Below are 72089 nucleotides of genomic sequence, written 5' to 3'. Positions count from 1 at the left end.
GTGTGTGTGTGTTTATGTATATGTACATACATATACACCCTAAACCTTTTATTTTAACTTAAAACATATAATGGTTTGTTCATTTTCCTGATTGAAGGGTGTCCTGATTGAAGTTCCATAATGTCTTTCTTACAGTAACCTAAAAACTCATTGCTGTTGAGTCAGTTCCAACTCATAGTGACCCTATAGGACAGAGTAGAACTGCCCCATAGGGTTTCTTATAGTAAGCCATGTCACTAATAGTCTTCTACAATTTTCAGTTTGAGTTTCTTTAAAATGGAATGATCACTTAAAGACATTAGTGAAATAACATGAGTACAGAATCCTGTTAGATTTTTATTATTTTATCCAGCCTTTTATAATCTTGCTCACTTCTAATTTGACAGAATTTATTTTTTTAGCAATTCACTTCAGTCTTTATAAAACATTCAACTTAATTTTCCTAGAAACAATTCCTTTCACACTCATATTACCTTTAATTAAATTGTTTTATTACAAGTAAAACTGATAGAGACTTGGAAACAAGAATAATTTATTCTTAGTGAGCATAGAAATCAATTTGTGAAAGATGATACATGGGCATATTGGAGAGTACCTACTAGTGATGAATATTCAGCATCCTGTGAGCATCATTTATTGTAAATTTTTAAAACATCTTTGATTATTCAGACAAATCTGTTAAGAGGAGGTTAGGTGAGAGCTCTTCTACTGTGTATGTATTTTTCTGATGGAAAGGGCCCATATCTTTCGAGAGATTTTGCAAAGAGTTTACAACATAAAAAAAAAAGTTTAAGTAACACTAATCCAGAAGGTCCTTTGAAAATAATAGTCACACTTCAGTAATTCACCATTTTGAAAATATATGTCAAGATAGGATTACCTTTTGCTTTTTATATTTTCCTCACAATGTTTTTAAAATTAACTTATATAAGGAGTAACAAATAATCTGTCTTTGAAAACTATAAAATATCTAGTAGTAAATTTGTCAAATGTTTTTAAGGCCTATTTTTTTAAACCTATTAAACTTTACTGAAGGACTTTTTTTAAACAAAACTTGAAAACATTTATAGATATATCCTATTTCTGAATGAAAATACTCAATATTGGAATATGGCATGTATTTCCAAATTAATATGTAAATTTAATTCAGTTCTTCTAAAAATCCTGTATTTAGAGGAAACATGACGTTCAGTCAGCCAGTATTTATTGTCCATCTACCATCAGTCAATCACTATACTAAGCTATAGCATAAACAATAAAATAGATCAAGAGAACAAAATAGAATGTCCAAAAGTAAATATTCTTCAAGTGTATACCTGTCGGGGGGAGGGGGGAAATTTTGGTATGTGGTAAAAGTGTCATTTTAGATCAGTGTGTAAAGAATGGATGGATTATTCAGGAAATGCATCGGGATAATTGACCATTTGTTTACAAAAATAACCTTAGAGCTTTACCAAATACCATACGTAAAAGTAAATTCCAGATAGAATAAAGATCTGATTATAAAATATAATACTGTATTTTGGAAAGGGATAGTGAGAATGGTTGTACAACTTGAAAAATGTAATCAATGTCCCTGAATTGTACGTGTAGAAATTGTTGAATTGGTGTATGTTCTGCTGTGTATATTTTCACCAAAAAAAAGTATTACAAAAAAATAATTTTCTTAATAATTTTGAGATAGACAAGGTCTTCTTAAGCAAAACATAATCCAGAAGTCATCAAAGGAAAAAAATGACAAATTTGACTACATAAAATAAATACATTTCTGTAGACCACAATATATCATATGCAAAGTTAATGGATAAATGAAAAACTGTAAAAAATATTTGCAACATATATGACAAGTATCCTTCATATATTAAGAGATCCTGTAAATCAATAGGAAAGATATGAAAGCCCTATAGGAAAATGAAGAAAATACATGAACAGGCAATTCACAAAATAAGAAACATAAACGGCCTAGTAAGATATGAAAGATGCTCAACCACATCAGTAACTAAATAAAAAAATAAAAACCCAAACCCGTTGTCATTGAGTCGATTCCGACTCATAGCACCCCTATAGGACAGAGTAGAACTGCCCCATATGGTTTCCAAGGAGTGCCTAGTGGGTTCGACTGCTGACCTTTTGGTTAGCAGCGGAACTCTTAACCACTATGCCACCAGGGTTTCCACTAAATAAATGCAAATTTTAAAAAATCATTTAGATACTGGTTTTTAACCTTTCAATTTGACAAAGATTTAAAAGATTCATTATACCACTGTTGGTAAATGGGATGGAAAAACATATATTCTTGATGGACATATAAATTGATGTAGTATATTGCTGACTTATTGGAGGTCTGTGTGGTAATAAACCAAACCTGTTGCCGGTGAGTTGATTCTGACCCATAGCGACCCTATAGGACAGAGTAGAACTGCTCCATAGCGTTTCCAGGGAGTGGCTGATGGATTTGAACTGCCAACCTTTTGGTTAGCAGCCAAACGCTTAACCACTGCTGAAAAATTAAAATGTATATACTCTTTAATCCAGAAATTTCACCGCTAGGAATTTATCCGAAGGATATATAGTGCATGGGTGTATGGGCACAGTTGTATCTATAAAGATGTTAATTGCAACATTGTATAATGTAAAAAAAAAAAAAAAAGAAAACATCCCATCTGCCCATTAACTGGGAAATTAACTGGGAATTGGTTAAATAAAGTGTGGGGATTTGTTAGACAAATCATAGTGTATCCATTATAGAATATTAACTATGTAACTGCTTTTTTAAAAAAGAATTAGATCTACCAGATATAAACTGATATGGAAACATCTCCGTGATATGTTGTTAAGCTTTAAAAAAAATCAAATCTCAGTATAACGTGATCCTATTTGTGTTTCAAAAGAAATTTTATTTTAAAATCAAATTCAAAACATAATTGAGATTGTAGTATAAAATCTATTCTGTAACCTCTTTTTCAATTCTGCAATTCATCATGGGTTACTGTCCATGTGTCATAGATTGAATTGTGTCCCCAAAAATATGTATCAACTTAGTTAGGCCATGATTCCCAGTACTGTGTGGTTGTCCTCATTTTGTGATTGTGGTTTTATGTTAAAGAGGATTAGGGTGGGATTTTAATACCACCTTTACCCAGGTCACATCCCTGATCCAATGTAAAGGGAGTTTCCCTGGGATGTGGCCTGCACCACCTTTTATCTCTCAAGAGATAAAAAGGAAAGGGAAGCAAGCAGAGAGGGGGGACCTCATATTACCAAGAAAGCAGTGCCAGGAGCAGAGCGCCTCCTTTGGACCCAGGGTCCCTGTGCAGAGAAGCTCCTAGTCCAGGGGGCACACTGATGAGAAGGCCAACAGAGAGAGAAAGCCTTCCCCTGGAGCTGACACTCAGAATTTGGACTTCTGGCCTACTTTACTGTGAGGAAATAAACTTCTCTTTGTTAAAGCCATCTGCTTGTGGTATTTCTGTTATAGCAGTACTAGATAACTAAGACAGAATTTGGTACCGAGAGAGTGAGGTGCTGCTCTAACAGATACCTAAAATGTGGAAGCAGTTTTGAAACTGTGAATGGAGAGAGGACCAGCAGCAGCAGAGGACCAGCAGCAGCAGACAACCGGCAGCAGCAAAACCAGGAGACCAGCGCCAGACAGCGCTAGAGCAGACCCACGGAGCAAGAGAGCTGAGTGCCTCTGCACAGGAGGCTTCCTGGCAGAGTGGGGTGTCTCCTGAAGCTTATCAGTAGAGCTAGGCTTGCTGACCCACAGAGCAGGAGAGCTGAGTGCCTTCTGGCCTAAATTTACTGGCGGAGTAGGGTGCCTCCAGGCAATTATCAGTGGAGCTACAGAGCTTTGGAATACTTGCCCCAGCAGGGCAGATGCGGGCGTGAGGCCTGAGGAGCCGAGAGACCGAGAAACCAGGAAGCAGAACCTGAAGAGACAAGGAACACAGAAAGTCAAGCTACCTCAGTCTTAAAAGATATGGCCATGACCTCTGGGGTTTCAGAGGGTGGAGTTGCCACTCAGATGGACTAGGAGAATGGTCTGCCTGAAGCTGAGGGAGCAGAGTTGCCGTCCCAGTGGACCTGGAAGGCAAAGCTGAAGCCCAGGGCTGAGGGGCCTCCACTCAGAATCCAGAGACTGTGGCCAATACCTACAGTCTGGAGGGCAGGGCTATTGTGTAAATTGTCTCAGAGGACAGAAGATTATTTTCAAAGCCTTGAGGGCTAATATAATGTGTTCTGCTGACTTGCTTGGTGCCTGTTGTACCTTCTTTCTCTCCAGTTTCTCCCATTTGTAATGGAAATGTCTAGCTTATGCCTGTTCTGCCATAGTACTTTGGAAGCAGATAACTTGTATTCTAGATTTCACAGAAGAAGAGGAATTTTTGGATTTTGGACTTGGAATTGAATTAAGACTTTTGCTGTGTTATGATGGGGTGAATATGTTTTACATGTGTCAAGGACATGAATTTTTGGAGGCCAAATGGTAGAATGTCATGGGTTGAATTGTGTCCCCCAAAAATATGTATCAACATGGTTAGGCCATGATTCCCAGTATTGTGTGGTTGTCCTCCATTTTATGATTGTAATTTTATGTTAAAGAGGATTAGGGTGGGATTGTAACATCACCCTTACCCAGGTCACATCCCTGATCCAATGTAAAGGGAGTTTCCCTGGGGTGTGGCCTCCACCACCTTTTATCTCAAGAGATTAAAAGGAAAGGGAAGCAAGCAGAGAGGGGGGATCTCATACCACCAAGAAAGCAGTGCCAGGAGCAGAGCACATCCTTTGGACCCAGGGTCCCTGCACGGAGAAGCTCCTAGACAGGGGAGATCATTGAAGAGAAGGCCAACAGAGAAAGAAAGGCTTCCCCTGGAGCTGACGCTCTATATTTGGACTTTTAGCCTACTTTACTATGAGGAAATAAACTTCTCTTTGTTAAAGCCATCCACTATGGTATTTATGTTATAGCAGCACTAGATAACTAAGACACCATGTCAGTACATACAGATCTACCTCATCTTTTTTGGTAGATTTGTAAGTATTAACATTCGATTTATATTTCAAAATTCTATATGTTTATATATAATCTATTTATGAGAGTAAAAATTCTGGAATGTCCACCTAACTGTTAACAATTATTATATCCAGTTATGTAGTGTAATGTACTTTATACTTTATACTAGTGTATTGCTTTCTTTATACTAGTATAGTGCTTGACTTTTTTTAAGTGTGTATATCTACTTAGCAAAAACAAACATATTTCTATTTGATGAAGAAAAACATACATTTAAAAAAAATTTATGTTTATAGAAACCTTTATGCTGGAAAACTCCCCAAAACTTCTTTAACACTTGAAAAATTAATAGCTATTGAAATCATTTTAACCATAAGGAACAAAAGGATGGGTAAAAAATCATAAGAAGGAAGGAGAAGATTTTCAGAGGGAAAGATCTATGAATAAAAGTAATGGTAACTTTGGGCATTCAGTGAGCATCCCAGTCTCTTTAGTGGTTGTAGTTCAATTTGTATTTCGTCCTTCTACCAAAAAGAGTGTAATTCTCTGGAGAAATTCATTGATGCTTTTTCTTTCTTTATGAGTGGGAGAAAGTACCTTAAAATTTTAAGCCAGAATATTAACTGGATAGCATCTTAAAATCTCATTTTCTTAGTCAGCTGTTGATCATCTCAAACTACCTTTCCAAAACTCCTGTTAAATAGACATAAAATTTTGAATTCACATATTACAATATGAATGCAAAGTATACACTTTTAAGTCTTTTACGTGAGGCAAATAATGTTTCATATACGATGTAGAAAATGGTGCTTTGTGTTATCTAAATATTTATACCTTTACTATTGATACTGGGTGTTAATATAAAGTACCTGATGTAATTTTAAAAATATTTGTTATTTTAACTTTTTAAAATATATGTTATTTGATTTTTTATTTTAATTAGGTAACTGGGAAAAAGGCATATGCTACAAGCCAGCAAATTTATGAAGCAGTTAAATCATGGACAAAAAGCAACAAAAAAGAAACACTCCCTGAACCTAAAGAAAAAACTAAGGTAGAGTTTCAGTGGACCAAAAAGGTAGACATTTGAGTTTTATTTCAATGGATGTTGGCTTGGAATGAGGGTACTAACAGAGGTTAAGGATAGAATGAAAGTAGATGAAGGAATCTTAATTCTTTCTATTATCATTTTTTAAGATATTTTATTGTTTTAGTAAAATGGTTTACTTATTAAGGAAAAATATTTTTGGTAAACAGGTAGGAAGTTATGCTGAAATAGAAATACCTACAAAGACAGCTCAAGTCCTGAAACGTTCAGTGCCTTTGCCAACAGAACTCGGCTCTGAAACAAAGACCAAATCAGAACTCACCTCAGGTTTGTTTGGAATAATTCAGTTTTGTTTTTGTTCTTAAGTAATTTGATAGTATTGTAATTCATAGTTTGAACTTATTTATGTCTCTTCATCAATGTTTTGTTTTTCTCATATCTGTACTCTATCTTTTTAGGTTATGAGGTACTCAGGGCCTAGGATTTTTTTAATTGCTGCATAGTTCATAATACTGATCTTTGTTGTATGAGGGTATAGAGTAGCACTGTTGGGTGGGTTGGCTGAGTGAAGCATTTAATATCACTTTGTAAATACGAGCTTTTTATCAGGTAGGAGAAAATCTGCCTTTCTGGATCCTATCAATTTATAGGCTATAGGTGTGAGTCACATCTACATAGAAGAAGTATCAACTTCTATTTAATTTGGGCTGTTTCCTTCTATTAGCCTCCTTATTTTTTTTTTTTTTTTGATTCCACTTTCCATAGTTTTATTCAGTGTAGGTACTAGAAGTACTTTCAGGTTTAAGGAGTAGAAATGGCACCTATTATAATGCTAATCGGAAGAAAGATGTAGCAGTCTGCTTCCGTAAAGAATTGCAGCCTTGGAAACCCTATGGGGAATTCTAGTCTGTCCTATATGGTCACTATGAGTCGGAATCGACTCCTCGGCAATGGGTTTTTGGGTATAATGCTAATAACTTTGTTAGTATTAAATACTGGCAATTAGTACTTTGTGGGATCAAATAGTGGTAATTATACTTTCTAGGTAAATACTACCATAGTTGCACTGTGATCAAAAATAAGGTAATGATATTTAATACCATTTCAACTGTGTATTCATATACACTCACCAGTCAGTGTCTTGCATAGGTTTGTCTATCTCTGCAATGTGAATGTCTTATTGCAATAGGTAATATGACCAGAGAGGTAGAGACTTAGGGAATAATATGAATATCTGTCTTTTATTGCAAACCTACTGTGATGTAAAGGACTGTAAGTGTATTATATTATTTTATTTAATCTTTACCCCAAAACAAAAAACTCTGGTGTGTAGTAATTATTCCCACTCTATGATGAAGAGACTGGGACTCCAAGAACATACATAACTTGCCCAAAGTCATACAGCTTGTGAGTAGCAGAGCTGTGTTTATAGGCTAGATCTTCCTGACACCAAAGTCCAAACTGTCCAATGTGCATAGATTATTATTTATTAAAACCAGAGCTTAGTCTCTAATTTCTGCTTCCTCCTTCTCTTTATAAACGCTGTCACTGAGTAACAAGCCTGATTTTACTATTTTCCTGTCGCCTCTCCTTAATCAAGATAAGTTGTACAGTTTTTAGACTGTCTCTGAATAATCTACAATTGATCTTATTTCCATAAGTGTATAACGTATCTGGTCATTTTTCTAAATGCCTATCAATTCCAGAGTATCTTCGTGAAGATGAAACTTCCTACAGCTTAATGGTGGGACCAAAACCATCCCTAGCTAATGTCTTTTCTTCACACATCTGGATTCTGGAACCCTTTACCCTCCTGTTATATTTCAAATTATGGTGGGAAATGTGATAGATGAAAAGCATTCTATGGAGATATGCAGAAGGGGAGAGATATGCCAGTGCCATTCATTATCATGTATAATTCCAAGTTGATTATACAATAGACCCTTGGGATTCGGTGTTTCTACAGTTCACATGCAATCCCAAAGGTCCATGATGTGGGAATCAGTAGTGATATTGAACACAGATTTTAGAATAAGACCTTAATCTGAATCCCAGATCCAACATTTACTAGCTCTATTACCTAACACATCAAGCCTCAGTCTCCTCATATATAAAAAGAAATAATGATAGTATCTTTCTCACATGGTTGTTGGGAGGATTAAATGAGATAATGCATGTAATGCACTAAGCACAATACCTAGCATATGTTAACCTCTCAGTGAATATTAGATATCATCGTCATCATTTGCCTATAGCAATTAGCTATTTTGCTAATAAATTTTCACTGAGCACACTTTAGGAGCAAGTCACTTAGCTAATGAGACTAGCCCAACATCCCTATCTCCAAGACCACCACTTACCAACATGTAGAATAGATGAGGTGCATTAGGGACACAGTGTAGAAGTATGTGTGGTGGGTCTGAATTTGAGTATGTTGTTCTCTATCATCCTATATGCATCTTATGATGAAAATTATATCCTGTTTTAGGAATCACCAATTTGGGAATTTGATGTTGTGAACCTCTTCGAGAATCTGATAAAAGCAGAATGAAATCTGTCTCCCAGGATTACTGTCCCTCTAAAGCAAGTGTTGGCAAACCATGACCTGAGTGCCAAATCTGTCTCACTGCCTGTTTCCGTATGGCCTGCAAGCTACGAATGGTTTCTACATGTTTTAAACTGGTTGAAAAAAATCAAAAGAAGAATAATATTTTGTGACAAGTGAAAAATTATATGAAATCCAAATCTCAGTGTCCATTGAAACAGCCACACCCATTCATTTACTTATTATCTGTGACTACTTACATACTCAATACCCGAGTTGAGCATTTGTGACAGAGACCATATGGCTCACAAAGTCTAAAATATTTACTGTCTATCCTTTTACTGAAAAAGTTTGTCAACCCTTGATGTAGAGGGAGGGGGTCTACCACACATACACAACTCATCTCGCCCTCATGATATTTGCCAGATTTTTCATGGAGCAGGAGACTAAACAGCCAAGCTTAAAACCTCTGAAGGGCGAAACTTAATTTCCTATAGCCTTAGCATGGAAGAGACAGAAACTCATCAGTAGCTTGGGAGGCTTCACCTGAGGAAGAGGGAGGACACACAGGTTGACTGACTGACTCTTACTAAAACTACAACCCAGCTCACATCCAACTCAGTGCCTAATGGGATAGAGATATGTCCTTTGCATACAAAAAATAAACAAAATACTAGTATGCAAAGAGGCAGGAAGATGTGACTGACAATGAAAAGAAAAAATAATAATAGCAAACCAGCAGGTAATTTAAATATTGAAGTTAACAGACAAGGACTTTAAAATAACTACTGTGTTAAATAGAAAAAAATGATGGACAAAATGGTTGAAAAGATGGAGAATTTCAACAGAGAATTGGAATGTGTTGACAAATCAAGTGGACATTCTAGAATGAAAAATATAATATCTGACATTAAGAGCTCATTGGATGAGCTTAATAGCAGACTGTATACAGTAGAAGACAGAATAAATGAACTCAAAGACAGGTCAATAAGAAATAGCCAAACTGAAGAACATTAAAAAAAAGGAATGGAAGGAATAGAACAGAGTATGAGAAAATACTTTGCAGTGAGTAATATCTTCAAGTGGTTCAGTTATTGAGAAGCTGAATGCTGAATATTATCCCAGTTTTATGTGCTAGAAACATAAATAGATTTTCTAACAATGCTAACTTCACTCAGCAATTTATTAGTGATCTGTCCCTTCTGTTGTACCTAACCTGCTTAAAATCTAAATGAGATAATGTGTAAACTACATTATCAATGAGTAGATGTCACCAAATGGCTATTTGAGACAGTAATTTGTTGCTGTTTTATAACTTTAAACATTTTTATTCCTTTCCTGTTTGTTACAGCACCAGCTTTTTAAAAAGTCTTCTAAAAAGCTTTAAGCAGAATATGTTGTATTAGAGATTAAAAATATGATAAAGTACAAAGAAAAGCATTATAATGATTAGGGAATTGAGATCTAAAAAGTTTTATGACTGTTAATCCCTTGGAGGACAGGGAACCTGTGATCAGCTCAAGAGGTAAAGAAATTTCAGAGGAAGGATTTAATCCATAATTATTCATAAAAGCATGAGGTGAATCTTTTTTAAAAAGGCAGAAATCAAATGACCTAGGAGCGCTGATGCAGCAGTGGTTAAGAACTGGCTGCTAATTGAAAGGTCATATTCCAACCCACCAGCTGCTCCATGGGAGAAAGATATAGCAGCCTGCTTCTGTAAAGATTTATAGCCTTGGAAACCCTATGGGGCAAGTTCTACTCTGTCCTATACGGTCACTATGAGTTTGAATCGACTGGATGGCAGTGGATTTGGTTTGGTGTTTTTCTGTGTGGCACAATGGTTAAGCACTCTGCTGCTAACTAAAAGGTCAGCGGTTCGAATCCACTCAGTGGCTCCCTGGGAGAAGAGACCTGGTGATCTGCTCCCCTAAAGATTTACAGCCTAGGAAACCCTATGGGGAAGTTCTGCTGTGTCCTGTAGGGTCACTAGGTGTCAGAATCGACTCCACGGCCCACAACAACATGTGGTTCTAAACCAAAGGATCCATATCACAGTTACCATATTTTTATGCAGATAACAAACACGCACCTTTTACGTTTGTTTGCCAACTGTACCCTCCCCCCAGGAGGTATTTTCATAAGCGCTGCTATGCCAATTTTTTTTACATGTTGCTGTAAAAAAATTAGCATAGCACACTTAATGGGGAGGAGGGGGAGGCATGGTTGGCAAACAAATGTAGAAGGCGCCCGTTATTTGCATAGAAGTACAGTACTTGAGTGTTTTTAAAATTCATAGGCTCACACTCTTCCTACCTCACACAAAGCAGAATTTCCAGAGATGAGGCTTCTAGACGGGTGGATTTTAGGAAAAGTTCTACAGTGAATTCTGATGAAGATTCTTCTAGTTAATAATGTCTGACCTAAGATATGAGTAAATTAAAATTTTGAAGCCTTTTAACAAATTTTGAGAGGTGGAGAAAATCTAAAGGTAAACAGGCCTTTCAAATAGAAGAAATTTAGGTGAATTGAATCTTTGGCCAGACTTTGGACAAGAATATAAATTAAGGAAGTGGGTAGAAGTGCTAGAGAACTTAGCTAATTGATGGACATTGTTAAGCCAATTATAGAAATTAAGGCATATAAAATAATGGTCACTTGTCTGGAATACTATGATAAAGAAGAAAACTATTTTTAGTGCAGTTTTCGCTTGTACTGAGCAACAGTTTCCATCAGGTGGCAGTAAAGATAAATCTGAGAAAGGGACCTTGACAGGGCAGAACCACTAGCAGGAGGTTCTTAACCACAGACCCTTTCTCAAAATAATGTTTTTAAATGCATAAAACAAAATACATAGTAATATATGTGCTTCCTTAAGATGCATTAAATAAGATCTAGCAATAAGTCTAATGAACCTGAAAACGAAACCCACTGCCCTTGAGTCATTTCCGACTCATAGCGACCCTATAGGGCGGAGTAGAACTGCCACTTAGGGTTTCCAGGGAGTGGCTGGTGGATTCGAACTGCCAGCCTTTTGGTTAGCAGCCATAGCTCGCCATAGCTCTTAACCACTGTGCCACTAGGGCTCCATAGGTCTGTTAGCTACTATAATTTCGAAGTAGTGGTGATTGTCAATGTTTTGAGATGTCTGCAACTGTAATGTGATATGAAAATATCTGTGATTTCTTTTGATGACTAAATCTGAGGTGTTGCTAATACTGTTGTAGTTTGTTGCCTGCATTCATTATTAAAGAAAATATTATTTTCAGTGATAAGTTAGTGAAAATAAAGACATTTTCCCCATCCAAGTTTATAGATCACGTAAATTCTATTCATAGACCCTGCCAAAGGGACCCTAAGTTAGGAGTCTCTATACCATGGACAACTAGGTAAGGGTCATGTGTAGTAATTACTTATGATCTGGTTGTTTTTTAATACATTTGGTAATGGAGTCACATATTGTTATGTAACACTTTATAAAAGAAAATTTTTCAGAAAAGATAGGTATAAAACAAATCATTATATTAAAACCTACTTCTCCACTTTATTTTCATTATAAAACTGGGAATTAAATTCCTCTGTGGGGAAAAAAAAAAGTGGCTCCCAAATGTAATAAAATCATTTTAAAATGAATCAAATTTGTAAAAATGTACTTAAAAACATATTTCTAAAAACATTTTAAATATTATGTTACAAAATAAGTATACAGTTAGTTGTTCCTTGCCTACTTACTGTAAACAAGGTATTGTGAATTACCATATTTAATACTTAAAATAATTGTATGAGGCTGTTATTACTTTAAGCCCCATTTTAAAAAATAGCCAGGGTTGTTGTGTTGGGGTAAGACAGACCTTAATTCAGTTCTGGATACACCACTTACCAGCTGAGTCACATCAGTCAAGTTAACCTCTCTAAGATATTCTTGTCTGTAATACAAGGATAATATAACAGTAACACCTACTTCATGTTGGTATTGTGCGATAATGCATGAAAATAACTTATAATGGTGTCTGGCACACAGTAAGCTTAGCAGCATCACCATCGATCCACACATTGCCAAAATCCAGGAGTCAGTTCTCAATCTCCATTTTAAGCCATTCATCAGTAGCCTCCTCGTTGAAACAATTTTTTTACTTGGCCTGTGGGATACCACTAGCTCTTGGTTCTCTTACCTCACTGACTGGCTGTTCCTTTTCAGTTTTCTGTTACATCTTCATGACTTCAAAATATTGGAGTGCTCAAAGGGCTAATTCCTTGAACCTCTTCTCTGACTCCCTGTATGATCTCATCTAGTCCCATAGTTTTAAATGACATATAGGCTAGGACTGACATTATGAACCAGCACAGACCTAACCTCTGAACTGTCCAGACTCATATTTCCAGCTGCCACAACTAACAACAACTCAACATCTGTACTTGGATATCTAGTAAGCAATTCAAACTTAATACAACCAAAACTTAACACTTCATTTGCCTTCCCCCAACCTGCTCTTCCCACATTTTTCCCTGTCACAGTAAATGTGACCTCCATTTTTTCAGTTTCTCAAGTTAAAGAGTCTCTTTCACACCACATAATCCATTTAAGAAATCCTCTCCATTCTACCTTCAAAAGTTATCCATAATCCAAGCCCTTTTCACCACATCCACTGCTGCCACCTGGTTAAAGTCATAGTATCTCTCTCATGGAGTATTGCAGTAGCTTCCTAACTGGTCTCCCTGCTTCTACCTTTGTTCCCCTGTAGTCTCTTTCTCCCATAGCCAAGAGTGATCTTTTTAAAAACTTAAGATCATGTCACCTGTCTGCTTAAAACTGCAGTGTCATCTCATCTCACCTAAAATAAAATCCAAAGTCCTTACCATGGCCAGTGTGACCTAGCCTTCTACTCTCTTTCTGATCACAGGTCCTATCACTGTCTCTCCCCACCACCACCACATTTCACCTACTCTATTTCAACCATACTGGCTACCTTGTGGTTCCTCAGATGGCCTCAGCTACACTACACTTGCCATCTGCTCATCCTGTAAGGCATTTCTCTAAGATATCTACAGGACTCATACCCTCACCTCCTTTACTTCTTTGCTCAAATATCACCTTTCCAGAAAGGTTTTCCCTTGCCACACTATTTAAAATTGTAAACTACCCAAGCACTCCATATGCTCCTCCCTTTATTTTTCTACATAGCACTTACCACCATCTGATAAATATTTTACTTATTTTCTGTCTCACCCAGCTAGAATGTTAGATTCGTGTTGGCAGGGATTTTTATGTTTTGTTCACTGTTCTATTTCCAGTACCAACTATAAATTTGTCAAATGAATGACTAATATTTTTTTCATTTTAATACTTTATCAGGTGCCACACAGTTTATGCCTGACCCCAAGCTCATGGATCACGGGCAGTCCCATCCAGAAGATGTAGATATGTACAGCACTAGAAGCTGAGATAGACTGCATAGAGAACTACAAGATGTGTGAAGTTGCAAATAATGATGAAAAAAATCATGTAATGGGTAACTGTGACACATAGAGTATAACTTAAATCAAGTTTTTTCCCCTTACGTTTTGTAATGTAGAGTTTGACCAATCCATAAATGATTAATATACAAACTGAATGCGGTCCAAACAGTATTAAATGATTGATGAGGAGACAGTGGTAGAAGTAATAGGATGCATTTGATGACTTTTAAGGATGTTTATAAAAGACCAAAATGGAATAAGAACATGAATACTGATGAGACTGAAATCTGAAAACACATACCTGTATATACACAAATATATCTGCTCTAGCTCTTCTGAATTAATATCAGCTAAATTAGAATGGTGTGTAGAAGGACATCCCCCCCTTTTTTTGCATTTCCCAGAGCTGGAATAAAATATGCATATTTTTTGGCACTTGCACTTGGTTTTGTCTCTTTCTTTTATTAATGTTAACTTCTCATAAATGTCCAAAAACACCTCTAACTTTAAAATGCCAATATGCTATGCAGGATCCCCAGTGCTGTTCAGCAGTTTTTTTTTTTGTCTTTTTTTTTTTTTTTTACTGGTTCTTAGGTAGTTTCCTATTCTGTTCCCCTGGAGAGCTATAAATCATTAAACATGACCATTCTCATCTTCTTTCCATCTACCTTCAAGACTTACCTCTTTTCAGCCATGCATGCCCCTTTTCTAAAGTAAATGCCTCAGTTTGTGTCCCTAATCTCATTCCTTCCCACCTTTTCTAGGACCATACTACATTTTGTTTTATCTTCAGTCTTTGGTTTCTCTCTTCCCTTCTTTCTTTTCCTCAGCCTCTAAGTAACTTAAGGTCTTCTGTATCCAAAAACAAGACAATAACCTTTCCTTAACCCTGCCTCTTCCACTCTAGCTGTCTTTTGTCTCCTCTTCTTATGACATACTTCTTTAAAAAGTAATTATTTTCTTCCTCACTTTCAATTCCTCTTTCACTTGCAGTACCCTGTCCCTATACTTATTTGAATTTTCTGTAATTATTGACTCTTAACCACTCCCTCCTTGAAACTCACTCTTCCCTTTGCTCTCTGTTACTCCTGTTTCTCTTGTCATTCATTCTTCTTCCTTGCTCCTGTTCCTTCAGTGCTGAGGCTGCTTATGTTGTAGCCCTAGTCCTCTTTTCTCATTCTACATGATCTCTCTCATTCTCACTCAGCACACTCCATTGGCTTCAGCCACCATTTATATGTCATTATTATTTATATTCCCAGCTCCCTTATTTCTCCAGAGCTATAGACCTGTATTTCTAATTATTTATTGGTTATATCCATCTTACGCCCCCTGTATATCCCAATGTCAGTATGCCTAAAAGTGAATTATCTTTACCTCTCTCTCTTCATTTCTATATTTCTCAAATCTAACTTTTCTGTCCCTGTCGTTGCTATTGTTCAAGTCTTCATCATCACTTTCCTGGCTAATCTGCCTGCCTTTCTTGCTCCTGGATAATCTGTTTTGTTCTCTGTCACTTGACAATGTGTTCCACTTGCAGGTAACAAAATCAGTTTACAGTGCCTTAAACAAATAAGGGTCTATGTAAAGCCTGGCTCATTGCTGCCATAAAGGATCTCGACTTTTTCTCTCTTTCTTCTCTTCTCTCTTTGACATGTTGATGTGTTACCTCATTGTCATAAGATGGCTGCTTACCTCCAGGGAGAGCACACACATTCAAGGTAGGAAGAAGGGGTGGGGGAAAGGTACACCAGATGGTTCTGGCCTATCAGAAAAGTAAATGCTATCTGAGAACCCCCTCAGAAGACTTCTGTCTGTATCTCAACCATAACTTTTCACATAGCCACATTTACCTCAAGGAGGATTGGGAAATAACATTTTTTCTATAGTAAGGAAGGCAAGGGACAAGGGGTTGGGAATGGATGTTGAGTTTAGCATACAGTATCTGCTACCGTATTCTTATAGCCCATCTGTCATATTGTTGCCAGAATAGAACAGAAAGATGTGTGTTTCTGAAATCTTCAGTGGCTCATCATTGGCTACATAATCAAATCAGAACTCTTTAGCATGACATACAAGGCCCTTCATATCTGATCCCAACTCACCTTCCTAGTCCTATCTTCCCTCTACCCTCCCTACCCTAGTACCAATGTATGTTATATTATAAATGACAGACCACTTATTTCTTGAACATGCTTTGCTCTTTTATGCTTCTTTTTCTCTGCCTATGCTGGTGTCTCTTCTTGGAATGCTCTTCTTTCTCATCCTGCCCCATAGTCCAACCTCCTACCTATCCTCCAAATCCAATTTCACTGCCACTTTTCTCAGTTCTCCCGGGTAGAATTTAGATGCTCTTTCTCTGTTTCCTTGCAGTTGGTATTTATAGCTGTGATAGTCCACACAATTTATAATAATTAGTATTTCCTCCAGATGAGGCTCCTTGCAGGTGTGACTGAATCATCTGTGTAGCCTCTCTGCACATAACAATACCTGGTACATAGTAGGAACTCACATGTTCTGCCATGCAGGTGGCACCACAAAATACAAAGAGAAGTATAATTCTACCAAAGGGCATATACTCAATTAGGAAGGATAAAAACAGACACAAATACAGTGTTGTATGTGATATCTGCTCTAAGATAAGTACAACCAAAGAGCTTATAGTTGTTCAAAGATGGAATGCAGTTCTAGGACAATGTCAAGGAGGCAGTGGTACTTGAGCTGCTCAGGGTGAATCAGTTCACTTATTTTTCACAAGTAAGCTCTTCAGAATTTAGCTTAACTATTTGAACTGAATTTTTAGTACCTCAGATCTGTTAACAATCAAATACACTCATATTTCGTCACATCTAAGATTACTATTAGAATCCCTGGTGGCAGAGTGGTAAGTGCTTGGCTGCTAACCAGAAGGTCAGCAGTGCAAACCCACCAGCTGCTGTGTGGAAGGAAGATGTGGCAATCTGCTTCTGTAAAGATTTACAGCCTTGGAAACCCTATGGGGCAGTTCTACTTGGTCCTGTAGAGTCGCTATGTGTCGGAATCAACTTGATGGCAGTGGGTTTGGTTTGGTTTTATGAGATGGAATCTACTTGATGGCACACAAGAAGAAGAAGAAAGAAAATGCCATTTGATCATTACACTTATCCTGATTTCAGACGTTAAAATGTGGGGGAAAAAAAGCATCTTAAATTTGGTGAAATATGATAGGTAAAAAAATAAATAGCTCAAAGTCAAGTATAAGCGATTTTTGAATTATCTGCTCATTTGGATTATCAGCACTGCTACTAGCCATGAGTATATTAGTTTGGATAATGGAGAGTTGACTACAGCTGCAAAATCTGCTTCAAAGTAAAAGATCTGCTCAAACCAGAGTGTTATGATCACTTGCTGTATTGTACAACATTCAAAGTCAAATTGTTGTTGGACTCAGGTGACATTCAGATGTTGAGGCCTATGTTGGGATGGGTTGTTATGCATCCTTTTTCATTCTCCCCCTGCCATGTCCATGAGTTCTTCTCTGTTAAATCTGAACAGATGCCAGCCCTCCTCAGAGGAAAGGTCTAAAGCCCCTCGTCGAGTGTAGTAGTCAATAGAAGCCTCGTTCCAAATGACAACAAGAAGTTGCATGCAGTTGCACTGGCTTCTGATGGCTATCTGTTTAAAAACAAACAAAAAATACTTTTATTTGAAAGTATAGTCTTCATTAACACATTTATTTCATTGAAAAGTCTGAAAAGGTGGTATGTGCAAAATACTTCAAAATAATTATCTCTTGGACTTCTTTATAGCTGAAAACGAAAATATCCTACTGTTATGAGCTTTAAAATCCCTCCCTTCTTAAGTCCTTCTTAAGTCCAAAACTGATTTGCAAAGTCCACTCGTTGGTTTTTCTATTGATTGTTTTTTCTTTATGCTACAGAAAAAGTTTACCTAAAAGAACATGTTTTCATGTGTATTTCCGAAAGTCACAAGGGTCTTGCTTTTATACTATTCTCATAGTCATACTTGGACCTATTTTATGGGTAAAATTGCCTTCTAATCTCCCTCATGCTTACGTCTTTCTGCTTTACAGCAAAAAGTGTATTATATGGTTGTGGATTATATAGAAATCAATTTTTGATTAAATATAACCTATATGAGTATCTGATTTGAAAAACCAGTTTGATTGGAATACAAAAAATATTTTGGGGTTATGTTCAGATGATGAGATGATGAATTACCTAATTTATGCCCTGTTAGATAATAATATTTGTTGATGAAATTGAATATCAATACTAATTGTAAGACATACCTGACTTAGCCTCTTCAGCATTTCAGCTCCAATACCTAGTCCTTTTAAATAGATAATGCAAAATGCAAACAGTAAGTTGAAAAAACTCCCTTAACAAGTTATTTGCTTTAGTTTAAAATAAATAAAATATAAGAACTCTGTATCTAGTTATTACATATCCTTAATATCTTGTGTTGAAACTTATGAATGTTTTCCATATCTCTTTTTCATAATTGGAATGTGATTCCAAGGGTAGTGGAAAAGAGTTTGGGTTGTATTAGTGAAGAGGAAATGAGTTTCTGTCACTATCATCTTATGACAGGGTATATTTCATATCCATTTCTAGTCAAACTAACCCAAAATGTCAAAGCATTTCTTAAAAGTATAGCTATGGTAGCTTTGGAAACCCTGGTAGCGTAGTGGTTAAGATCTCGGCTGTTAACCAAAAGGTTGGCAGTTTGAATCCACCAGCTGCTCCTTGGAAACTCCATGGGGCGGTTCTACTCTGTCCTATAGGGTCGCTATGAGTCAGAATCGACTCAATGGCAACTGTTTTTTTTTTTTTTTTTAATAGTAGCTTTGCTTATTCAAGCCCTGATGGTAACTAATAAAAAAAATATTTTGTAATCAGTGATTGGGTCTTCACCACATGCAGGGATGACTAGGATAGTATCAGACTCATGAAACAGAAATGTATTACATAGACTAACTTTGAATGTCACATTTATACTAAAATGTTATCTCTTATCCTTAACATTAAAACATACTGTTTTGATTTTTAAAGTATTTATAAGTACTGCTAAATGTATTTTGACCTCGATAAGCTTGTATGACATAAAAGTCCTCTAGGTAAAGTAACTTGCCAATCCAGGGGTTGTATGTAAAGTAGTACATGGCAAATCCAATGGTCACTGTGTCTAGAAGAGGGAAGAGGGGGTACAAAGAGGTTAATGCTTTGAATCTTTGAAAGAATCTTCCCCCCAAATGGAACATCTTTGTTTTATTTTGTTTTTTAAACGATTAAGGTAATAAATGGTCACTGGACAAAATTTCAAATACTAGAAATATGTAAAGTAGAAGGTGTAAGTCCCTTATAATACAACTTTGCAGAGGTATGACCTCTTAACAGTGTGAAGTATACTTTTCAAATTTTTTCCTATGCATATGTAAACATAAGTACATACCACACACTTTACCAAAAAACTGGTTTTATACTCTTACACTCTTCTCCTTGCTTAATGGTCATTATATGCTATCAAACTGTACTCTGCACAGTGGGGAAAATATACTCTAGATTAAATTGGAGAAAGAAGATATACTTTACCTGATGGTGTATGTTGATTTTGTGTTTCTGCAATCAGGCAGTAGAAAAGGGGATTGTCCCCAAAGCCATCCCTGAGTAAATCTGAAGTATCAATTCACATCAGTATGTCAAAAAGTTTACAGTAATAGGTAAGAATAGAGCATTATTTCATCAAATATCTCACCTGCCTCTATACTAGAACACAAAGACTTTTTAGGATAAAAACAACTGAGGATATTATGAAATAACTTAAAAGATACAGTGAAATCCTAAGGCAAGAAGATGGAGTACATGAAGTATTTTTGTTGTTTTTTAATATTAATTGTTATACATTACACTGAGCAGTATTTTCCTAACTACAATGAAATAATGACCTTATCTCAGTATAGTAATACTGTTTTAGTTTGAATACTGCTTTCATAGAGTGTCCATTACTTTCAACTTTGTATTTTTTTTTACTATTTCCATTAGACCAATGAAACGGTTAACATTCTGGTGGTGGTATTATCAAGTGTAAGAACATACAGATTGTCATATGGGATGATTGATCCATGATCCATGCAGCTCAGGGTTCTATTTCTGATCAAGACACCAAGATTGCTGTGTTAGGGCATGGCCCAAAAGACCCCCACAAAACAGCCCTTCTTCTGAAGTTTGCAATTGATCTCTCGCCCAGTATTGTAGCAAAACCGTTTATCTCCTTTGAAGAATGCTCTAAGTTTATTACAAGGAGTCATCTTTGCTCATAATTTTCTAGGATTTGGTAAATAACTTTCTTTGCCATTCATAATTTTATAGACTTTAATCATCTCTGTTCTAAGTCTTCATCTTTCCTACCTAGAAAGTTCTCATTCATCATAAAACACTTCCTGTTCCTGTCGAGTCAATTCCGACTCATAGCAACCCTATTGGACAGAGTAGAACTGCCCCATAGGGTTTCCAAGCACTAGCTGGTGGATTCGAACTGCCAACATTTTGGTTAGCAGCTGAGCTCTTAACCATTGCGCCACCAGGGCTGCATGCATATGGATATTATTAATGTCATCGTCTTTGTATACCAAGGACAGCAGCTTCCACATATCCAGGTAAATGTAGTACTGTGTGCATACATTATGCCCTGTTTATTTTTCTAGCTCTGAAAATACCACAGAACGTCTTACCTGCTGCTGTTAACTTCACTGCATCTAGCATGTTTTCACAAGCAGCCAGTTCCTGTCAAAGCAGAGAAAACTTCAGTTTATGATTTGGTAAACAAATTCTTAAGATGATAACTATTGGGAAGTTTTTTATTGTTTATTCACTTATGATGTTGTCCCTTGCACTGTTAAAGGTGAGTCACACTTGACCCCCACCAACTGTAAACTTAAAATCTAAAACAGCACGCTCAACAAAATAATATATATAATTATAGAGAGATTAACTACTTTGATACCTCATTCATGAGGGTCAGTTGTCCAGTCAACTAGCCTTGAATACAACCAGAAACCGGAAAAGTAAAGCAAAAAGGGTTTCTGAGCATTCAAAGTAGGTATCCTAAAGTCTATGTATTATAAAGTCCATAGGCTTTACAGAAGAATCTGCCATGTGTTTGCCTGTCAGGTGTTTTACCCAGTTTAGACTTTGTTTATTTTGCTTTTTACTGTATCTTTTTTTACATATTCAAATTAATCCTTTATGGTTTAGGTCTCATGCTTGGAAAGGTCTTCTCCACTTCCAGATTATTCTTAAATTCTTAATATTAATAATTGATTCATTTGATTTTTTTTTGGTGTAAGAGGTGAGGTGGAGTTTCATCTTTGTCTCCCCAGTTGTCCCAACACCATTTATTGAATAACCCTTTTATTCACTAATTTGAAATGTCTCTTTTTTCATAGTCTAAATTCTGTTCCATTGATCTATCTCTGCACCTATAACCATAGTATTTTAATTACTTAGAGGTTTATAATATCTGGTAGGGATATCACTCTTCTTTTTGGAACTTTTCTAGAAGTGCTCATGTTTATAGTTCCAGGTGAAAATTTGGGGGTTTTGACTGAGAGTACATTAAATTTATAATGGAAAAAGCTTTTAAGATATATAAGGAAGACAGCAAGGGCCAGATTAGGTAGAGCCTTGTAAGAAATTTGAATTTTATTCTCAGTAAAACCAGAAGCCCAGTGGAGTCTTGAGAATTTTGACTGCTGTGTAGAGAATGCATTGGGTGAGGAGGATAAAAATTATTTGTGTCTTTACCTCCCCTAACACACTGTAAACTCATTGAGAGCAGAGACTGTAATTTAACAATCTTTGTGTCTTTTACAGTACTTAGCACATGGCTTTTTCCCTAATATGCACTCAATGTTTTTACAATGAACAAAAATCTAGTGTTAATACTACACAGCACTCATCTATGGATCACCATTGATCCAGAACCACACTTTAGGAACCACCATAATAAAAGTTGTGGTTGCCTAGCTATACAATGACTAGATCCTGAAATAATGCTGTGGTTACAAATAGGATAGAACAGGTGTATACAAAGTATACTCGGAAGAATTTTCGTGGCAGGACAGTAAATAGAGCCTGCAATATTCTCAGCTACAGAATTACTATGATGCCAAACTCTAATAAATTGCTTTGCAAAAAGAGAATGTTTTATAACTTAGCAATGAAGAGGAGATAGGACAAATGGATATGTGTTTTTTTAGAGAGGAACATAAAGCCCAAAACTAATTAATCAGTACTCACATATCTGTGGTGGACAGTAAGTAATTCAGTTTTCTAGTATTTTTGTGGAGTCCCTGGGTGGTGCAAACAGTTATGCACTCGGCTGCTAACCGAAAGGATGGAGGTTCAAGTCCACCCAGACACACTTCAGAAGAAAGGCCTGGCTATTCTGAAAAATCAGCCATTGAAAACCTTATGGAGCACAGTTCTACGCTGACACACATAGAGTCGCTATGAGTTGGAATCGACTTGATGGCAACTGACTTTTTTTGTATAGTAAATACTAGTTAAAATTACTCCCAAGAAACTTTTGGTGTATTTTCAGGCACATGAGACAAATTAAAAAGTAAAGTAAATGTGGTCAGGAACTCCACAGATACAGACTCACTGGAGTAGGAGAGTCCGGTGATGTATTTTTCCCTTGATGATAACGATGGGCATTGTTTGGAAAGCTAGGAAACAAGTTTGTCCAGATAAAGAGATTCACTGTGGTTCAATTAAAAAAATTTATTAATTTCAAACCAGGTGTCAGATACTAGCGCTACAAAAAAATCTTCTAAATTATTTTCTACCACCTGGAAAAATGTGGATCTGGAATAATTAGCATGTTGAGCATAGTATTTTGATTGATCATATAATCATTTAGATTAATGCCAGTTGGAGAAATGATCTGGGAACTTGTGAGAATTGAATAGAATTGAAGCCATGGGAGGATGTATAATCCAGTTCTTATAGATATGTAACCTGGCCTAACCAAAAAACCCAAACCCATTGCCGTCAAGTCGATTCCGACTCATAGCGACCCTATAGGACAGAGTAGAACAGTCACCGTAGGGTTTCCAGGAAGCAGCTGGTGGATTCAGACTGCCAGCCTTTTGGCAGCTGAGCTCTTAGCCACTGTGCCACCTCATTTAAACAGAAGGATTTTACTACAAAAGTTTTGTTATTTTATTTTGACCGTTAAAACACATTCTCCAATCAAAGGGAACACAATCTTGGCCTAATTTAGAGATTTAGACATGTTGGTAAGCAGATGCAACATTTTCATTACAAAACTCTTAGTATAATCTATGCCTTGTTTCAGTCATGCATTTACTACATAAAGAAAATGGACTACTGCTTTAATATTGTTTAGGTTTTACATAACATAAGCAATTGCCTTCAGTGCCACAGAACTTCAGCACAGAACTATAGCTATTGAACTGACCCCTTTAGTGAACTTGAGTGATTTCCAGCAAAGTCATTAAAATAAATGTGTAAATCAGAAATGTTTAACTACGATCCTTGGAACTTTGAACCCTGGATGGGCTTCAGGGATCAAGGAACATGGATCCATGGATCGTGGAAAATTTGTTGTGTATGAATATTGTTTTCTGGGCAAAGAATCATCAGCTTCTGTAAGTGGGTGTTATATAAGAAACAATGAGCCTCCCTATCCCAAAAACTTACCCATTAGTATCTGAAATTCTGTCATTGGTGAGTCATTCAAGTTAAGCATTCCTTTTCTCTAAGATCCTTTTTTAAAATGAAAATCACCCCAGGAGAGACAACACATTTGATCCCCGAAATTTCCATGAAGTGGTTCCCCTCATGACATTTTGAGCCGAAATCATTTTACCTAGCTGAATCATTACAATAATCTTTTGAGATATAGATGTATATATATATACATGTATATATACATATATACGTATAGATACATATCTATACATGAATGAAACTATAATCTTGATTTTAACGATGAGGAAAGTGACCCTTAGGTTAAGTAACTTCCAGAAAGTTGTATACACGGGTCATTATTTGCAGAGCCAGTATTCAAACCCAGCCTATACCCCCCTTGCTCTCTTTTAGCCCTAAACTAACGCCATGAAGCCCCACAGAATTAAGGACAGGCTTACTTTAATCAGGCGCAGTATTTCAGGGCAGTCTCGAGCCACTGCAGGTCTTACTCTGAAAGAATTCATGCCTAGTTGCTTCATGCTTGCTTGGCTCATGCCTGGTTGTTTCATACCTGGTTGGTTTGTGTCAGGTAAGCTTGTGCTCGGTTGGTTCATGCCTGATCGGCTAGTGCCTGATTGGCTAGTGTCTGCTTGGCTCTTCCGTGGTTGGCTCCTAGCTAGTTGGTTCATACCAGATAGGCTCGTGCTGGGTTGGCTTGTTCCTGGTTGACTCATGCCTCGTTGGCTTATGCCCGATTGGCTTGTGCTCAGTTGGTTCTTACCAGGTAGGCTCATGCCCTGTTGACTCGTGCCCGGTTGGCTTGTGCCTGATTGGTTCATACCAGGTAGGCTGGTGTCTGGTTGGCTCATGCTTCGTTGGCTGGTGCCTAGTTGGTTCATACCAGTTAAGCTTGTGCTTAGTTGGCTCATGCCTGGTTGGCTCATGCTTGGTTGGCTCATGCTTCGTTGGCTAATGCCTTTTTGGTTCACACCAGTTAGGACTGGTTGGCTCATGCTTCGTTGACTCGTGCCTGGTTTACTCGTGCCTGGTTGGTTCATACCAGGTAGGCTGGTGCCTGGTTGGCTCATGCCTCGTTGGCTTGTGCCCGATTGGTTCATACCAGGTGGGCTTGTACCTGGTTGACTCATCCCTAGTTGGCTTATGCTTCGTTGGCTTGTGCCTGGTTGCTTCATACCAGTTAGGCTTGTGCTTGGTTGGCTCGTGCCTGGTTGATTCATACTAGCTTTGTTTGTGCTTGGTTGACTCATGCCTGGTTGGTTCATGCCTCATTGGCTTGTGCCCGGTTGGTTCGTTACAGGTAGGCTTTTACCTGGTTGGCTGGTGGCTGATGGGTTCATTTTTGCCTGATTGGCTGATGACTAGCTGGTTTATGGCTGATAAGCCGAGGACTGATTGGCCAAGGACTGTTTGAGAGAGGACTCATTTGCTGATGGCAGATTGGCAGAGGACTGGCTGGCCGATGACTAAGTGTCTAGATGGAACAGGAGCCCTTAAGTACAGTGCTGTGGTGTGAGGTTGTCGGCTCTTTCCAGGTTTTTTCAACTTGATTTACCCTTCGAGATACCTTCCTTCAAGGTGAGAATGGGAGGAAAAAAGGAGGGCTACCGGAAGACGATTATTGATGCCGACGGTTTGCTAGAGTTGACCTCACCAGCGATCACAGCTACAGGCTTGGCTGAGTTTCAAGTTGTCATCTGGCCTTTCCCTGCCAACAGGCCATAAGTGTGGGGAAGAAGAAAATGAACCTGGGGGAGTATTACCGCCTTACCCCCTTGCGCAGTGGTTTCGTCATGGTGATGAAGTCACAATGCCCCTGTATATACGCGCCTACGTGCTCCCCCATGTGGTGGGAGAGGGGCGAGGCAGGGCTGGCTTGGCCACACCTTTATTTCCTCCTCTCCAGGAGTTTAAGACAGTAAAGTAAGGAACTGGAGAGAGTCTCAGAGTTTAAGCCTAAGAGAGCCTGCTGTTTTAAGGAACCAATTCAAAGACACTGGCTCCAACCCTTCCCCCTTTCCCTGCATCAAAGTCCTCAAATACTTACTTCCTTATTTCCGCTTACCACACCTTTCACATACAGGTAGAAACTAGAATGCTTTAAAGAGTTGTCCCGATGAGGTGCTCAAGTCCCATCGTAGAAAATATTTCTTTATAAAAATAAGAATAACTACAGCTACCATTTATTGAGTTCTTTTATGACCTAGGCTCAGTGGGAAGCACTTTGAATGCATTATCTCATTCAATCCGCACAGCAACTTTATTATCCCCAATGCTGAGGAAACTGGCTCAAAAGATTTGGTAACCTGCCCAAGGCCTCGTAACAGTTGGAAAAGAGCCTGAATTCAGACCTAGGTCTATCCAACTCCATTTCCAGGCTTTTTATCATCACGTTATCCTGCCTCTTACTCATCCTCTGATCATTCTCCACCCCGTATTTGTGTGATCAACGTGTTGCCCGCTCCCCACGCCCACATTCCCCTACTCCCGTGCAGAATTCCTTCTCCCATCAATTTCATCTGCTGGCTCATTTCCTCAACACTGTATATTATGTAAGTGGTGCTAATATTGGTTTAGATGGAGTGTCTTTTTTTTTTTTCTTTTACTACACTAGAGAACTTGGTTGAAGTTTGAAAACTCACACTGTGGTAAGGGCTTTACGTTTGCATTATCTCATGTAATTCTCAAAGCAACCTGTGAGGTCTGTACTATTGTTCCTCGTTTTATCAATTAAAAAAAAATCTGGACTTAGAAAGATTAGATAATTTGCCCAAATCTAGTAAATGCAAGAATGGGAGCAGGGTCCAAACCCATGCCATAGATCAAAGGGTTCAAATAAAACCAGAGAGCCCAAACATCCTTTGGCCTATGCTGCCTATAAATGGAAATTAGAGAACTGTTATGGATTAAATTGTGTCCCCCAAAAATGTGTGTCAACTTGGCTAGGCCATGATTCCCAGTATTGTGTGATTGTCCACCATTTTGTCATCTGATGTGATTTTCCTATGTGTTGTAAATCCTACCTCTATGATGTTAATGAAGCGGGATTAGAGGAAGTTCTGTTCATGAGGCAGGACTCAATCTACAAAATTAGGCTGTATCTTGAGTCAATCTCTTTTTAGATATAAAAGAGAGTAGGGAGCCGAGAGACAGGGGGACCTCATACCACAAGAAAGTAGTGCCAGGAACAGAGTGTGTCCTTTGGACCTACGATCCCTGCACTGAGAATCTCCTAGACCAGGGGAAGATTGATAACAAGGACCTTCCTTCAGAGCCGACAGAGAGAGAAAGCCTTCCCCTGGAGCTGGCACCCTGAATTCGGACTTCTAGCCTCCTAGACTGTGGGAGAATAAATTTCTCTTTGTTAAAGCCATCCACTTGTGGTATTTCTGTTATAGCTGCACTAGTTAACTAAGACGAGATCCCACAGTCTTAGCATGACAGGCAAGCTAAGTCACATCACAGAACTACGCTAAACTCAACACAAATTAGATGTAGGTACATTTCAGATGTTGGTCCACCTGTAATAATAATAATGAGAGCTAAAATTTAATGAATGCTTCCTGTGGTATCTGGCATGAATCTAACTAAGCACTTTACTTGTACTAATTCATTTAATCCTCACAACAATCCAATGAGGAAGGTCATGTTATTATCCCCATTGTACAGGTAAAGAAACTGGGATTCAGAGAGGTTAAGTAACTTGCATTATGTCTCACAGCTAGAAGTCCAGACAAAATAATTGCTGCCATTAGTAGCAATTAATAACACTTTAAATTTCTAGGGTTTTTTTTTTCATTTTATTTTAATAGCAAAGAATAAAATTAGGTTTAATGTATTTTTAAATTAAGTGAATAAAAGACTAAAAGAGAAAATCCAAGTACTAGAATAGAATAATTCAGGAAACATTTATAAAATAATTTAGCCCCACTTTAATTCTTAATTATTAAGCAATGTAACGTAAGCATTTTGTTTTTTCTAAGTTGCCAGGAAAGGGGTGAAGTAATTTTGCTATTTGCTTTACAAAATCAAACGATTTGCATAATTTATTATGGGCATGAGTGATGTTTGTCTTTTCCTTTATTAGAGGAGGAAGCGTATGTTAAGTTTCCTTAGAGGTAAAATTTGAAAATGCAGTTTAGTGTTATAGAACTGGATCCCGAATTTCTTTCTCATTTTGGCTCATGGAAATTCACAACAGTTGAAGATCACTCAGTGTTTTGTTTCGTTGTCTTTTCTTTTTAAAGAAAGTTAGGTTTGAACATTACACAGTTGTGTTTTAAAGGGACACTTACACAAAGATGTATATTGTCCACAGTTATTAAGGCAACTTGTTCCATCTTGGAAACTCAGACTGCCTCCACCAGCACTGCAAAAATCTCCCTACTGTTGCTGGTACACCTACAGGGGAAGAAAGGAGTTTTGTTCTGTTTTTTTAAGACAAAAACGTCATTGTCATTCTTTCCCATTAGGTGGCAGTGTTATCCAGTTTAGGAACTAACAGTCTTAATGAAAAACGTCATAAGCTGGTTTATATTTAATAAAAGTGTATGTATTATTTGAATTTAAAGTTTTCTTCCTTTCAAGGTATTATCAGCAAACTTTATAAAATCTAATTTTAGCTTTAACTTACTATTTTATTAAAGATATAGTCTAGGTGATGAATTTTATAAGCCAAAACCCAATGCCGATGAGTCGATTCCGACTCACAGCGACCCTGTAAGACTGAGTAGTACTGCCCCATGGGGTTTCCCAGGCTGTACTCTTTACAGGAGCGGACTGCCGCATATTTTTTCCTGCGGAGCCGCTGGCGAGTTTGAAACGCCGACCTTTGGTTAGCAGCCAAGCACAAGCGCTTAACTACTGCACCACCAGGGCTCCTTTTTATAAGCCAAGATCAGCCAAATTCTGTTTCTAGTTGGAAATGTGCATGAATTGTCCGCTCTACAAAAATGTTTTGAATTACTATAACATATAAAGCACCCCCCATAGATCTCAAAATATAGATATGTTTATACATTTCAACTCTAATGACTACAATATATAAGATCCTCTTTTCTGAAGATACTAAGTAAAACCACTAAAACCTAGTATTATGAATTCTGATTCCAGCTTGGTTTCATCTAAATGAATACTCACAATTGAGAAAGGCACTTATATAATTTTCATCTATAGCAAGCAGAGTTTAAATTTGTTGGAATCTCGTATGTCTCAGAGCCATTTTTTTCCTGTCCTTTTTATATTTGAAGGCTGTTCCCCCTGTAAAATGTTAAAAAAAAACTGAAAGAAAAAAAATAGGGCAAAGAGCCAGACTGAAACAGAGCTGACGTATGATAATGGGGTGTTTTCTGAAATAAAAACTTAGTGTACTTTGGAAGCATTCATCAATAAGCAGCACTTAATTTTTTATAATATTTGCTGGGTTTTATTTCATTTAAAAATGAAAATGCTCGTTGCAGAAAATCTGGAAAATATCTATAACAGTCAGACAGAAAAATTACCTCTAGAGTTTGCTCTGATTGGAAAGAAGCACATCTAAGAATTTGATTTAATTTAATTAGAATTTAACTGATGTAATTAATTTTCATCTTTAATCCATCTCTTTGCTTATACTGTTTGCTTAGCTGAGGGTGGAGATCAGGGGTCGATGGCTTTTTATTTAGAAAAGTTCCCCAGCAGTAGCTTTTTAGTCTAAAATGGGGGCTGAAAGTTTTATATGCTTTGTATATAAAAATAAGAACTTGGCGTTTTTCATGCAACTGTCTGGAGAAAGGGGTTGAGGATCCCAGGAAGCAGGGGAAGAGGGATTAAATGGAAGGGGAGAGTTATTGACTAGAGGAACAGATCCTTACAAAACAGTGGTAGGCTGAGGCCAAGGGCATTGGTGGTTCAGTGGTAGAATTCTTGCCTTACATGAAGGAGAGATTATCTACTTCTGAAAATCAACCAGTGAAAACCATATGGATCACAACTGTCCCATCTGCAGCCGATCATGGGGATGGCACAGGACTAATTTCCTTCCATTGTGCATGGGGTCACCATGAGTTGTGGGCAGACTCCATGGCAGCTAACAACAACAACCCTGAGGGGAGGAGGGGTAGTTAGAGTATAGATCTTGATCTTACATGGGGTGGGAAGTCGCGTTATTTGGTTATTACAGGAATAAATGACTCCAGAAGACTGGAAGACATTTGAATTACCTAAGAAATACATAAAATAGAAGTGAAATCTCTCTCAGAATCCTGTCTGGAGATCACCACTATTTGCATTTCAGTGAATATTCTTCTCTTTTTTATGAATACATTTTTTTTAAATAAAATTGACATCACAGTAATTATGTTTTTTCACTTAACAATATATCATTAGTCTTCCCCAGCTGCATACATTACATATAACATTTTAACGTTTTGTTATCATTCAACAAATATTTATTAAACACCAACCATGCGCCAAACCGTTTGAGGCCCTGTTAAACATTTATCAAGTGCCAGGTACTTTGATAAGTGCTTTATATACATAATCCAATTTAATCCTCACAATGAGGAAGGCATAATGATCCTGATTTCACAGATAAGGAAACTGAGGTTTAGAAAAGTTAACCTGCCTGAGATCCTACAACTTGGAAATGGTGGAGCCAAGACTCCACAGCCGACTGCTCTGAACCAGATGTTGGTTCCACTTCACTGTTTAAGTAAGCATGTTCATTTATTTTGCCAGTTCCATATTTGATATGTATTTAAATTGTTTCTAATTTTGTGGTATCAATGTTCCAGTGATCACATTTTTATAGTAAATTTTCCAATAAATATCACTTTAAATTTTTCCTGGAAAACTTGGAGATTTTTTTGAAAAGTAGCAGTAGATGAAGCCCAGACAAAAGCACTGTTTTGGTTACTCAATTAAATACCTTGCATTTGATATAGGACAATCTGGTAAAAGATCTCACTCAGTATACACATTTCAGTAAATACCCAAGGGAGTGTCAAGTGTGCACATTCTTTTCATGTTTGAAAATTGTTTTTACTCTAACTCCTCAAATATTTTAAGGAGAATTAGAGGAAAGTGGTGAAGAGCTATCCTTAAAAGGGTTTTTGGATACATTAGTAGCAAATAATGATAATTAAAACTTCTAGATTTTTCAATCGATTTTATTTTAATAGCAAAGAGCAAAATCAAGGTTAATGTATTTTTAAACTAAGTGAATGAAAGACTGAAAAGAAAAAATCCAAGTACTAGAATAGAATAATTCAGGAAACATTTATAAAATAATTTATCCCCACTTTAATTTTTAATTATTAAGCAATTTAATGTAATTTAAACCCTGTTTTTTTCCCCTTCAAGTATTATTCCTTTTAAGCTGCCTAGTAACCCAACTAAATATTGTTATAATCTTGATTTTCTAATCTCTTCAAGTACTCCTGTTCCTGTGCTCGTTCTCTGGGAAAGCCTCTCTCTTCAGGGTATGGTGGAGGTGAGGCAGGGGATAAGATAATGCAGCTGTGGCCCCATGGAGAGTTTATATTCTCTTCCTTTTATTTGTACTCACTAATCTTACTATCCTTTCATCACTTAGTTGTTGTCTTTCTGAAATGTTTTCAGTTTATAAAGGAAATCCCAGCTCCAAAAGAGGAATAATGCCAGTGTTTCCCCACCTCTAATCAAGAAGCAATATTCTTGGAGAAACTGAGAGGTAAAGTTAAAAGCTCTTTAGAGAAACATAATCTAATTCTGGGATGAAAGCAGACCAAAAAGGCTAGCATGGATGAAGAAATTGGATACTTAATTTACTTTGGGTTTATTAGGATACATTCAAGATAGAAGGAAGCAAAATTAAAGGAAGTACATTTCCAGAAACTGAGTTTATATCAACAGTGTTTGATGAGAGAGTTCTGCTTCATTTGAACTTTGGAACCGGAAAGATCATAGCAATAATCTATCTTCTGTAATATATTGGGCTATTATGGAAATGGTTTTTATCATGAACAACGTGCTTAATAAATACTCTTCAAATGCTAGAGATTTTGCAACATATGCTCTAAGACACACTTCTTTTCTTCTACAAGTCTATTACAAAAAAATTTAGACTTATCTAGCATAGAGAGGGGGGAAGAAAAATGAGTTCTGCTTAAGTTGGCCCTTGGCCCTGTGCCATCATCACTGATTTGGTGATGGTGCTTTCAGTTGGCTGGAGTGTATAGAATCTTGGAGAATAAGCTCAGAATTCAAAATGCCCTCAAATATGGGAAAGAGATAGTAGAAGAAAATTGAGCTTGGCGTAATAAAAACAAAAACATAAATAAAACAAGCATTAAAAAAACTCTAAGAATCAGTTCTGTATTTAGTAACTTTGAGGCTTTAAGAACTTAACCTCTATGAACTTAGTTTTCTCATCTGTAAAATGGACATATAACACTGCCCAACCTACCTCACAAATTTGTTGTAAGGATCCATTCAAATGAAAAAATGTATAAGAAATTACAAATGCAAGGGATTATTATTATATTGAGAAAGAGAATAATATAAATATATGTAAAATAAGAAATAACTAATTGGCCAGATTAATGACAGAAAATAATTGAATGGCCCCTCTTAATCTTCTTGACCTCCTCTTTCTCCACATCTTCCTTAAATGTTAATGATCCTTGTGGTGCCAGCTTTAGTCATCATCTCAAGCTACCCTCCACCTGTGAGGTCTAATGTACTTGCATGGCTTCAACTACTGTCAATATGCTGAAAAATTCCAAATATAGAGCCAACCAAAAATCTCTCTCCTGAGTTCTATATCTATTTATTGAACTGCCTGCTAGAGACCTCCACCAAGAGGTGTCACAGGCCTCAAACTCATTGTATCTACAACCAAACTCATCTTACACACACACACACACACACACACACGCAAGCCCCACTTTCACCTAAACCAAAAAACCAAACCCGTCGAGTCCATTCCGACTCATAGTGACCCTATAGTGACCCTATATGACAGAGTAGAACTGCCCCATAGAGTTTCCAAGGAGCAGCTGGTGCATTCAAACTGCCAACCTTTTGGTTAGTAGGCAAGCACTTAACCACTGCGCATGCAGGGGTTCCACTTTCACCTACTCCTCCTATATTTCCCATTTTAGTGGATGAAGTTAGCATCTACTCAGTCTCACCTCACCAAACTCTGTGTATTCCGCCTCAGAAATGTCTCAGATTTCGTTTCTTCTCTACATCTCCACTGTCACTATTAATTTAAACCATCATCATCTCTTACTGAGACTATTGCAATAGCTTCCTAATTGATCTGTCACTAGTATCTCTCCACTCCAATCCAACCTCCATGCTGCTGCCAAAAAAAAATCCTAAAAAGAGATCAGGTCATTCCTCTACTTAAATCCCTCTTGCTTCTACATTACCTATCAATAATAAAACCCAACCTCTTTAGGTATTGACAGTCTAATCTACCTGACTAGTGTGAAGTAGGTAGAACATTGTTATCCTAGTGTCTTAGTTATCTCGTGCTACTATAACAGAAATACCGCAAGTGGGTGGCTTTAACAACAGAAATTTATTTTCTCACAGTTTAGGAGGCTAGACGTCTGAATTCAGGGCACTGGCTCTAGGGGAAGGCTTTCTCTGTTGGCTCTGCAGGAAGGTCCTTGTCTCTTTTCAGCTTCTGTTTCTTGGTTCCTTGGAGATCTCATGTGGCATGGCATCTGTCTTCCATTGTCTGTGCTTCCTTGCTGCGGGCTTAATCTGCTCTTTTATATCTCAAAAGAAATTGACTTAAGATACACCCTATACTAATACTTATTCATTAGCATAACAAAGAAAACCCATTCCCAAATGAGAGTATAACCACAGATATAGGGATTAGGATTTACGGCACATATTTTTTGAGGACACAGTTCAACCCATAACACCTAGTTTTGCTGATAAAGAAAACTGAAGCTCCTACCACTTTCATGCTGCTATTCTTTAGTCAACTTTTTAATTATATATTTCTAATTAAATTTCTGTGATCACTGATATAGAGCCTGTCCCCACTCTAAAAGGAAAACTACATCAGAGCAGGAACCATGTCCAAGTTGTTCACCACAAATGCCTGGTACAAAGTTGGTACCTGATAACTATAAATGGAAAGCAGGCACACTGAACTCACTATTATCTCCAACAAGCCTCACTTTTCAAGCCTCTGTGTTTCTTTGTACAATCTATTCCCTCTAGCTCTGCTCTTAAGCTAAAGTTCAAATTCCTTTTGATGCATACAAAGCCCTACTTAACCCAGCCCCTGTCTACCTTTTTGGCTTCACCTCTTGCCACTTCCCTCCCCACCTCAAACTCTGCTCTTCAGCTAAAGTTCAAATTCCTTTTGATGCATACAAAGCCCTACTTAACCCAGCCCCTGTCTACCTTTATGGCTTCACCTCTTGCCACTTCCCTCCCCACCTCAAACTCTGCTCTTCACCCATATTGACCTTCTTTCAATTTCTGAGTGTAGTCCTTCTCCCTTTCATATTCAAGCAAGTCTCTCCTTACCCACCTCCTAAGTCCTGACATCCAATTGCATAGTTAATTCTTACTCATTGTTAAAGTCTCAATTTAGATGTAACTTTGTGCAGAAGTCTTCCCTGACCCCCTTTAGACAAACTTGTCCCGCATGCACTCTCCATTGCACCCTGTTCTTCCTCTATACAGTACCAAAAAAAAAAAAAAAACAAAAACAAAAAGCTCACATCAGAATTACCTGGGGAACTTATTAAAATGCAGATTTATGGGATGCACCCTCCAGATATTCTGATTCAGTGGGTCTGGGATGGTGCTAATCTGCATTTTAACAAGTACCTCAAGTGGTTCAGCTGGACACTAAAGTCTAAGAACCACATCCTGTCATAGTACTCATCACCCTGAGTTAAAATTGTATACTTTTCTCTTCCCTCTAACCTGTAATGAGAGCAGGGACCATGTCTGTCTTATTCAGCATTGTATTTTTAGTGCCTGGCATATGGTAAGTGCCCAATAGATGTTGGAATGAGTAAATGAAGGAATTAATATATGAAACAAAGAAAAGAAGAAGGAAACAATTTCCTGAAATGGGAAGAACCATATGAACTCTAGGTGACCATTTGAACCCTGCATGCCAATGATTACAAAGAGACATGCTCTTAAGGACATACACACTAAATACAAAACATTTACAAACTCCTGAATTCACTGTCATAATCATGGAGCCCTGGTGGTGCAGTGGTTAAGAGCTTGCTGCTAATCAAAAGGTCTGCAGTTCGAATACACCAGCCACTCCTTGGAAACCCTATGGGGCAGTTCTACTCTGTCCTATAGGGTCACAATGAGTCGGAATCAACTCATCGGCACCGGGTTATGAGTTTCACAATAGTCTTTTAAAGAAAATTGTAGATGATTTTTCAGAAACAAAAAAGACATGCGCACAACACAGCAAACTGTTAACTCTGGTTACCACTGGAGAGTGGAATTGAATGAAGGGTAAGTGATTTTGGTTACTTTATATACTTATGTATTGTTTGAATATTTTTATATTAGGAGCATATATTATCTTTGCAATTTAAAATAACAACAATAAAATAATTTTTGTAAAAAGTCAAGGGCTGTGCTTTTTTAAAATTTTTATTTCAGTGAAAATATACACAGCAGAACATACACTAATTCATCAATTTCTACATGTACAATTCAATAACATTGGTTATACTCTTCATGTTGTGTCAGCATTCTCGCTGCCTCTACTCATTGTTTCATCACCATTGACTTAAACTTCTCATATGTGCTTTAGAGTTTCTGTTGACACTTTGATCTCATAGAGATAATTCTTTAAAAGAGTGCAGTGCTCATGGTGAACATTCTTTACTAATTTAGCTAAACCGTTGTTTAGTTTAAAGATGACTTCGGGGGTAATTTCATTTCATGGTTTGAAGATTTTCCCAGAGAAATAGATTTGGGGGTTCCTCCAGTCTCAATAGGTCCAGTAAGTCTGGATTCTGTAAGAATTTGAAATTCTGTTCCACAATTTTTTCCCTTTTGATCAGGATTCATCTATTGCTTTCTTGTTCAAAACATTCAGTAATGGTAGCTGGGCACCATCCAGTTCTTCTGGCCTCATTGCTAAGGAGGCAGTAGTTCATGGAGGCAGTTAGACCTGCAGTCCAATTTCTTCTCCAATTCTTGGTTCTTCTTCCTCTGTTGCTCCAGACAAATAGAGACCAATTGTTGTATCTTGGGTGGCCACTGGCAAGCTTTTAAGACTCCAGGCACTACTCACCAAACTAGGGAATGGACCAGCAACTCTAAAAACAGTATGAGGTCAGTTGACTGGACAGTCCCATGAAGCCCTGACAGTGTATGCTCGAATTAACCTATAAAATGTTTGGATATACTTAAGTAGTATGAAGCGCTGTGCTATTGACTCTCTGATTTCAAATACACTTGCTCCTCACTTATCGACACTCTCATTATCTGATTTTTTGCTTTATGACAATAGTAAAAAATCTACTGACTATTTTGTGTATTAACAACGTATGTCTGGCAGTAACAAATGCCGAAGTGCAGGGCGAGAAAAACGCTGGCTGTGATGGTTATGTGTCACCTTGGCTGGGCCATGATTCTCAGTGGTTTGGCAGTTATGTAATGATGTAATTTGACAGTTATGTAATGTAATGATGTAGTCATCCTACATTTTGTGATCTGATGTGGTCATCCTCCATTTTCACATAATGCTGATTTTCACACAACTACTGGTCTTTGAACTTAATCATGTCGATAAGTAAGGAGTGGGTATATGCTCCTCCATAAATATGCATTTGGATAGTTGTTTATAACCCAACTTTCTCTGTGTATCTAGATATTAGAAATTAATGTGGAATGATTTGACTTTGTATATTTGCCTTATCCCTTTCTTCCTGTCACATTTGAATATGGCCTCCTCAGGGTACATCCTTTATATCATTGATCCAATGGAGAAGTCACACTGAGTAGATAGATATTGAAGCAGTGAGGTAGCATGGAGAGCCCTAGCTTTGAAGTCAAACAGTCTTTAGTCGGAATCCTAGCACTACCATTTAATAATTTTGAGACCATAAAAAAGCTACTTAATCTCTCTGAACTTCAGTTTCCTTACCTGTAAAATGGTGCTAATAATACGTGCCTCACAGAACTGTTGTAAATAACAAATGTGAGTTTATGGGTAAAGTACCTAATATGGGGCTATGTGCTTAATAAAAGTCAGCTTCCGTCTTCATTTCTCAGTGTTTTATGCACTGGGGATACATTGGTGAACAAAGCCAACATGGTCCCTGTCCTCATGGAGCCAGCAGTATAGTGGGGAAACAGAATTACATCTATCTCTTTTCCTGGTAAAAGGTATGATAAGTACTATGAAGAAAAACCACAGAGTGCTATGAGAAAGTATAACAGGGATGTTCTTTTTTTTTTTTTTTTAATGTGGAGAGTCAGGTACCTTCTTTAAGAAGTGACAATTAAATTGAAATCTGAAGGATGAGTAGGGAGTTGGCTGGGCAAAAAGTGAAGGGAAAAGCAAAAAGAACACTGCATTGCTTTAGTCTTAAGCATGGCTTTTCTTCCTTTCACCTGAAGGTAGAAAACATAAGGCAGTGTGTGTGTGTGTGTGTGTGTGTGTGTGTGTGTGTGTGTGTGTGTGTGTAGGGAGAGAAGAGAGAAAGGAGATTTGCCCATTACCTTATGTGAAAGGTAGGTATCACTGCTGATATTTTGTAGTGTATCTTATGTAGTATATACATATCTTGTAGTAAAAAACCTTGCTTGAATGCTAAAGTGATTTAAAATATTTTTGTTAGCAAACCTTAAGTTTTCTCTACAATTCCTTAGTGCCATGAAACTTGCAATAATAAAACTTCTTCCACAGTCTAGCCAATTCCTTCTTGAATCATTCTATTGAATTGCTAAGCAGCACCATTGCTAAGCAGTGACTTCGATTTCTTTTTTTTTTCAATTGTACTTCAGGTGAAGGCTTACAGAACAAATAGTTTCTCATGAAACAGAAGTACACATGTTGTTTTATGACATTGGTTAACAACCCCACAACATATCAACCCTCTAACTTCTCAACCTTTTTTTTTTTTTGGTGAAAATACACATAGCCAAAGATACACCATTTCAAAAATTTCTACATGCACAGTTCAGTGACATTGACTACGCTCTTCCAATTGTGCTGTTATTCTCACTTAAGATGAAGGCTTACAGAACAAAATAGTTTCTCATTTAACAGTTACTACAAATGTGGCCTTATGACAATGGTTAACAATCTCACAACACATCAACAATATCCTTACTCAACATTGGGTTCCCTATCACCAGCTTCCTTGTCCCCCTTCTGCTTTCTGGCCCTTGTCACTGGACTCCTGTACCTCATTAGTCTCATTTGGTTTTACGTGGCTGTCCACTCCCAGGCTGAACAGTGAACCTCAGAGGTAACTTCACCGCTGAGCTAAAAGGGTGTCTGGGGGCCATACTCTCAGGGTTTCTCCAATCTCCTTTATGCCAGTAAATCTGGTCTTTTTTTTTTTTTGTGAGTTAGAATTATGCTCTACATCCTTCTCCAGCTCTGTCCAGAACCCTCTGTTGTGATCCTGGTCAGAGCAGTCTGGTGGTAGCCGGGCACCATCTAGCTGTACTGGACTCAGTCCGGTGGAGGCCTTGGTAGCTGTGGACAATTAGTCCTTCGGACTAATCTTTTCCTTGTATCCTGTTCTCTTCATTCTCCCTTGCTCCCGAAGGGATGAGACCAGTGGAGTATCTTAGATGGCCGCTCACAGGCTTTTAAGACCCCAGACACTACTCACCAAGGTGGAATATAGAGCATTGTCTTTATAAGCTGTGTCATGCCAGTTGAGCTAGATGTTCCCCAAGACCATGGTCCCCAGAGCTCTCCGTCCAGCAATTCAGTCCCTCAGGGAGTTTGGATGTGTTTACGGGGCTTCCATGACCTTTCCTTGTACAAGTTGTGCTAGTTTCTCCTGTATTGTGCACTGTCTCACCCTTCACCTAAGATACCACTTATCTATTGTCTATTTAATATTTCCCACACCCACCCGTGACTTCGATTTCAATGTCTAATTTTTTAAAATTGTGAACTGCCTGCTCAGGGTACTTAGTCAACTCCCAGAGTATATAATGGCCTGCCCAATGATGTAGCTCACGGGATTCACTCATTGAATCCCGAAGATTCCTTTGCCCCCTCTAAAAAAATCAAAGCTGTTTGAAATAGACCCAAAACCAAAAATAAAACCAATTCCAGTGCTGTTGAGTCAATTTAAACTCATAGCGACCCTATAGGGACAAAGTAGAATTGCCCCATAGGGTTTCCAAGGCTGTAATCTTTACAGAAGCAGACTGCCACATCTTTCTCCCACGGAGCGGCTGCTGGGTTCAAATGGATGACCTTTCAGTTAGTAGCCAAGCAGTTAACCTTATATGGACCCAGAGAACCTTAAATTAAGGTCAAAGTTTCCAGAACTAACTTAGCCTCCCAAGAGTCAATCTGAAGATAAATCCATGACCACAATAGATTTCAGGTTCTCCCTACCCTTCATGATTTCTATCCAATCCATCAACAAAAGAGTGCATCCTTCCTTTGAATTTTGTACCTGTTCCATTCTCCCCACCCTGCATCACCTCAGCCTGGATTATTGCAATAGCTTCTCCTTTGGTCTCCCTAGCTTCAGCCTTTCCCTCTCTAGTCTCCCCTTCTCATTGTATCCAGGTTATTGATCTACAATTTATGTTTTATTTACACATATTGCGTATGTGCCTGGAGTCATTCTGAGTACCATAAACATATTAATTCATTTAATACTCCTAACGGCCCTATCATATAGGTAATATTGTTATACTCATTTTACAGGTGGGGACCCTGAGACACAGCAAGATTAAGTAACTTGCTAAACGAATCATGTCTTTTATAAGAATCAGCACAAAGCTGGTTCCTATGAGGCAGAGGTTAAAGATGTCCCAAATGCCTAACTTTTCCAAGCTGCTGTACCACTCCATCATCTCTAACATCAACTACTCCCTCTCGCCTCAGTACTCTCCCTCCTGTCTTTGGGTTCCCTAATTCCCTGCAACGTCTCACAGAACTCATGAACCATATAAAGGAAATGGCTCACGCGGTTGTGGAGGCTGGCAAGTCCCAAATTCGGGGGTCAGGCGTAGACTTCTCCCTGGCCCTCAGTCTCTGCCCAAAGGCACTCAGCTTTCTCACTCCGTGGGTCGGGAAGCCCACTGCACCGTCTCCTGCAGGTCTCTGCTGCAGGTCTCTGCTTCTTTGGTGGTGGTAGGCTCTCCTCTTTACTCTGGAATTGGCTTTTTTTTAAGGCAAAACTGACCAATCCCCTTGGTAGCCCACAATTACCCTATCACACAGTCACCTGGGTGGGAATTACAAGACCATAGCTAGAAAGGCCACACACAAAAGTAATTAATTCACTGCACTTGCCCAAGGTCACACAACAAGTAAGTGATGGAACTTGGATTTAAACTTAGGCCGTCAACTGTCAGAGTCCATGCTTTTAACCATTACCGTACATTGCTGCTTTCAATATAATGAGACACTATCCTGGCACTCCAGCCCTGCTGATCTTCCTTTCTGTAAATTCCTTCAGCATTCATCATCTGCAGCACTTTTGTACATTTTTTTTAGTACTAGTTTTTATATAGGTGTTCTCTGCCTGTTGATTTGAACAACGCAACCAGGGTGTAAAGTTCTTCAGGAGCAGCAACCACGCCTTATAAGTAGCACTCTGAACGTCTAGCACAGGGCTAAGTACCTAATAAATTGCCCAGGACTTGAACCCATCTTCAGGGGTTGTAATACCCAACAATGGCCTTTATCCCTTGTCTTCACAAGTTTCACCCTCCTGTTTTGGATAAGCCGGAATATACCATTATAGGAAACTTATTATCCACTATAGTTAAAGTGACACATGAGTTAAAGTTCAAAGTTCTTTTGAAACATTGGACAACTGACTTGGGGAATATTTTAATCAACTTAACTTCCTCAAAGTCTGGATCTTATAGTTTAGTCAGTTATTTTGCAAAAAGGAGCGATAAAGATAAAATAAATAAACAGCTAATTAATTTTTGTTACTACCTCGCTGATTCAGATTCCTATGCAGTATATTGTGATTTAGCTTGCAATTTAGAGTCAAAAAACTTGAATCCTTGTCCCAGCTCTAAGACTTTACTAGTTACACAACTTTGGGTGGTTACTTATTCTCTCAGAGCCCCTCTAACGCACCCCACTCCTGTTTTCTCATCTGTAAGATGGGGGTAATATCTACCTTACTTCAAAGATGGTCTTGAGGATCAAAGAAGATAATGCATGTGAAAGTATTTTGTAAACTCTAAAGCACATACAAATGTAGGTTTCATTATTTTTTTGTAGTAACAGGTCTGAGAACCAAGCAGTGTTAGTTTCAATTTTAGATCTGCCACTAATCTAAGTTGTATAATCTGAATGAATACATTTAACTTCTCTGAACCTCATTCTCTCCATTTGTAAAATAAAGCCACTTCCAGTGTTAACACTTTGTGATCTAATGATCCTGATTTCTCTTATACCCTGTTGGTGAATAACAAAATATGTGATACTAAAAAAAGAAAAAAACCTGAAATTATTAATTTTTCAACCAAATGATTACCATACTATGAAGTATAAATTATTTTATATCATTGCCTTGTATTGCCACATAGTAGTTACATAAATCTTTTATGTGAATAAAATATTAATTCCTCTTGTTTTCTATAATTATAAATGATGAAATATCAAATGCTATATGCATATTTCCTTAAATAGAAAAAAGCAAATTACTCTATTTATTTGCATTATTCAAAAATAAATGAAACAAATACACATTTTAGGGAGCTCTTGAGAAAATAAAAAGAAAGAATTTTGTTCCAGGAAGCAGAATGTTTTTTACCTGTTCATAATTAAAGCTCCAAAACTGTATGAACGCTAAGTATTGCATTCCAATAATAATAACTTAAAATTCTACAAATACACACACACACACACACACACAATTTTAGGTTTTCTGTCAACAGAACACTTTAAGACAGAAATCTTTAAGACACATTAAACCAAAAAAGAGAAATTTTTGACTCATAAGAAAGGGAAGGCATGAACAGAGGAAAATGTAGAAATTTGGAGAACAGATTGAAAGAAGGAGGAAAGCATTCATTCATTTAAGCATTCAATCAGAAAACATTTATTGAACACCTAACATATGCCACTCCCACGGGTCTGTCAGTTTGTCTTACTGTAGGGGCTTGCGTGTTCCTGTGATGCTGGAAGCTATGCCACCAGTACGCAAATACCAGCAAGGTCACTCATGGTGGACAGGTTTCAGCTGAGCTTCCAGACTAAGACAGGCTAGGAAGAAGGACCTGGCAGTCTACTTCTGAAAAGAATTAGCCAGTGAAAACCTTATGAATAGCAGCAGAACATTGGCTGATATAGTGCCAGAAGATGAGCCCCCCAGGTTGGAAGGCACTAAAAATACAACTGGGGAAGAGATGCCTCCTCAAAGTAGAGTCAACCTTAATGACGTGGATGAAGTCAAGCTTTCAAGGCCTTCATTTGCTGATGTGACATAACTCAAAATGAGAAGAAACAGCTGCAAACATCCATTAATAATTGGAACGTGGAATGCATGAAGTATGAATCTAGGAAAACAGGAAATCGTCAAAAATGAAATGGAACTCATAAGCATCTATATCCTAGGCATTAGTGAGCTGAAATGGACTGGTGTTGATCGTTTTGAATCGGACAATCATATGGTCTACTATGCTGGGAATGACAACTTGAAGAGGAATGGCGTTGCAGTCATTATCAAAAAGAACATTTCAAGATTTATCCTGAAGTGCAACATGGTCAGTGATAGAATAATATCCATACACCTACAAGGAAGATCAGTTAATAGGACTATTATTCAAATCTATGCACCAACCACTAACGCCAAAGATGAAGAAATTGAAGGTTTTTACGAACATCTACAGTCTGAAATTGAGTGAACATGCAATCAGGATGCATTGATAATTACTAGTGATTGGAATGCAAAAGTTGGAAACAAAGAAGTATTGGCAGTTGGAAAATACGGGCCTTGGTGATAGAAACGATGCCAGAGATTGCACGATAGAATTTTGCATGACCAACGACTTCTTCATTGCAAATCCCTTTTTTCACCAACATAAACGGTGACGATACACGAGGACCTCACCAGATGGAATACATAGGAATCAAATCAACTACATCTGTGGAAAGACACGATGGAAAAGCTCAGCATTATCAGTCAGAACAAGGCTGGGGGTGACTGCAGAACAGACCATCAATTGCTCATGTGCCAGTTCAAGATTAAACTGAAGAAAATTAGAACAAGTCCATGAGAGCCAAAGTACAACCTTGAGTATACCTGAATTTAGAGACCATCTCAAGAATAGACTTGATGCATTGAACACTAATGACCGAAGACCAGACAATTTGTGGAATGACATAAAGGACATCATACATGAAGAAACCAAGAGGTCATTAAAAAGACAGGAAAGAAAGAAAAGATAAAAATGGATGTCAGAAGAGACTCTGAAACTTCCTCTTGAATGTCGAGTAGCTAAAGCAAAAGGAAGAAAAGATGAAGTAAAAGAACTGAACAGAAGATTTCAAAGGGCAGCTTGAGAAGACAAAGTAAAGTACTATAATGACATGTGCAAAGAGCTGGAGATAGAAAACCAAAAGGGAGGAACATGCTCAGCATTTCTCAAGCTGAAAGAAGTGAAGAAAAAATTCAGGCCTCGAGTTGCAATGGTGAAGGATTCTATGGGAAAAATATTAAACAATGCAGGCAGCATCAAAAAAAGATGGAAAGAATACAGAGTGACTATACTAAAAAGAATTGGTTCAACTATTTCAAGAGATAGCATATAATCAGGAACCGATGGTAATGAAGGAAGAAGTCCAAGCTGCACTGAAGACATTGGCGAAAAACAAGGCTCCAGGAATTGACAGAATATCAATCGAGATGTTTCAACAAACGGATGCAGTGTTGGAAGTGCTCTCTTGTCTATGCCGAGAAATTTGGAAGACCGCTACCTGGTCAACCGACTGGAAGAGATCCATATTTATGCCTGTTCTCAAAAAAGGTGATCCAACTGAATGCAGAAATTATGGAATGATATCAATATCACATGCAAGTAAAATTTTGCTGAAGATCATTCAAAAGCGGTTGCAGCAGTACATCAACAGGGAACTGCCAGAAATTCAAGCAGGATTCATAAGAGGACATGGAACCAAGGATATAATTGCTGATGTCAGATGGATCCTGGCTGAAAACAGAGAATACTAGAAAGATGTTTACCTGTGTTTTATTGACTATGCAAAGGCATTTGACTGTGCAGATCATAACAAATTATGGATAATATTGCGAAGAATGGGAATTCCAAAACACTTAATTGTGCTCATGAGGAACCTGTACATAGATCAAGAAGCAGTTGTTCGAACAGAACAAGGGGATACTGCGTGGTTTAAAGTCAGGAAAGGTGGGTGTCAGAGTTGTATCCTTTCAACATACTTATTCAATCTGTATGCTGAGCAAATAATCCGAGAAGCTGGACTGTATGAAGAAGTACAGGGCATCAGGATTGGTGGAAGACTCATTAACAACCTGAGTTATGCTGATGACACAACCTTACTTGCTGAGAGTGAAGAGGACTTGAAGCACTTACTGACAAAGATCAAAGACCACAGCCTCCAGTATGGATTACACCTCAACATAAAGAAAACAAAAATCCTCACAACTGGACCAATAAGCACATCATGATAAACAGAGGAAAGATTGATGTCAAGGATTTCATTTTATTCGGATCCACAATCAACACCCATGGAAGCAGCAGTCAAGAAATCAACTGACACATTGCATTGGGCAAATCTGCTGCAAAAGACTTCTTTAAAGTGTTGAAAAGCAAGGATGTCACCTTGAAGACTAAGGTGTGCCTGACCCAAGCCATGGTGTTTTCAATCGCCTCCTGTGTACGTGAAAGCTGGAAGATGAATAAGGAAGAACGAAGACTTGATACCTTTCAATTGTGGTGTTGGCGAGGAATATTGAATATACCATTGACTGCTAAAAGAATGAACAAATCTGTCTTGGAAGAAGTACAACTAGAATGCTCCTTAGAAGCAAGGATGGCGAGACTACGTCTCACATACTTTGGACATGTTATCAGGAGGGATCAGTCTCTGGAGAAGGATTTCATGCTTGGTAAAGTAGAGGGTCAACGAAAAAGAAGAAGACCTTCGATGAGATGGATTGACACAGTGGTTGCAACAATGGGATCAAGCATAATAATGATTGTGAGGATGGCGCAGGACCGGGCAGTGTTTCGTGCTGTTGTACATACGGTCGCTATGAGTCAGAACCAACTCGACCACACCTAACAACAATGACAACACCATGCGCCAGACATTATGACAGAATAAGGTCAATCTTTGTTCTCAAGGGTCTCGGTATTGTTACAGAGACAGACATACACATAGATATGTTAGCAGTAAATGTAGGTGCTATGCTAGAGACATGCAGAGGATGCCAAAGGAGCAGACAGAAAGAACATCTATGAGCTGAGTTTTACGTAAGGAATAAGAGTTATATGCATTAAATGGGGTGGGGTGTATTCCAGGTAGTAGAAGCTATTGTGAAAGTCTGGAGATAACTAAAAGCAAGTAGTATTCCAGAGATCTACAAGTCATTTAATCCTTAGAGTGTGAGTGGAGGAGTAGCAATAGATGAAGATGAAGAGGTAGACAGGAGCCAGATTATAAAAGTCCTTCCTATGCCTTGCTAAGGAGTTTGGGTTTGTCCTGAAGGTGATGGAGAACCATTGAAGGAATTTAAGCAGAAGACTGACATGGCAAGATTAGTGATTTAAAGAGGTAAATCTAATTGAAAAGGGGACAGAGTCAAAACCAGTTGGGAGATTGTTGCTTTTATTTAGGTTTAAAAAATGAGGCTCTTAATAATGAAATGGAGAAGAAAAGGGGAAACATTCAAGAATTATTTAGGAGGTAGAACTGAGGGGACTTAGTGACATGTGAGGATAGAGGAGATAGTGGAACATAGGAAGACCCCCAGGTTTTGGGTTTGAGTGAATGGGGATTGTCTTAGTTATCTAGTGCTGCTACAACAGAAATACCACAAGCGGATGGTTTTACTGAAGAGAAGTTTATTTCCTCAAAGTAGGCTAAAAGTCCAAATTCAGGGTGTCAGCTCCAGGGGAAGCCTTTTTCTCTCTCTGTCGGCCTTCACATGAATGTTCCCCCGGACTAAGAGCTTCTTTGCACAGGGACCCAGGTCCAAAGGACGTATTCTGCTCCTGGAACTGCTTTCTTGATGGTATGAGGTCCCGCTGTCTCACTGCTCACTTCTGTCTTTTATATCTCAAGAGATTGCCTCAGGACACAATCCAGTTTTGTAGATCAGGTCCTGCCTTACTAACACAACTGCCACCCATCCTCCCTCATTAACATCATAGAGGCAGGTTTACAACATACAGGAAAATCACACAGTACCAGGAATCATGGCCTAGCCAAATTGATACACACATTTTTTGGGGGACATAATGCAAACCATGACAGGGATATAAGAGTGAAATTTATCCCAACAGGTCACATAGGAGAAGGAGGTAAGATAATGAGTTCAGTTTCAGACTTATCGAATTTGAGATGTCTGAAAAATCCAAGCATAGATGCTCAGTAAGCAGTTGGATATCTGGGCTGAAAGTAGATTTAGGTAGAAAGAAAGATGGTAGTTGAGACCACAATCACAGTGAGATTACTCAGCAGAGAGTACAAAAAGTGAGATCAGAGGCCTAAGGATAGAGCCCTAGGAAGTATCAGTGTTTATGGACTAAATGAAAGGTGGAGCACCTGAAGAGGACTGAAAAGAATTGTCCATAGAAGTATGAGGAAATTCAAGAAGATAATGTCAAAGAAACCAAGGAGAAGGGTTTCAAGAAGGGAGTGGTAACTGGTGTCGAATGGCCGCAAATGTTCACAGAAGAGAAAGACTGAAAAGTACCTACTGTATTTAGAAACTAATTTAAATTGTGGGCAACCTTAATGAGTACAGTTTCAATTTCAATGGAGTAATGGGAATGGAATGAAATTGCGGTATGCTGAGGAGTAGATAAGAAATGAGTGAGGCAATGAGTATTACTGGAAAAAAAGCATGGTGGAGACATCTGACCTCATCCAACTTCACAAGGGGGAGGAGAATCACCATCAGCATCAACAGCCCAGGCTGATTCCTATGAGGCAGAGGTCAGACATACCTCCTCTCTCAAACCTTTTTACCAATTCTGACACCAGCTGTCCCTCCCACAGCACTCTCTACTTCTCTGTTGGGTTTGATAATTCATTGTTGCAATGGCCACACAGAACTGAAACAGTACTCACTATTATGGGGTTTATTAGGGAAGTAAAAAGTTACAATTCAGGATACAGTTCTTCTATCAGGACAGCCTCTTCTCAGTCATGCCCACAGGCCGTCCTCTCTCTGGCCCTTGGCCCCTTGGCCCGGCTTCTGCCCTGCTAGGGCGAGTGTTACAAAGATCTTTAGTTCTGCCAGTAAGTGCTAGATGCACCCCACTCTGGCAGCAAGCTTTGGCCTGAAGGCGCTCAGCTCTCTCGCTTCATAGGTCTGCAAGCCTAGCTCCTCCAACAAGCACCCGGAGGCACCCCACTCCACCAGAAAGCCTCCTGCCCAAAGGTGCTCAGCTTTCTCAGTCCATAGGCCTGGAAGCTCACCATGCCATCTCTTGCCAGTCTGGTTCTGCTGCCTCTGCTGCTGCTGTTTCTCTGTAGCTGCTTCTCAGTGTCTCTTGCCATCTCTGGTGTTACAGCTCTCTCTGTCTCCTAGGTCTAGGATGTTCTCAACGCAGAGACCTAGGGTCCAAAGGACATGCTCCACTTCTGCCTCTTCTTCTTAGCGGTAGTGAGGACTCCCTCTGCTCTGGAATTGGCTCTCTTTTAAGCCTGGCAGGATGGTAAAGCTGACCACTCCCTTCATTAGGGTTCCATACACCTTATTTGCATAGTCGCACCCCCAAAAGGGCACCATGCACCTTATTTGTATTATTAGCAAGCTGCTCAATCCCCTTGGTGGGCCACAAGCACCTTATTTGCATAATCCCACCCAATCATTTGGTGGGAATTACAAGGCCATGGTGAGAAAGACCATATAAAAGTGATCCATCACACTGCAATTACTCTTCCAAGTAGCTCTGCTATGAAGAGAGAAATAGTGATAATTGAAGGGACAGTGAGTTTGATGGAAGTTTAGTTTTGGGTTTATTTTTTTCTCTCTCTCTCTCTCTGTCTGAAAGAACTTTAACATATCTAAATGCTAATTCGAAGAAGCCAACAGAAAAGAATCAGGAGATAGGGTTTAAACAATGGAAAAGAGACTGTAAGGAGACAGAAGAGGATGGGATCTGAAGCACAGATGGAAGGATAGGATTTGTTAAGAATGAGAAATATCTCTTCAACTGAGATGAGAATGAAGGGGTTAAGGATGGAAGCCATTGTGGAGAAGTTTGTAGATGAAGGATGAAGGGCAAGGACCAATAAGTTGAAGAGCTCTCACATCATAGCCTCAATTTTATCCTGTGAAAATTGTTATTTGGAGTCTGGAGTATCTGGTGAAGGGAATGGTTAAAGGAGCTTACTAGGAATAAGAATTCCTGTAAAGTCTAATGTGAGGGGCAGTGAATATATAAAGGCACCAACATTGCTCTGTAGCCTGGGTATCAGGACAGAGAAGACAGAGTGCTAGATTGGTCTAGTGATGGCATTTTGCCAGACACATGTAACAGTGGGACATCAGGGAAAGGGATTTGAGGATATTGGCAAGAGTAGTTGAAGTGATGATCCAAACTGAGTAGGAGGAATGGAGCCATTCTCTTCACCTCTACTATTATAGTTCATTTCCAACCCATCAGAAAATTCTTGTCAGCCTTACCTTCAAAATATATCCCAAATCCAAGCACTTTTCTCCACCTCCACTGCCACCAACTTGGTCTGAGCCATGATGTCTTAGGCTGGGTTCTCTAGAGGACCAAAACCAGTGAAACGTATATATATATGTAAATATATATACAACCCGAGCCATTGCTGTTGAGTTGATTCCGACTCATAGCAACCCTATAGGACAGAGTAGAACTGTCCCATAAGGCTTCCAAGGGGTGGCTGGTGGATTCAAACTGCTGACCTTTCAGTTAGCAGCTGAGCTCTGAACCACTGCACCACCAGGGCTCATATTTATCCTACTTAGTTTTCTCTGGGCTCCCTGGTTCTGTGGTTTGGTGTCTGTAATTAATTTTGGAAAATTCTTAGCTATTATATAAATATTCTTCTGCTTTTTCCTTCCTTCCTTCCTCCCTTCCTTCCTCCCCTCTTCCTTCCTCCCTTTCTTCCTTCCTAAATAGAGTCTGTGTCGTGCAGATCTCTCAGTTGTAATCCACTGAGATTATACTGAAGCACTGTTGATGTGGTGGCAAGGTATTGGGACGGAGAAGCATTTTATAATCTTATGATCAAACCTCAGGTTTTTTAGTGGGCCTGAGTCCCTGGGCTGTGACTTTCAGAGGTGTTTTTTAGGGGGCCAAGATGGCAGAGTAGTCAGATGCTTCCAGTGGACCCTCTTACAACAAAGACCCAAAAAAACAAGTGGATCAATTATATATGGCAATCTAGGAGCCATGAACATCAAAGGCAGAGCTGAGGAACCACACTGAGTGGCAGGGGGAGGGAGAGACAGTTCAGAAGCAGTGAGGAGTTGCCAGACCTGACCCTGTGAGAGCCTGAGCCCTTTAGGCCTGCTCAGCTCTTGGGGGAGCAATCAGGCAGGCAAACAGTGGTGCTCGGAAGGCACATTTTCTGCACTGGGAGAGACCTAGCAGCAGACAGTCTACATGGCCACCAAGAACCAGTGAGAAGTAGCCCTCGATTGGTGAAACATTAGTACTTGTGTACAGCCTACCAGACAGATCAAAAACACCCCCCTTAGGGAAAAACCTCTCTCCCATTTACCTCCCCGCTCCCTGCTCTGCACTGGGTCCCGGACTGGCTTCAGCAATTGCTGAGACTCCTGGGCCGGAAGTAGGATCCGTCACACGCCTGGAGCCATTCTCCCTGCCTTGGAGAGTGAACAAATTAACAAACAAGGGGAAAAAATAAACTGCCGGCTCCCCAACCCAGGAACCCAGGGTAGGCACAGCTCCTTTGCCTAGGCACAGGCATAAGGGATCCACAGACTTTGAGCGCCTTTCCCCCTACATAGACTTGTGTGGGCCCATTTCAACAGCGTAGGCCCTCATTACCACAGTACAACAGGGTATATACCAGAAGTCTAACTTCAACTGTTTCAGCTGTGAAGTGGCGGGTTCTTGACATTTGACACTGCTCTGCCCATTAAGCAGGGTCTTCACCTACCCACATCAGGGACCTGAGGACTGGTGGCTCCACCCACACCACATAGCCACCTGCCAGAGGGGCCCATGAAGAAGAGGTACCCTCCAGTCCTTACAGCCAACAGCATTAGGGGCTCATAGTCCGGCTGCAAAACCCACCCACCTACGTGCTGTAGGGAACAGGGACACGCCTTCCTCCTGGACACTCGGGGGTGGCCATCAGCCCCCTGCCTTGCTCAGAGTGTGTCCCCCTGCTGCAGCCAGATGCCTGTGCCTAAACCAATCACCCTGTCTAGGACTGTAAGTGAGAGCCTACACCACACACTTGGTGGCTATCTACCTGGGAACCTGAGCTGAATCCATACAGAAGGAGTGGGCAGACTCCTGAGCTCACATACCTAGTAACAGATCTAACCACCTGGTGACAGGACGTTAGAGCTTCAAAGTTGCCAATAATCAAAGTAGCTCATACGAGCAGCCTATTTGGGCATATCAAAACAAAACAAGAAGCTAGGACACAGTAAGCAAACATAAAATAAATAAATATAATAACTTTTTTAATAGATAATTCTTTTTTTGTACTTTAGATGAAGGTTTACAGAACAAAATAGTTTTTCATTAAACAGTTAGTACACATATTGCCCTATGACAATGGTTAACAACCCCACGACCAGACAACACTGTCCTTTCTCAACCGTAGGTTCCCTATCACCAGCTTTCTTGTCCCCTCCTACCTTGTAGTCTTTGTCCCTGGACTGTTGTGCCTCATTAGTCCCATTTTGTTTCATGCAGCTGTCCAATCTCCGGCTGAATGGTGAACCTCGGGAGTGACTTCACCACTGAGCTAAAAGGATGTCCGGGAGCCATACTCTTGGGGTTTCTCTAGACTCTGTCAGGCCAGTAAATCTGGTCTTTTATTGTGTGTTAGAATTTTGTTCTACATCCTTCTCCAGCTCTGTCCAGCACCCTCTGTTGTGATCCCGGACAGAGCAGTCAGTGGTGGTAGCCGGGCACCATCTAGTTGTTCTGGACTCAGTCTGGTAGAGGCCATGGTAGTTGTGGTCCATTAGTCCTTTGGACTAATCTTTTCCTTATATCCTGTTCTCCTCAATCTCCCTTGCTCCCAAAGGGGTGAGATCAGTGGAGTATCTTAGATGGCTGCTCACAGGCTTTTAAGACCCCAGCCCCTACTCACCAAGGTAGAATGTAGAACATTGACTGATAAACTGTGTTATGCCAGTTGAGATAGATGTTCCCCAAGACCATGGTCCCCACAGCCCTCTGCCCAGCAATTCAGTCCCTCGGGGAGTTTAGAAGTGTCTATGGAGCTTCCATGACCTTTCCTTGTATGAGTTGTTCGGGCTTCCCCAGTATTGTGTACTGTCTTACCCTTCACCAAAGTTACTGCGTATCTATTGTTTATTTAGTGTTTCCCCCCTCCCCCTCCCATAAATATAATAACTTATTGATGGCTCGGAGACAACGGTCAATATCAAATCACATAAAGAGGCAATCCATGATGGCTTCAGCAAGCTCCCAAAATAAAGAATCTAGAAATTTTCCAGAGGAGGAAAATTTCCTGGAATTACCGGAGGCAGAATACAAAAGATTACTATACAGAACTCTTCAAGAACTTAGGAAGGAAATTAAGCAAAATGCAGAACACTCAATAGAGGAAATTAAAAAAATTAGAGAAGAGCATAATGGCAAATTTAACAGGCTGCAAGAATCCATAGAGATACAGCAATCAGAAATCCAGAAGATTAACAATAAAATTTCAGAATTAGACAACTCAATAGACAGTCATAGGAGCAGAATTGAGGCAGTAGAAGTTAGAATTAGTGACATTGAAGATAAAGCACCTGATGCCAACTTATTTCAGGGGAAATCAGATAAAAGAATTAAAAAGAATGAAGAAACTCTTAAGAGTTATGTGGGACTCTATCAAGAGAAATAACCTACGAGTGATTGGAGTACCAGAACAGGGGTGGATAACAGAAAATACACAGAAAATTGTTGCAGATTTGTTGACAGAAAACTTTCCTGATATCATGAAAGATGACAAGATATCTATCCAAGATGCTCTTCAAATCCCACATAAGGTAGATCCCAAAAGAAAGCCACCAAGACATATTATAATCAAACTTGCTAAAACCAAAGATAGAGAATTTTAAGAGTGGCTTAGGGATAAACGAAAAGTCATCTACAAAGGAGAGTCAATAAGAATAAGCTCGGACTACTCAGCTGAAACCATACAGGCAAGAAGGCAATGGGATGATATATATAAAGCCTTGAGGGAAAAAAACTGCCAGCCAAGAACTATATATCCAGCAAAACTGTCTCTCAAATATGATGGCAAAATTAGGGCATTTCCAGATAAACAGAAGTTTAGGGAATTTGCAAAAACCAAACCAAAATTACAAGAAATACTAAAGGGATTCCTCTGGTTAGAAAATCAGTAACATCAGATAACAACCCAAGACTAGAACGCAGGACAGAGCAACCAGATATCAAGCCAGATAGGGAAGTCACAAAAGTAAACCAAAGCTAAAACACTGAAAATGGGGAAACAGATGTCAATATGTAAAAGATGACAACATTAAAACAAAAAAGAGGGACTTAAAAAATGTAGACATAGATTTTTCATATGGAGAGGAAGTCAAGGCGATATAAAGAAATGAAAGACTGGTATAAACTTAGAAAAATAGGGGTAAATATTAAGGTAACCACAAAGGAAACTAACAATCCTACAAGTCAAAAAACAAAACAAAACAAAATAAAACTAATCCACCAGCTGCTCCTTGGAACCCTATGGGGTAATTCTACTCTGTCCTATAGAATCACTGTGAGTCAGAATCAACTCCACAGCAACGGGTTTGGGTGGTTTGGTAATAGCTAAAGAAGGAGCCCTGGGGGCTCAATGGTTAAACACTTGGCTGCTAACCGAAAGGTCAGCAGTTTGAACTCACCAGTGGTTCTATGGAAGAAAAGACCTGACGATCTGCTCCCGTAAAGATTACAGCCTAGGAAACCCTATGGGGCAGTTCTACTCTGTCCTATAATATTGCTGTGAGTTGGAATAAACTGGACCGCACACGACAAAAACAATAACAATGGCTAAAGAGGAGTCCCTGGGTGGCACAATCGAATAAACCCTTAACTACTATTAGAATGATTGGCAATTCAAACCCACCTCATAACAAGGCACCTCAGAAAAAAGGCTGGCTATCTGCTTCCAAAAGGTCACAGCCTTGAAAGCCCTATGGAGTACAGTTCTACTCTGTATATATGGGGTCATCATAAGTCGGAAGCGACTTGAAGGCAACTGCTTTGGTTTTTGATAAGGACTAATAACCTTGAGCATCTTTTCATGTGCTTGTTTATTTGTATAACCTCTTCGGTGAAAGGTCTGTTTAAGTCTTTTACCCATTTTTTAAAAATGTATTTTATTTCTTGTTGTTGTCATTGTTGAGAATATACACAGCAGAACATATACCAATTCAACAATTTCTACATGTACAATTCAGTGACATTGATTACATCGTTCAAATTGTGCAACCATTCTGACGCTCCTTTTCTGAGTTGTTCCTCCCTCATTAACATAAACTCACTGCCCCCTAAGGGTTTTTTTCTACCTTATCATTTGAGTTTCTGTTGTCAAGTTGATCCCATATACCTAGTTCTTAAATGAGCACAACGCTCAAGGTAGGCATTATTTACTAGTTAAGCTAAAGCATTGTTTGGTTTAAAGAAGACTTCAGGGGACATTTTTGGTTTAAGGTTTCAAGATTATCTCAGGGCAATAGTTTTGGGGGCTCATCCAGCCTCCACAAATCTAGAAAGTCTGGATTCCATGATAATTTGAAATTCTGTTCTGCAATTTCCCCTTTTTGATCAGGATACTTCTCCAGGATCTTTTATCAAAATGTTCAGTAATGGCAGCTAGGCACCATCCAGTTCTTCTCGTCTCAGGGCAAAAGTTGTTCATAGAGGCAGTAAGCCACACATTCCATATCTTCCTTCTATTCCTGACTTTTTCCTCTGTTGCTCCAAGCAAATAGAGACCAATTGTTGTACTTTGGCTCGACACTTGTAACATTTTAAGACACCAGGCACTATGCAATGAACTAGGAGTTAGAACAGAAGCACTAAACACAATACTAGGCCTATTAACTGGAATGTCCTATAAAACTATGACCCTAAACCGCCAAACTAAGAAACCAAATCCCATGAGGTGTTTGGCTGAACATAAGAAGCCTCAGCAGCTGCTCCTTTTTGTTGTTGTTACAAATATATCTATCAGACAACATTCGCCAATTCAACTTTTGATGGCTGTACAACTTATTGACATTAATTACATTTATTGGCTGTGCAACTCTTACGCTCAATCAAAGCAATTTTTCCATCACTGTAAACTTTGGTCTCCATACATTTGCCTGTTATTGACTTTTTATATAAGTGAGGTCGTACAATATTTGTCCTTTTGTGATTGATTTATTCTGCTCAGTATAATGTCTTCAAGCTCCATCATGCTGTAGCATGTATGAAGAATTCACTTCTCTTTCTGGTTGAGTAGTATTCCATTGTATGTGTGGACCACAATTTGTTTTCCATTTCTCTGTTGATGGGCATTTAGGTTGTTTCCACATTTTGGCTATTGTGAATAATGCTGCAGTGAACATTAGCGTGCATATGTCTGTTTGTGTCACTGCTTTCAAGTCCTTTGAGTATATTCCCAGCAGTGGAATTGCTTGGTCATATGATAGTTCTATTTTTAGTGTTTTGAGGAACTGCCACACTGTTTGCCATAATGGCTATACCATTTTGTATTCCTACCAGCAATGGATAAGTGTTCCAATGTCTCCACATCCTCTCCAACATTTGTTATTTACTTACTTATTTATTTTATCTTAGCCGTCCTAATGGGATTGAAATTGTATCTCATTGTGGTTTTAATTTGCATCTCTTTGATGGCTAATGATGTTGAGCATCTTTCCAGGAGTTTGGTTGCCATTTAAATATTCTCTTTGGTAAAATGTCTACTCCTTTGCCTATTTTTTTGTTGGATCGTTTGTCTTTTTGTTGTTAAGTTGTCCAAGTTTTATATATATTTTTGCTATTAGATTCTTATCAAATATATTGTTTCCAAAGATATTCTCCCAGTTGGTAGCTTGTCTTTTCACTTTTTTGGTAAGGTCTTTTGATGAACAATTTTTTTAATTTTTATGAGTTCCCATTTATATATTTTATTTTTTGCTGTTCATACTTTTGTTATATTAAAAAATCCATTGTTAAAGACTAGACCCAACAGCTTTGCCCCTTCGTTTTCTTCTAAGAATTTTATGATTTTAGTTTTCACAGTTAGATCCTTAATTCATTTTGAATTTGTTTTTGTGTGTGATGTGAGGCATGGATCTTATTTAATTTTTCTGTATGTGGAAACCCAATTTTCCTAGCACCATTTATTGAAGAGACTCTTCTTTCCCTATCGAATGGACTTAGTACCCTTGTCAAAAATCGGTTGACCATAGATGTGTGGGTTTATTTCTGGACTCTCAATTCTATTCCATTGGTCTACGTGTCTATTATTATACAAGTACCAGGCTGCTTTGATTACTATAGCTGTATAATATGTTTTAAAATCAAGAAGTGTGAGTCCTCCTACTTTCTTCTTTTCTTTCAACATTGCTATTCAGGCCTCTCGCCATTTCATGTAAATTTAAAGATTGTTTTTTTCCATTTCTTTAAGAAGGCTGTTGGAATTTTGATCAGGATTGCAGTGAATCTATAGATTGTTTTGTGTAGTAATCTTAACAATATTAAGTCTTCTAATCCATGAACATGGAACATCTTTCCATTTTTTAACTCTAATCTCTTTCAGAAGTGTTTTATAATTTTCACTGTATAAGTCTTTCACATCCCTGGTTAAATTTATTACTAGGTGTTTTTTCTCTTAGATGTTATTGTAAATAGAATTATTTCCGTAACTGCTTTACATATTTCTCATTCTAGTGTATAGAAACCCAGAAGATTTTTGTTTGTTGACCTTGTATCCTACAACTTTGCTCAATTCATCTATTAGCTCTAGAAGCTTTCTTGCAGAGTCTTTGGGATTTTCTATATATACAATCATGTCATCCGTGAATAGAGATAATTTTACTTCTTTTCCAATCTGAATATCTTTTATTTATTTTTCTTATCTTATTGCTCAGGCTGGGATTTCTAATACAATATTGAATAGAAGTGGTGAAAGTGGGCACCCTTGTCTTGTTCTCAATTTTAAGAGGAAAGCTCTTAATCTTTCTCCATTAAATATATTGTTGGCTGTTGGTTTTTCATATACACTCTTAATAATATTAATGAACTGCCCTTCTATTCTAATCTTCTTGAGGGTTTTCATCTTTACACATTTTTTTGATTGAGTTGGTTGCCTTTTTGTTGCTAAGTTGTAGGATTTGTATATATACATATATATGTGTATATATATATATATATGATATTAGACCCTTATCAGATATATAGTTCCTGAAAATTTCCTCCTAATATATGGGTTTTCTTTTCACATTGTTGGTAAAGTCCTTTGATGAACAAAAGTATTTAATTTTTATAATGTCACATTCATTTACTTTGTCTTTTGCTGCTCTTGCTTTTGTTGTCATATCTGATAAACCATCCTTAAAAAATAGGTCCCACAGCCACACCCCCACATTTTCTGCTAAGAATTTTATGGTTTTGGTTTTCACATTTAGGACTTTGATCCATTTTGAATTGGGTTTCATGTATGGTGTGAAGCATCGATCCTATTTCATTCTTTGCATGTGAAAATCCAATTTTCCCAGCACCATTTATTGAAGAGACTCTTCCTTCCTCATTGAACGGACTTAGTACCCTTGTTGAAAATCAGTTGACCATAGGTGTATGGATTTATTTCTGGAATCTCAATTCTATTCCATTGATCTTTATGTCTATTATATATCAGTACCAGACTGTTTTAATTACTGTAGCTTTATAGCATGTTCTGAAATCAGGAAGTGTGAGTGCTCCTACTTTATTCTTCTTCAAGATTGCTTTAGCTATTTGGTGTCCCTTGCCATTTGATATGAATTTGAGGATTGGTTTTTCCATTTCTGCAAAGAAGGTTCTTGACATTTTGATGGCGATTGCATTGAATTTGTAGATTGCTTTGGGTAGTGTTGACATCTTAACTCTATCAAGCCTTCCAATCCATGAACACAGAATGTCCTTTTATTTATTTACAGCTTCTTTAATTTCTTTTAGTAATGTTTTATAGTTTTCAGTGTATCACAAGTCTGTTACCTTCCTGGTTAAATTTATTCTTAGGTACTTTGCCACTATTAGTTTTGTATATTTTCAAACTTAAATCCAATCTACTTTTTTCCCCTAAATTTTATTTATTTATTTTTTGTTGCTTAAAATATACACAGCAAAACATAGACCAATTCAACAATTTCTACATGTACCATTTAGTAACATTGATTACATTCTTTGAGTTGTGTAACCATTCTCACCCTTCTTTTCTGAGTTGTTCTTTCCCTGTTAACATAAACTCACTGCTCCTTAATCTTTCAAGTTGCTGTTGTCAATTTGATTTCATATAGATAGTTCTTAAAAGAGTGTAATGCTTAAGAAAGATATCTTTTACTAGTTCTAAACAATTATTTGTTCTTAAGAAGATCTCAGGGGATATTTTTGGTTTAAAGTTTAAAGATAATCTCAGGGCAATAGTTTCAGAGGTTCATCCACCCTCCATGGCTCTAGAATGTCTAGGGTCCGTGGAAATTTGTAATTCTGTTCTGCATTTTCTCTCTTTGGATCAGGATTCTTCTATGGAGTCTTTGATCAAAATGTTCAGTAATGGTAGCCAGGCACCATCTAATTCTTCTTGTCTCATGGCAAATGAAGCAGTTGGTTTATGGAGGAATTAGCCACACATTCTATATCATCCTCCTATTCTTGACTCCCTTCCTTTCTCTGTTGATCCATGTGAATAGAGACCAATTGTTGTACCCTGGATGGCGGCTTGTAAGCTTTTAAGTCCCTAGGCAGTATGCAGGGAACCAGGAGATAGAACAGGAGTACTGAACATGTTTTTTTTTAAATTCACTGTACTCTCATTATCAGTCTATTTATTTCTTCCCTGTCTTTGGTGTTCTTTCTGACTTATTCAAGGATGAAAGCTAAATTATATCATATCCTATTTACCTAAATAAACACTTTTTTGCTCTTCTGACTTTTTCAAATCTAATGTTTGATGAATAGATATATGCACACCAATGTTCATTGGAGCACTGTTCACAGTAGCAAAAAGATGGAAACATCTAGGTGCCCACGAACAGATGAATGGATAAACAAATTATGGTATATTCACACAATGTAATGTTACACAACGATAAAGAACAATGATGAATCTGAAAAATATCGCATAACATGGATGACTCTGGAAGGCATTATGCTGAGTGAAATTAGTCAGTCACAAAAGGACAAATATTGTATAAGACCACTATTATAAGAACTCAAGAAAAGGTTTAAACACAGAAGAAAACATTCTTTGATTGTTACGAGGTGGGGAGGGAAGGAGAGGGGAATTCACTAACTAGACAGTAGGCAAGAATTATCTTTAATGAAGGGAAGGACAACACACAATACAGGGGAGGGAAGTCAGCACCACTGGAATAAAACAAAAGCTAAGAAGTTTCCTGAACACAGTCAAACACTTCGAGGGACAGAGTAACAGGGGCGGGGGTCTGGGGATCATGGTTTCAGGGGACATCTAGGTCGATTGGCATAACAAAGTTTATTAAAAAAATGTTCTGCATTCCATTTTGGTGAGTGGTGTCTGGGGTCTTAAAAGCTAGGGAGCAGCCATCTAAGGTGCATCAATTTGTCCCAGCCAAACTGGAACAAAAGAGAATGAAGAACACCAAAGACACAAGGAAAATATTAGCCCAAGTGACAAAAAGGGCCGTATAAACCAGAGACTCTATCAGCCTCAGACCAGAAGAGCTAGATGGTGCCTGGTTACCACCAATAACTGCCCTGACAGGAAACACAACAGAAAGTCCCTGACGGAGCAGGAGAAAAGTGGGGTGCAGAACTCAAATTCTAGAAAAAGACCAGACTTAATGGTCTGACTGAGACTGGAGGAACCCCAGAAGACATGGCCCCTGGACTCTTTGTTAACCCAAAACTAAAACCATTCCCGAAGCCAACTCTTCAGACAAAGAATAGGCTGGACTATAAGACATAAAATGATACTCGTGAAGAATGTGCTTCTTAGTTCAAGTAAATACATGAGACTAAATGGGCTGCTCCTGTCTGGAGGTCAGATGAGAAGGCAGAAAGGGATAGGAGCTGGTTGAATGGACACGGGAATTCTGGGGTGGAAAGGAGGAATGTACGGTCACACTATAGAGATAGCAACTAGGGGCACATAACGGTCTGTGTATAAATTTTTGTATGAGAAACTAACTTTAGCTGTAAAATTTCACCTAAAGCACAATTAAAAAAATAGATTTAGTGTTTGAACTAGACTTATACTATAAAATAACAAATAATAATAATAGCTCACACTTATTGAATGCTTACTATGTGCCAGGCACTGTTCTATGTGAGTTACATGTTTAATCCTCATAACAACCCTATGATAGAGGTACTGTTATTATGATCTGCATTTTACAAAAGAGGAAACTGAGACGCAGAGAGGTTAGGTAACTTGCCCAAAGTCATCCAGCTGGCAAATGCAGAGCCAGGGTAATTTTTTTTGTTATTTTGAGATAGTTTATTTGGTCATAACTAGATCAGGCTGATATATCCCAATTCATATAGATAAGCTCTTGTTATTATAAATTTTCTTTTACAAAATTATTTAAATGCACTTTGTATATTCACATTTGATTATACTTTAATTGCAGTCCACATTGAATTCCCCATTATACAATTATTTCACATTCTTAGCCTTCTTGGACTTAGTTGACTTCTGTTTCATACATCAGATTAACATGTTTATAACTATTTCTCCTGATGTGTTAGAATGCAAAATATTTACCTTACATCTTTAGAATTTAAAAAAAAAGCCACTTTGGATAATTCATATCATTACCCCCTTTCACTGACATGGTGTGTCAGTTAGGGCACTTTGGCTGCAGGTAACAGAATATCCAACTAAAAGTAGTTAAACAGTAGAGATTTGTTAATAAATCTCACATAACAAGAAATCTGAAATTAGGTGATCCCAAGCTTGGTTCAGGAGTATAATGAGGTCGTCAAGGAACTAGATTTTTTTCTATCATTTCCACTCTGCCATCTCCAGTGTTTGCATGGCTCCACTCATGGTTGCAAGATGGCTGCAGCTGTTCCAGGCATTACATCTTGACCTGGTTGTGTGCAAAGGAGGAAAAAAAGGGTGCTGCAAGAGAAAGCAGTAAGAGCACTCTCCTCTTTCTTTTTAATCAAGGGGGGAAAATTTCTCAGAAGCGCCACAAAGCTTCCTCTTATGTATCATTGGTTAGAATTATGGCACATGACCACTACTAACTGCAAGTTAGACTGAGAAAGCAAATATTTGGCACTTTCAGCCTCTGTTGGGGAAGTCTGGCTTTGGCCTGCATGGAAGAAAGTGTTTGTTGGGCCGGGGGAGGTGGGGGACTTGCTCTTGGATATGCAACCACCATTGAATGCTTCACATAAAAAGATTATAGCTAACCTTAAAGTCTTAGAAAGGATAGAGATGAAGAAAAAATGTATTAACTACATTCACAGTAAATCTGATATGTTAGCTGAAATGTTCCCTTCCCACGACTTTTCTATCAGATAATCTTAATGTTACTGTGTTTCTGAAATCTCACTATATGGCAGGAATTTATGAGTGAATTTGCTTCGTATAGACTGGAAGTTTCAGGAAAGTAGGTTTTAGTTTAATAGAAGAAAGAATGTTTCTGATAGGACTGTAAGATAGCTGCTTCCAGAGTGTCTGCGTTACCTGTCACTGGAATGTGTAAGCAGAACACACTTTAGTGATAATAGTAATCTAGAAACTGTGAACCAAGAGAAGCTGAGATTCATCTCAAAAGACAGTGGAATTTTGTAGAAGGGATTTATGCAGCAGTGAAGTAAGAGTTAGACTCTATCTGTGGTTTTGTAGCCCTTTGTATCTTATATCTTACTAAATATTCAAATAAGGACCTGGGTCTCACCATAATAGCAACAAATAAACAACAGTCTTCTTTTCAAAAATGGATGTGTGTATTCTCATAACATTCTAGTAATACTACTATTAAGTTCATATTTTATTGCTATGGTATTGTCAACAAAGATCATTTTTAAAAAATGAAGTTGTTATCGGGAATAAACAAAGTATAGTTCATCAAGGTGGGCTGTGTAGATAAAAAAAAAATCTGTATTAAGAGGCAGCATGAAAGTTCAACCTGGAACTGATAGGAAACTGTCACTTTATTGTTGGCTAGAAAGAAGAACGACGTCCAAGTTGTCAAAAATGAAATGTAACGCATAAAGATCAATATCCTAGGCATTAGTGAGCTGAAATGGACTGGTGTGGTATTGACCATTTTGAATCAGACAACCATATGGTCTATTATGCTGGGAATGACAACTTGAAGAAGAATGGCATTGCATTGATTGTCAAAAAGAACATTTCAAGATCTATCCTGAAGTAAAATGCTGTCAGTGATAGGATAATATCCACACATCTACAAGGAAAACCAGTTAATAACACTGATATTCACATTTACTCACCAACCACTAATGCCACAGACAAAAATACTGAAGATTTTTACCAACTTCTGTAGTCTGAAATTGATCAACATGAATTCCAGATGCACTGAAAATTACTGGTGATTGGAATGCAAAAGTTGGAAACAAAGAAAGATCAGTAGTTGGAAAATACGGCCTTGGCAGTAGAAACGATTTGGGAGATCCCAGGATAGAATTTTACAAGACCAAGGACTTCTTCATTGCAAATACCTTTTTTCACCAACATAAACAGTAACTATTCACGTGGACCTCAGTGGATGGAATGCACAGGAATCAAATCGACTACATCGTGGAAAGAGACAATGGAAAAGCTCAATATCATCAGTCAGAACAAGGGCAGGGGCCGATTGCAGAACAGACCATCAATTGCTCATATTGAAGTTGAAGAAAACTAAAACAAGTCCACGAGAGACAAAGTACAACCTTGAGTATATCCCACCTGAATTTGGAGACTATCTCAAGAATAGACTTGACGCACTGAACATTAATGGCCGAAGACCAGACGAGTTGTGGGAAGACATCAAGGACATAAAAAATGAAGAAAGCAAAAGGTCATTTAAAAGACAGGAAACAAATAAAAGGCCAAAATGTATGTCAGAAGAGATTTTGAAACTTGCTCTTGAACATAGAGTAGCTGACGTGAACAGAAAAAAGGATGAAGTATAAGAGTTGAACAGAAAATTTCAAAGGGCAGCTTGGGAAGACAAAGTAAAAGATTATAATGAAATGTTCAAAGTCCTGGAGTTAGAAAAACAAAAGGGAACAACACTCTCGGCATTTGTTAAGCTGAAAGACCTGAAGAAAAAATTCAAGCCTTGAGTTGCAATTTTGAAGGATTCTATGGGCAAAATATTGAATGATGCAGGAAGCATCAAAAGACGATAGAAGGAATACATACAGTCAATGTACCAAGAAGAATTGGTCGATGTTCAACCATTTCAAGAGGAAGCATATGATCAAGAACCGACGGGTATTGAAGGAAGAAGTCCAAGCTGCACTGAAGGCATTGGTGAAAAACAAGGCTCCAGAAATCGATGGAATACCAATTGAGATGTTTCAACTAACGGATGTGGTGCTGATGATGCTCATTCGTCTATGCCAAGAAATTTGTAAGACAGCTACCTGGCCAGCCAACTGGATGAGATCCAGATTTGTGCCCATTCCAATGAAAGGTGATCCAAAAGAATGCGGAAATTGTTGAACAATATCACTAGTATCACACACAAGTGCAATTTTGCTGAAGATCATTCAAAAGCAGTTGCAGCAGTACATCAACAGAGAACTGCCAAAAATTCAAGCTGGATTCAGAAGAGGATGTAGAACAACGGATATCATTGCCGATGTCAGCTGGATCCTGGCTGAAAGCAGGGAACCAGAAAAAAGTTTAAATGTGTTTTATTGACTACGCAAAGGCATTCAACTGTGTAGATCATAACAAATTATGGATAACGTTGCAAAGAATAGAAATTCCAGAATACTTAATTGTACTTATGTGGAACCTGTACATAGACCAAGAGGCAGTAGATCGAACAGAACAAATCAAGAAAAGTGTGCGTCAGGGTTGCATCCTTTCACCATACTTATTCAATCTGTATGCTGAGCAAATAATCCGAGAAGCTGGACTACATGAAGAATAATGTGGCATCAGGATTAGTGGAAGACTCATTAATGGCCTGCAATATGCAAATGACACAACTTTGCTGGCTGAAAGTGAAGAGGATTTGAAGCACTTACTGATGAAGATCAAAGACCACAGCCTTCAATTCAGTATGCATTACAATTCAACATAAACAAAACAAAAATCTTCACACCTGTACCAATAAGCTACATCATGATGAACGGGGAAAAGATTGACCCTGTCAAGGATTTCATTTTACTTGGTTCCACAATCAACGCTCATTGAAGCAGCAGTCAGGAAATCAAATGACATATTGCATTCAGCGAATCTGCTGCAAAAGACCTCTTTAAAGTGTTGAAGAACAAAGATGTCACTCTGAGGACTAAAGTGCACCTGACCCAAGCCATGATATTTTCAATCTCCTTATATGCGTGTGAAAGCTGGACAATAAATAAGGAAGATTAAAGAAGAATTGATGCATCTGAATTATGGTCTTGATGAAGAATATTGAATATACCATGGACTGCCAGTAAAATGAACAAATCTGGAAGAAATACAGCCAGAGTACTCCTTGGAAGCGAGGATGGTGAGACTTTGTCTACGTACTTGGGACTTGCTATCAGGAGAGACCAGTCCCTGGAGAAGGACATCATGCTTGGTAAAGTAAAGGGTCAGTAGAAAAGAGGAAGATCCTCAACGAGATGGACTGACACCAGTGGCTGCAACAATGGGTTCAAAGATAGCAACAACTGTGAGGATGGCACAGGACAGGGCAGTGTTTTGTTCTCTTGTACGTCGGGTCGTTATTTTTTGCTAATCCTCCACTCGACCCCCATCAAGGGTCTTCCTATTTTTTGCTGATCCTCCACTTTACCAAGCATGATGTCCTTCTCCAGGGACTGATCCCTCCTGATAACATATCCAAAGTATATGAGAGGAAGTCTCACCATCCTTGCTTCTAAGGAGCGTTCTGGCTGTACTTCTTCCAAGACAGATTTCTTCATTCTTTCGGCAGTCCATTGTACATTCAATATTCTTTGCCAAAACCGTAATTCAAAGACATCAATTCTTCTTCAGACTTCCTTATTCGTGGTCCGGTTTTCTCATGCATATGAGGCGATTTAAAACACCATGGCTTGGGTCAGGCGCACCTTAGACTTCAAGCAGACATTTTTGCTTTTCAACACTTTAAAGAGGTCTTTTGCAGCAGATATTCCAATGCAATGCGTGACTGAGTTATTGACTGCTGCTTCCACGGGTGTTGATTTTGGATCCAAGTAAAATGAAATCCTTGACAACATCAATCTTTTCTCCGTTTATCATGATGTTGCTTATTGGTCCAGTTGTGAAGATTTTTGTTTTCTTTATGTTGAGGTGTAATCCATACTGAAGGCTGTGGTCTTTGATCTTCTTCAGTAAGTGCTTCAAGTCCTCTTCACTTTCAGCAAGCAAGGTTGTGTCATCTGCATGATACAGGTTGTTAGTGAGTCTTCCACCAATCCTGATGCCACGTGCTTGTTCACATAGCCCAGCTTCTCAGATTATTTGCTCAGCATACAGATTGAACAAGTATGGTGAAAGGATACAATCTTTACGCCCACCTTTCCTGACTTTAAACCACGCAGAATCCCCTTGTTCTGTTCGAACTACTGCTTCTTGATTTATGTACAGGTTCTGCATGAGCACAATTAGGTGTTCTGGAATTCCCATTCTTCGCAATGTTATCCATTATTTGTTATGATCCACACAGTCGAATGCCTTTGCATGGTCAATAAAACACAGGTAAACATCTTTCTAATATTCTTTGCTTTCAGTCAAGATCATCTGACATCAGCAATGATATCCCTGTTTCCACTTCTCATCTGAATCCAGCTTGAATTTCTGACAGTTCGCTGTCGATGTACTGCTTCAGTTGCTTTTGAAGTAGTACATAAAATATACTTGCCAATACGCAGGGTAATAGTGGATTTCCAGATATACAAGGGTACAAGGTTAAAAATAACTTGTCAAAATGACCTAGATGGAAATATATGGCAGGTATTTTCAGCAGAATATGATCTGACATCCTGACAAATGTTGATTCAACCATATAATCTAACCAAATCTGAACTAGATTACATCTATGTCTGTTACCCTTCCTGACCCTTCCATACCGGTCTCGCCTTTCTTCTCTCCTCCTGAGTAACTCTTCTTACTTCTACTTCTTTTTCTGACTTCTTCCACTTCCTTTTTTCCCTTACCCTTTCTTCATCTCTTCTCCCTGCCAATGATAAACAGTGATGTCCTCAGACTATTATTTAGCAACCCCAGTGATTGTAAGGTCTCAGATCTCTGACTTTGAGCAGAGATGAAAACCACAATCATAGCAGTATGTTTCAAGCCAAGTTTTTTTGACAAATAATAAAACATTATGAAACCTAGTACAAAGATGAACAAATGGTTCTTGTAAGCAACAAATAGCTGTGAGTAAATAAAGGAGAATATAACTTATAGACTAGTCATGTATGTTCTGTTTATGAAAACTGTAGACATGGGGAACCAACAAGTGGAAAAACAAGCAAGAAGTTAACTAGTAATTTACACAGGCTAGGGGGTGTGGGGGAGGAAAGTTCAAAATCCATGCTCACTTATCTCCTATATAATCCACTCTCATAATTGCTATAGTCTTTAAGGGCAGTTATTAGGACGGCGTGGGTTTCTGCCTCACTCTCAGGATGGTGGATTACTTGTTCATACTGACTCGAATCCTGTTCATCTCTGGCTTCTTTCTGACTGTACATTGTGCACAACGTAAGATTTTTTTAAATTTTTTTTCCATAGGTTGAAAAATAAAATCATTAATTAGATTTGAATTAGAGCGTGAATCAAGGCTGTGGTAGTAACCAAGCCTAAGGAATTAGACGGGTATTTCAATCAGAGAATCTGTTGTTTAAAATTCACAAATGTGAAATTATATTATTTTTTAAAGGTATTTATTTTTACAAAGGGTATTTTTTTTTCTTTTGAAGCTAACCTGCATTGTCTCAAATCACTGAAAAATAGATATATAATATATAATATGAAATAGTATACAATTATAATAATATAATATTAATATATATTATATTGTAATAATAATATAAATGGATTAGCTACATTTTTACTTGTGTTACTATTAGTGATTGTTTGTTGTTGTTGTTAGGTGCCATTGAGTCAGTTCTGATTCAAAGCGACCCTATGTACAACAGAAAAAAACACTGCCCAATCCTGGACCATCCTCACAGTCGTTGCTATGTCTGAGCTTTTGGTTGCAGCCAGTGTCTCAGTCCATCTCATTGAGGGTCTTCCTCTTTTTGGTTGACTCTGTACTTTACCAATCATGATGTCCTTCTCCAGGGCCTAGTCCCTCCTGATAACATGTCTAAAGTACGTGAGAGGTCTCACCATCCTCGCTTCTAAGGAGCATTCTGGCTGTACTTCTTCCAAGACAGATTTGTTTGTTGTTCTGGTAGTCCATGGTATATTCAGTATTCTTTGCCAACACTGCAGTTCAAAGTGCCAATTCTTCTTCGATCTTCCTTATTCATTGTCCAGCTTTCACATGCATATGAGGAGATTGAGAATACCATGGCTTGGGTCAGCCCACCTTAGTCCTCAAAGTGACATCTTTGCTTTTTAACATTTTAAAGAGATCTTTTGCAGCAGATTTGCCCAATGCAATACTTAGTTTTGATTTCTTGACTGCTGCTTCCATGGGCATTGATTGTGAACGTGATTGTTTAGGCTTATATTTAATACTTTGTTTCTCAAAATATATAAGGGCTTCACTATTTCTTATTCAGAAATTTTTCAATCTACAATGTATTAAAAATAAACCTACCCTTACCTGATATAATAAAAACCATGTGGATTTCTATAAAAAATAAGGAGGTATCCACAGAAATAATCATCTAATCGTATCTATAAAATAGGACACAAAAACTTTGCCAAGCCAAGCAGTAAGATTCTTTTTCAAAACATTGCCCTGTCAAAAGTAGTTGTGACTGAAATTTCTCCAAAGAGCCCAATTTGACCCAATGATTCTGATGAAGGAACTTTGCAATGTTGAGTAGTTAGATGGTCAGTGGAGCATTTTGGTCAGCTGAAGTTGTTTTCATATTCAAATTTAGAGTAAAGCTATTTTAAAATACTGTGCTGTGTTTTTAATTAAAAACTGCATTAAGTTTTCTGATGTCACTCTTTTGTTTCTTTTAGAAATATTTTTATGTAGTAAAATCAATGTGTTATGTTTTATATTAGGAGAAGAATATGCTCTACAAAGGGCAACAAGCTTTCCTTTGATTCTATAGGCCTGATCTTATCAGAGACATTTCCTTTTTTTGCCTGCCACCCCCAATTCCAACCAGATACTCAGAGGCCTGGGACTCAGGCAATCTGAAATCTCACTCTATGGAATCTCTTCTTTGTGTTTAAACTGGCAGAGAGTCAAAATAGTTCTCCCTTTCTTTGAATTAGTTTCTGTGCATGTTTATTAGTCTCGTGACTTCTATGAAACTTTCTCTCTCACTGGTTTTCAGCATCTGTAAAACCTTTTCTCAGTTCGGATTGCTGCAAGGGATACTGCAGCCATAGGATTGGCAGAATGATTCTTCAGAGTAGCCTCGGAAACACTAAAAAAATCATAAAGGGTTGGGGCTGAGGTGCCTGCTACCCTTAGTGTCCTACTAGTAGGATGACCTTTTAATCTATTTGTCTAAACCAGGACACTTTGAGAGTAAAGGGGTACCATAAATAATTATGCCAGGACAACAGGCATAAAAACAAGACTGTCCTAGCAAACCAGTATGTATGTTAATTATACCTTTGGGTATATTATTTTATATCCTCTTGGCCAGAAGATACTCAAATTTAATCAAAAATAAATTGAATTCAAATATTAGATGTCCTTTGGGCCATAATGTGGTGTATTGACTGTTTTTAAGCCATGCTGTAAAAATCATCAGTACAAAATAATGGGATAAAATTGTATTGTGTTGTCTATCTTGTTTTTGGAAGGATGGTGCTTGAAATTATGATATTTGAAGATTACCAAAGTACCACAAAGTTATTTTCATTTTCATATTTTAAAATTCTTTAACATAAACTTTTTTTCCCTAACATGTGGAAGTTTTCACGTGTACAAGCCAAGTCTGAAATATTTGTTCTGTGTTGTTGAAGATTTTCGAATTTTGTTATTTACAGCCAATTGTACGTCTGTGGCTGACTTTGATGATTGTCTAGGGAATATAACAGATTTCTGTCCAGAGAATATTGCTTGTGCATGCAAAGATGGAGAGCCTTTTTGCAAGTAAGTGGCTATATATGCTGTTGAAAAAGAACAAGCACAATATATTGCAAGCAGTAATTCACTTTCTTTTTATTTGTTTTCTATATCCAATGATGCAATACTTATTTTAAAATAATATTTTGTATTCAGTCATAAAGACTAATGAAGTTTTGATACATGCTACCGCATAGATGAACTTTGGAGACATTAATACTATTTGTAAACTCAGAATTGGAATAATTCTGGAGGCATCTATTCAAAATTTTGGCCAAAGGCTAATTACCCTTTACCTATCTTCTTAATCCTTATTATAATTATTTGCCTCACTTGTTTTTACAAGTTTTTTTGTGATTATTAATTGCCACATCACATTGATGTTATACCTGTTTTGAAATTTTCTCCCACCAAGTTGATTTGGACAAAGTAACTTATTTTAATGGTGGATATCAATGTGAAACATAACTGCTTTGGACTTGATGTGTCCCTGCACATATATTCATAGTATATCCATGGTATCCATGTTTTTTGAATGTCAACCTGATGACAAAGGATTGTTTTTATTATCAAATGTATTTAATACCACACAGGCTGGGTCAGTTAGTTTTAATATTGTAATCATAGCTAAAACAAACTTGTTGCCATCGAGTCAATTCTGACTCATAGCAACCCTATATGACAGAGTAGAACTGCCCCATAGGGTTTTCAAGAAGTGGCTGGTGGATTCGAACTGCCAGCCTTTTGGTTAATAGCCAAGCTCTTAACCACTGCACAACCAGGGCTCCGTAATCATAGCTAGGCACTACCAAATCAGGGTTGAATGTATCAAACTAAATGATGTCATCATTATTGTTAAGTTCTTAGAACATTTTAATGACACCTCAAAAATTGCCTAAGGACACATCCAACTGCACACACAGATGTTCTAAATGTTTCGTTCAAATAAGGACACTGAAAAAAAAAGCCAAATTGCAAACATATTTAGATAAACAACTTAATAAAGTTGACTAAACTAAGAGCACGCTCCAATATGCACTTTTATTTAGAACAGGTAATACACCTTATAATGTGTTCACATTTCTTTTATGCCTACTGGCTAGTGAGAAAAAAAAATGTGGACTACATTTAAATGTATTTTTACATAAAGATTTTATTTCTTATTGATGGTAAGAAAAAATAATTTTATAAACCTCCCAAGATTACTGTGAGAATTAAAAAAAGATAAAGTATATAAAATTCCTGGCATAGTAACTGGCTCAGAGAAGTTCTCCAAACAGTTAGTTTATTTCTTCTAACCTTCATGATACCAAGCCCAATGGTCAATTCTCAGGCCTTATCTTACTTAACCCATCAGTAGCATTTAACACACACTCGATCATTCACTCCTTCTTGAATTTTCACTTGGTTTCCAGGACATCACTCTCTCCTCGTTTTCTCCTTCTGCCTCACCGGCCACTTCTCTGTTTCCTTTTCTAGTTTCATCTTTTCTCCTCACCTACTTAATGTTGGAGCAGCCCTGGGCTCAATCTTTGGTCCTGTTTATCTATACCCTCTCTGTTGGCCATCTCATCCAGTCTTATGGCTTTAATTGCCATCCAAGCTGGGAAATCATACTTCCAGACTCATATATCTAACTGCCTACTCAACATTTCCACTTGGATATCTAATACTCATCTCAAAATCAGCAAGTACAAACCTGAACTCCTGAGCTCCCACCACCACCCTAAACCTGTTCTACCTTCAGTCTTTCCCATCTCAGTGGATGGCAACTCAGTCCTTCCATTTGTTTAAGCCAAAAACTTTGAAGTCATCCTTGACTCTTCTTTGTTATGCACACCCCATCAGGAAATCCTGTCGGTTTTGTCTTTAAAAAGATATCCAGAAATCAACCATTTCTCACTACCTCCACTGCTATCACTCTGGTCCAAGCCAACATCATCGCTTGTCCCCATTACTTAACAGCTTCATGACCCTTCTCTCTGCTTCTACCTTTGTCCCCTACAGTCTGTTTTCAATCCAGTAGACAGAGTGATCCCTTTAAAACATAGATCATGTCACTTCTCTTCTTAAGCCTTGTACTAGCTCCTCATTTCATTCACTGTAAAAACCAAAGTCCTTACAATAGCTTATAAGGTTTTCTGTGATCTGGCCTCCCTACCTCCTTGGCCTTATCTTCTACCATACTTCCCTAACTCACACTGGTTTTCTTGCATTCCTCAAACATGAAATAATACTCCCTCCTACTTTAGAGCCTTTGTGGTTGCTGTTCCTTCTGCTTGGAATATTCTTCTTCTAAATTATTTTGTGGCTAACTCCCTCAATTCCTTCAGTCATTGCTCAATTGTTACCTTCTCAATTAAGCCAGCCCTTTACTACCTTATTATATCACTGCAACCTGGCCCACTACCCTGCCTCCCACATTGTCAATCCCCCTTACTCTGCTCTAGTTTTTCTTTTTGCCACAGCACTTATCACCTTCAAACCTCCTAGATAATTTAGTAATTATGCTTATTTTTGTTGTCTGTCTCCCCCTGCTAGATTTTAAGCTCCTTTAGGACATGAATCTTTGCTTTATTTACTGGTATATCTCAAAGGCCTGGAACAGTACTGGGCACATAGTTATTGCTGTTAGCTGCCATTTGTTGGAGACCCCATGCACAACAAAAGGAAACGTTGCCCAGTTCTGTGCTATTTCCATGATCAGTGAAGGATTGGACCTTTACGATCCATAAGGTGTTAGTTGGCTGATTTCTGGAAGTAGATTGCCAGGCCTTTCTTCCTAGTCCATCATAGTCTGGGAGCGCTGCTGGAACCTGTTCAGCATCATAGCAAAAGGCAAGCCTCCACTGACAGACAGATGGTGCATTGGCCAGGAATCAAACCCAGGTCTCCTGCATGGAAGGGAAGGCAAGAAACTCTACCACTGGACCACTACTACCCAATTAATATTGTCGAATAAATGAATCAAATGGTATCGTATAATATATAATTGTTTTGTGATTCACTCCTGAACTATACAAGAAATGTACTCTTACAAAAGTACTTTTTCTAGTAAGAAATCTATGAGGATGGA

The 72089-nt window shown here is 38.2% G+C and overlaps 2 protein-coding genes across 4 annotated transcripts in view; one reads left to right on the top strand and one right to left on the bottom strand.

Moving 5' to 3' along the window:
- The window catches only part of APOOL (apolipoprotein O like), a 90319-nt gene extending 75734 nt beyond the window's left edge, over positions 1-14585 (top strand). The window contains exons 7-10 of one of the 3 annotated variants that reach the window (XR_002824518.1): positions 5964-6074; positions 6278-6395; positions 8557-8651; positions 13967-14585. Coding sequence is in view for 2 of the 3 variants with exons in the window: in XM_023733598.1 (XP_023589366.1) it covers positions 5964-6074; positions 6278-6395; positions 13967-14055 (318 nt within the window). In the remaining variant the exon portion in view is untranslated. The remainder of the gene's footprint in view (positions 1-5963; positions 6075-6277; positions 6396-8556; positions 8652-13966) is intronic. The other 2 variants (XM_023733598.1, XM_023733596.1) reach the window with 2 other exon arrangements.
- Positions 14586-17553: 2968 nt separating this feature from the next.
- Positions 17554-25072, bottom strand: SATL1 (spermidine/spermine N1-acetyl transferase like 1). The gene is made up of 6 exons (XM_004378901.1): positions 24248-25072; positions 20804-20855; positions 19665-19745; positions 19156-19257; positions 18362-18402; positions 17554-17724 (listed from the first exon to the last, which is right to left on the bottom strand). The coding sequence occupies exons 1-6, from the start codon at positions 25070-25072 to the stop codon at positions 17554-17556; spliced, it is 1272 nt and encodes a 423-aa protein (XP_004378958.1).
- Between the last annotated feature and the right edge of the window lie 47017 nt (positions 25073-72089).

Source organism: Trichechus manatus, unplaced genomic scaffold (genome assembly GCF_000243295.1).
Source record: "Trichechus manatus latirostris isolate Lorelei unplaced genomic scaffold, TriManLat1.0 scaffold00060, whole genome shotgun sequence".
NCBI lineage: Eukaryota > Metazoa > Chordata > Mammalia > Sirenia > Trichechidae > Trichechus > Trichechus manatus.
The sequence above is the reverse complement of the archived record's forward strand: the minus strand, read 5'-3'. Positions and strand labels throughout refer to the sequence as shown.

Bases quoted from the DNA above. Each gene is read 5' to 3' on its own strand.
- SATL1 (XM_004378901.1), bottom strand. From the start codon at position 25,072: ATGAACCAACCAGGCATGAGTCAACCAAGCACAAACAAAGCTAGTATG. The intron at 19,746-20,803 runs GTAAGACGTTCT...TTGATACTTCAG, and splicing joins AGTGAAGTTAACAGCAGCAG to ATTTACTCAGGGATGGCTTT. The intron at 17,725-18,361 runs GTATGTCTTACA...GTTTTTAAACAG, and splicing joins TGCTGAAGAGGCTAAGTCAG to ATAGCCATCAGAAGCCAGTG.